This window comes from Diplodia seriata (genome assembly GCF_021436955.1).
Source record: "Diplodia seriata strain FDS-637 chromosome Unknown scaffold_5, whole genome shotgun sequence".
NCBI classification, from domain to species: Eukaryota; Fungi; Ascomycota; class Dothideomycetes; order Botryosphaeriales; family Botryosphaeriaceae; genus Diplodia; species Diplodia seriata.
Window position 1 is genome coordinate 3,075,538 of NW_027117312.1, and position 67,726 is coordinate 3,143,263.

Below are 67,726 nucleotides of genomic sequence, written 5' to 3' on the forward strand. Positions count from 1 at the left end.
TACTCATGGATGTCGGCTAAGCTTCCGAAAATCTTTCTCCCCACTCTCAAGAGTGATTTCCCAGCACTCGAGCCACTACGATCTTGAGCACATGGCTTGTCTGGCAGATCGGACAGCCGTGTGTCTCTCCGAGGAGAAATCCGGTCCGGGCGTCATAGTGGTGTTAATGGTGTCGCTGGTCGAGCAAAATTGCCCGATCCGGCAACTATGTATTCCTTTTTCCATATGGCCGCGGTGACGATGAGGCGGCGTGCAATACGACAAGATGCATTCTTTGGCAAACAAAAAGCCACTCCAAAGTCCGGAGTATGGTTCCAAGGAAGCTGGAGAAACATGACGACGAGGAACAAAAGCACAAGTTGATGCGGCGCGGATCCAGACCGGGCCCATTTCTCGCTTCGTGACACCTGTCCAATCAGACCGACCGCTTTCCTTTCCGATACATTCGATTCGGACTCCAGCCATTTGCTCGGTCGGAGAGCCGTAAGAAGTCGGATGGCCTCCGGTCTGTGCTGCTTGCCGCCCGCATTCCTTCCGACGACGTCAATGGCGCAGGAGCCAAAAACATCGCCAAAGACGGCGGAAAGGTTATGTCAACCACAAGACTCGGTTTCTGTCGTCCCTACATATCGTTAGGTAATGCTCACGAATCCCACGACCAATCGGCAGGATCGACTGACTTTTCGCGCTTTGAGGCTCGTCCGCATTCGGGCGGGCGTGGTCTGGACCCTGCGCCGCGTGCGCCAGCGGTCTCTGCTGAGTCGAGGAAATGCACATGATACACGCCAAACGCCGAGTATCGTGACAACAAAAGCGGCAATTCCCACATGGAACGCCAGGGTCCAGGGGGGATCAGAAAAGCAAAAAAACGAAGCAGCTTCTGCACGCGTTGATCTGCGCAGGGCGATCGCTTCGCCACTTGGGTGATCGTCCGCCGTCACGGTTTCGGGGCGTGTGTATCGCGTCGCTGCCAGAGCCATGGCGACGACGATGACGATGCGGCGTTGCTCAACACGGTCCAGACCAGTTCCGTCGAGCGCTCCATGACTCTCCGGTCGCCCTATACGAGTGCACGCATGCGTACAGAAGGTTGGCGCCAACACCGCCAGCGCCGCCGGCGTCGTTGTTTTTTGAGTCAGTGACGGGGGCGACGTGGCTCCAGCGAAACGAAGCGGAGCATGACGACCGAACCGGATCAATTTCCCGGCGCGGGGGGGGCCAAAAAAGGTGGCGGACGATGATCTCCGGGGTGTCACTGACATTTGGTCTCTAGAAGTGTTGATCTTCCTGGGGGAGCGAGCGGGCAATCTGGATCTTCGCGCCACCACACCCTGTCACCACCCTGTCCCAAGCTTTCATGCACTAGGAAGTGCGCAATCGCCGCGCCCCCACAACAAACCCAATGGAATCCTGGCCCGCGCGCCGGGCACACGGGGCGGGCCACAGGCGGGAGATGGCGCCATCCTTTTTTTGCGCGCGATGGCCGCCGGCGGGCAGAAGTGGGGAATGGGATCGCATGTTTGATGCGCCCGGCCGGTCGACCCGCAGGGCGCGTGTTCAAAGGACGCGCGTGCGTTCTCGACGACGACCCTGCCCCCGAGAGATCTGGCGTTAACCCGCTCCCTTGGGATCCGATCCGATCTCCCTGGGGCTCTCTCTCTGCACCCGCCGTCCCGGTCGTGCTTGCTGGATTGCTCGTTTTGACGCGCAAACCCCCCCCATCCCCATCCCGGCTTTTGCGGTTGAAATACACGCTCCTCCCCCGCTAACCATTCACCGGCTCTCCCGCCTTTGCATTAGCTCCCGCCGCGCCCTCGCCGGCTCCGCGTCCGTCGTCCCCTATTCCGTCCGCTTCCCACGTCGCGCGCGCGGGTGCGCTGTTGTTGGCGCTTGTCGGAGAAGTGTGTGTTCCCCTCCAGGCTGGGGCTCTCGCCACAATTATGGGGACAGCAGCGTGCCGCTCTTGCCGGCGGGGCATCGCTTTGGCTGCGCTCCGGACCTCGGTGCTCGTTTATCGAAGAAGGAATGGTGGATGGGGTCTCATCGAAAAGCAGAGGCTGCCAATCCGTCAATGCCACACTTAACGCGTTCTGCTATTAAGTGGGGAGCTTGACCCGCCGCCGCTAGGTTTCTTCCCGGCGCGGTCCGATCCGGTGCATTCGTCGGCACTTTGCGCCTTTGGGGAAAACCTCGTCGCTTCTTTTCGAGGGGGAGGAATGGGGCCCGCTTGGGTCCAAAACACTTGACCGGAAAACGATGCTCGATCGACCCGGCGCGCGAACGGTTTTTGCGCCGGGAACCCCCCGCTGCGCTGTTTTGCTTTCCGGCGACTTGGTTAAGGTTATCCGTCATAGTGGGTATGCGGCGTTGGAGGGCGATTGGGTGAGAGGTGAGACACTGCGATTGAAGAGGTTAGTGCGTTATTCCCGGATTCTTCTCCGACGCCTCGACAAAGTCCGTCCCCGAACCACAAAGCGTACCGATCAGGTGAGCCCGCGTTGGTCCCTCGAAATACGGCGGTGCAGTCGCAGCGGCCGGGCAGGGAGCAGGAAAAATCGCACTGACTATGTGTATACGCAGAAGTGGATCCCCTTACGCGTCTCCGTCGGCGCACGTTCTTCAAAGCTTGGAACCACGTCCGACTTCGCCATTGGCGACGGCCCTTGGGGATGGCGACTTTTTTTTTCAGCTGGCATTGTTCAATTGGCGTGCTGCGGCGTGGTAGTTAGTGCGCCTCCGCTCACGCCGGCGGCAGCCAGTCATTGTCCTGATGTAGCATCTTCCCTTTTCGGAGCGAGGTCCGGGGTACGCGCACCAAACGACGTTCGCCAACGCCGGTCAAGCAACAGCGGCTGCATGCAGGGCGTGTGAAGAAGGGGGGGAGGGCCGGCAACCTATTGTTGCACGAGATAATGCGGTGCGACTGCGCGGGTGACTGCCGATGCTCGTTGACAGCTGGGGTTGGGCACGTTGAGCATGGGCCGCATGATTTTTTTTTTTTTTTGCTGCTGCACGAAAACAATCAGAGCTGACGTTCGCCAGGTGATAGGCACGGGATCGACCTCGACCCGCATGCAATACGAAGCTGCCGACCGATCATGTTCCAGCGATCCATGTGGGTCGCTTCAACGTCCAAAGTCACCGTACCTCTGCAGCGGCGCACACGGGGCCCACGATGCAGTCGAGCTGAGCTGAAAATTTTTGATATGATACCAATGATTGACGAAAGTATACTATCGAGTCGGGGAAAAGGTAGTCTCGCTTAGGGATCTCGATGGATGGCTGCATTGCATTGCATGCATGACGTGCAGATTGTGGTCCCGGAATCGATCCGACTGGGCTGGGGAAAAGCAAACACCGCGAGGACCGAAATACCACCCTCCAACACGCCCGGTGCGCAGGCACTGGGCAAACGGACGGGCTTTGTGAACAAGCAACGCGAGAGCAAATCAAACGAGTGAACGTGGTCGAAGCCGTCCTCAACGCCAAAGGGGCCATTCTATTTCCGGAAGGAGGCCGAAAAAGGAAATTCGGGGGAGACCGCCAAAAAGCCTGCCCAACGGTGCAAAAAACGCCAATGATTGAGCATTCCCCGCCTCATCACATCTGCGTGCCCGGCGCCTCGTCCGCCCAGATCAGCTCCCTGGCGAATCCGGCTGGGTCCCTTGCTTGCTCCTGGCGGCAGCGGGCGCAGTAGCCCGCCTGCAGGATGCGGACATCCTCGATGTAGGCACACGCCCCGCGCATCTGCACCTCTCTGACCTGCGCCTGCGTGAGTCCGGCGTAGATGCTCGGGTTCTGCCGTTCGAGCTCGGCGACATTGAGCCTGCCAACCGTGCAAAGTTGAAGTTGCGGCGCTTCCTGGGGGGAGGGGCCGTGATCGCACTGCCAGACCCTGGTCCATTCGTAACACATGGTGATCGTAGGCTTCGTCGAAGTTGGGGGAGCCGTGTATGGAGCGTGTTCAAAGGCTCGGAGGTGGATTCCGAAGGAAAGAGAGAGCCGACTTTTGGAAATGGCAGAAGTAGAAATTCTCGGATTTTTTTGTTTGAAAGATTTAGATATATCTGCTGGGTGTGGAGGACTGCGTCGGATGGAGAGACGGAACTGACTTCACTTTCACATTATATACCTCCCAAAGGGCCTAACAACGGGGCATCGCGTGTGACATCGGGTTGAACGCCTATGAAAGCCTCGGACGCTGGATACAGGAAGTCCAACGCCAATGCCGCGAGGTGGATAGCTTTGGCTGAGCGAATGCAGGGCGGATCCGTGGAGGGCATGTCAACCACAGTGGATCACCGTATGCGCAGCTTGCTAGATTGGCGAGCGCCCGTCCCGCTGTGGATCGATGGGTTGCCATGAGCCGCACTCCAGAGATCTTGGTGTAACCACTCTGACCAGGTCGGCGGGCCATCAGGGTCTCATGGCGCCGTGGGAGACGAGAGGAGCGGCAGGTACGCGAGACAAGTCAGCTGGGGTGGGAGGCATATTCCTTTGTCTCTGGGCGGGCGAGTGGCCAGAACCCGCATGGCTTGCAATTCCAAATTGTCGCAGGCCGGCCGTTGAGCAGACGATTGGAGGGCATTCTCGTCGTCCACGCAGCGCATAGGGGTCGGCGAAAGTGGCCGGAGATTTTGCAGCTCCATGGTGATAATCACGCATTTCGCCGTGCTCCAATGATGACGTCTGTTCGCACATGGCGGTCAAATGCGAGGTTGCTCCGTGCAGGAAAACGCGCGTATTCTGGCACAGGGAGCAATGGCTGTCTCCGGATCGGCGGGGGAGTACGGACGTTGCGCAGGAGAGCATGCCGTGGGGAGAGGGCTAGACGAGCGAATCAGGAGAGGCAGCATTACTAGCCGTCGTGCTCGGCTGCGGACCGTACGGACGTGACGGCAGCGGGCGCATGGTGCAGGCCATTACTCGCCCAAAGTGAAACCGGCAAGCAGCAGCTGAAAAATGACGATGCTCGCGGCAGATCTTGGCTGGAAGCACGCGGGCTCGGTAACGGCTGCTGGAGAGGGCATGGCTTGGGGCGCGGCGAGAGCGGAATCTCCCCTCTGCGCGCTGAGTCGCGGGCGCGGGCAGCTTAGCGGGGTCGCGGTGAGCGGGTTAGGTGCTGGCGAGGGCGAGTGCAGTGGCGCGCAGCTGAGCAGCAGGCAGACAGCAGGCGCGTGGTACAAGCAGGGCTCGCAGGATCGCGTACCACCCACCTCGCCGTGGTGTTCGCGCGGCTGAAGAAGCGCCCTCCGCGGCTCCGCTGGCGACGTAGGCCAAGCACTCATTTCTTGCGAGCAGTGACACGAGCTTGCAGATGATCCCCGTGCGGCTGCCGCGCTGGGCTAGGGGCGCCGGCAGCTGCCAGCGGCCTCCATGGTCAGATCTGTCGCGCGCACATTATTTCGGCCGGGGAAATGCTCGGCGGCCGAGTCGCGCGCGGTGTTTGGCGCGCTCGCTGGTGGTGCTGGGCAGTGGAGGCGGTGGACCAGGGCGGACTGCACGGCCATGCACGGCGGAGAGCAGCACGGCGGAGCGCGGCGGCTATCGCAGCGCAGGTCGTATCGTCGCCAGCCGTTATGCGGCTCTGCGCGGAGCCCAAGGGTCCAAGGCGTGCTGCATGCGCCGCCCAGCAGATGAATGCGCTTAGTCAGTGCTGCCTGAGGCGCCCGCCAGCGCCCACGCGCTCCTCCAGGATGCCCGCCGCGGCTCACCTGCCTCGTTACATAGCACCTGGCCGGCCCTCTGTGTCGCCCCACCGGCCGGCCACACCGCCGCCTGGCCGCGGTTCCTGTCAGACGTTGCGCGCCCACCGCACACGTGCGCTGCGGATCATACCCCGAGCGCCCGCCGCCACGAGCGCGTCGCCCCAGCAGGCATCGCCCGGCTTCTCCACGACCGCGTCGGGCTTGCCTGCGAGAGAGCCGCCGACACCGCGCCAGGACGGCACCAGCGACCGCACCGGCTCCAGCTCCAGGACCAGCACGTTGGGCGGCAGCACGCGCCACCCACGCCCGCGGCCTGCGCCCGCGCTCGATCGAATCGCATGCATCGCATTGATGGGTGCGAGTGCTGCCCGGCGCCACCTGCCCGCCCGCCTCCGCGCGCCGACTCAGCGCGCCCGTCTGGGTCGCATCTTGCGCTTGCTCATGTTTCTATGAAACGCCATGTCCCGCCCAAGCTTACGCCATTGCCGTCCGTTGGCGTGGGCCCCCTGGGCAATCCCGCCGCGCCAGACTCATGGCCGCTGCGCATCCATGATTCCTGCCAGCTTACCGCAACCGGCAAGACGCCCTGGTCAGACCATCCGAGGGCGGTCACCGCTGAGCCCCAGAGATAGCCCGGGAGCTTGATTCAGACGCCTTGCAATTTGTGCTGTGCGTGACTTCTAAGCCGTTTCAGCTTCTATATTCGTAAATTCGGGGTTGGCCAATCACCTACCCTGGCCAGGAACAACGAGGCTCCGCCACGTCGAGCTGCGTACCTCTCCTCAGCCTTATATCCTGCAGCTCCCTGGTGCTCCGTTCTGGCCCCTCGACCTCGCAGACCACGTCTCTCCTCGCACCAGACCACCGCCCAAAAAGTCACTCGTTCCAACGGCCTCTTAAGGATCGTCCACGCCCACCCAACCATCTCCCCCACAGGCCCTTCTTCCTTCACCAACCTCCAGTCAACCTACCTCGTCGCCCGCTGGTACTGGATATCACCTCACCCTCATGCCCTCGAGAATGTCCACCTCCTACTACTACAACGAGGCAGACCTCGCCATGATGGACATGTTCCCCGGGAGCACCTGCCAGCCCGCCTCGTCCGCCATGTACGCTCCCTGCCACATGCAACAGCTGGCACCGCGCCAGATGCTCGACACCCGGCCTCACCCCATCGCCATGAACGGATACGTCCCCCACCAGCAGTCTCCCGGCCTCCCCGCCCACGCCTCGTACCCGCAGGAGTACTGGACACCGCAGCACTCGATGGCACCGCAACCCTCACTGGCCGTCCCCTCGTTACCTCCCTTCGCTACTCCCACCATGGCCTACGCCCAGCCCCAGGCAATGACGCCCGAGAGCACCCTCCCCTCGAGCTACACGCTGGTGCCCCGCGGCTCGAGATCACCGTCCGCATCCACCGGAGCCTTCTCGCCGCAGCCCTCGGTGGACGGCAGCGTGGCCGAGTACTCGCGGTCCATCTCGCCCAGCGCCAACTCGGCAGACCTGCGGGCATACGGCTACCTGAACAAGAACGGCACCTGGACATGCGCCTACCCCGGCTGCACCTCCAAGGCCGTCTTCACGCGGGGCTGCGACCTCCGGAAGCACCACAAGCGCCACACCAAGTCTTTCTTCTGCAGGCACGAGGGCTGCCCGCAAGCCACGGGCGGAGGCTTTTCCAGCAAAAAGGATCTGGCGCGGCACGAAGCGAAGCACAACCCAGGCGTCGTGTGCGAGTGGGACGGCTGCGAGAGGATCTTCAGCCGAGTGGACAATATGGTAAATTGGAGCGCCAATCCCATTTTCAAAATTGCTATTTCTCTAACATCGGCTGCAGAGAGACCATGTCAAGCGCATACACCTCAAGGGTGCCAGGCCAGCGGCCGGCAAGCGCACCACGACTGCGTAATTGCACCGCCCCCGTTCGATCGCTGGACCTCCACCATTTCTATTTTCTTCATGATTTCGAGCAGGCCCTCGAGACCGTCGGGTAATGGCAGATGAGATCATATGGCGATCGTCGTGGCGTCACGACTGTAATGAATAGGTATACCGACGCACCAAACTCAGGGATTGGCCGCTCGCCGGGGAAAGCACGTCACGGCAAAAGAGCATTAGCCGCAGCACGGGCAAGCGGGCAGGCTGGCAGGCAGGACGAAAATAGCGCGCAGGCGCAAGTTCCAAGTTCTTTTTCGCGTGCATGAGTCGTCTTTCGCGGACATTACGGGCATAGAGGGGATAGACAGGACGGAGCAGGGCACGGCATTGGCATTGTACAAGGTTGTTTTGGTGTGGAGGCGTCACAGGCGTTTTTTTCCTTTGGGCGCAGATGCATACCCCAGGCAGCATAGCATCGGGAGAAAAGCCGCGGACTTTTCGAGTCAACAGGCGCATGGATGCACGGGATAGGGTAGTCTAAAGTTGCAACAGCCGCAGTTACAGTGGGTCAGACGGCCGCTGCTACGCATTGAAAATATGATCAATACGACAAGTACACACTCCAAAATACTACAGATTAAATGCTTGAATCAGGGCGCCGTGCCCTTCCCGTCGGCGTCTGATCGGATCACCCGACGCGCGGGCTCGCCATCCCGTGCGCAGCAGCTTGTGTGTGTGCGACGGTTGCACCTTCTGCCTGGCGCGCTGGCCGCTCTCGTTGGCCGGCGCCGGCCATGGTGGTCAGAGTGAGGGGAGGGGGAAAAAGGAAGAGTACTCAGGGCCGCTGCTCCTGCCGCTGCACCGCCGTCCGGACTCGCCCAAGCGGCGGCCCCCATCACCTGGCGGTCTCCCGTCGAATCCAAGTCGCAGGATGCTGACCCTGGCGGCGGACTGTCGATCGGCGTTTCTGCGCTCGAGCTCGAGCAGGCGATTGGTGAAACGGGGGGGGTGGGTGGCTGGAACATGGGTTAGTGGGAGGCCTGATATTGCAGGGCTGCTGCGTGCAACCCCAGAGGCCGGCTGCGGGAGAGCTGGGCTGCCTCTCAGCAGCAGGGCCGACGGAGCGGGAGGCGTCGGGGCGGCGGGCGGCGGACGAGACAGGATGCTTGGTGCGAGGCCTCGGGGGGGATCGAGGGTGGTGCAGATGGGGGGAGGGATGCAATCACAATGCCAGGCGGACGGAACCGCATCTGGATGGCGGTCGGCAGGCCGGCGATATCTGGGTCCAGTCCGGACCGTGGCAGCGGCGGGATCGCACGCGGTGTGCTGGTGCTGGTGCTGGACGTGGAGCTGGTGCCGGTGTCGGTGCTGACGGGAGGTTTGGTTGTGCAGCGCGGTGCCTGCGTCTGCGCGATGCCTGGTTGCTCAGGCAGCACCGCGCCGCGCCCCGGCGAACCAGAGGCGGCCAATTTTAATTCTCTCGCCAGATCGGCCATCGTCCACCACAGCCATCTGCTCGCCCGCCTCCGACGGAGGTGACACAGCCAGCACCCACCGGCCTCGAGCTGTTGACGCGTCTGCCGCCAGCGCAGCGGCCGGCGTTCTGGACTCTGCGCGCTGCAACAGAGGCCCGTCCGCCCGAGCGCGCTGCCGACCGGCGCCGCCGCACACGGCTCGCTCCCGAACACTCGTCCAGCGCGCAACGTCGACGATTGAGCAGCAGCAGTTTCCCTGCCTCGGCAGGTCGACCCAGCCCGCTGCCGCTCACCTCACGCTGGCACCAGCCTGCAATCTCCGGCCCACTCGTTTCGTGTCCCCTCCAGCGTTACCTCACCCGCGCCCCATTGGGTCCATGGTGTTCTGTTTGCAGCGCTGCGCTCTCGTTGCTTTTCTCCTGCAGGCAGGTGCGCCGCAGATTGAGTGCGTTTCATCGACATGCGCCCGTCGCTCGGGGTGGCCCCTCGCGCCAATTTTGACAGAGGCGCCTTTCCCCTTCCGCTCGCATGCGCTCATCGGCTCCCGGGACGATGCAGCAGGACCGGGTCCCGCCTGTCACTGACGCCGCCGAGCTGTTGGACGTTGGCCCGGCTGCTCCCGCCGGGCTTGCATCTGCTCCAAAACGGCGCCGACAGCCCTGCTTCGGAGCCGCTCGTCCTCACCACGCCGTTTCAGCGTCCGCCAAATTTCCACCGCCCTCGCCCGCCCCGCCTGCGCCTGTCCCGTGCAGCACCGCCCGTGGCTGTCTTTTTCCGATGGCCTCTGTCCGACGCTACCCCAGAACCGCTGGTGTGATCGCCAATCTCAGGGGCAGGGGATCGGGGTGGTTCCCGTCATCGACATTGGCCGATTCCCCACATTCTCCACAAGCGAGGCAGGGTTGCGCTCATTTTCATGATGTGCAGGAGCCTATCGTCGAAAAGCGTCGTCAGCTAATACGAGAGCTGTCAAGCGCCAGGTCCGTGGGGCCCTGGCCGCTAAACGACGTCAAGCCAGATGCTTATTGCTCAGGGGCCGCCGCCCGCTTATACATCACCCCCCCATCCGTCCTAGACCTTCGGCGCTTTCTTCCTTGGCCTCGCTCTCCGCGCTCCAAAGTCACGCCATGCCTTCCTGAAACGGCCAACGGTGTCTTCACCTTCTTCCAATCTGAGGGTCGTTTATGGTCGCGCGCCCCATATTCCGCCCTGCTTTTTCCCGCCATCTAGGGCGAACAGTAGGCCTCTGGTAGAAGGTTGTTCCACGCGACGTGGTCTCTGCACAGGTACCGTCTTGAGGCCGCCGAATGCCTCCAAGTACGTCAGAGCAAGACCGATATCAACACTGACTTGCAGCTGGTTTCACCAGGCGACACCGTTGACACGGCGAATCTCACAGCTTCGGTGTTCGCCTTCTCCGAGACAGCTCACATCGTCGATATACCAGCCTGGGTGATAGCAAGCCACCATCAACCTCACTATTTTTACCGCGGATTCCGTACTTTTCACCGGTCTCTCGGAGAAACTTTTCCAAACGTGACGTCGCCGTCCTTATTCGTGACCTGCTTCTTCCCATCTACCTTCAGTCAGCCGCCTAGTGTGTCCAGTTGCCGCCCGAGGGAGCACAGTCAGCGATCCATTCCTTCCACTGTCTTGTTCCACCATGGCCCCATCTCAACTCGGTGGCCAGTGCACACGCATCCTGCAGCCAGCTCAGAGGAGCAACGCACGCCAACGCATATATGTCGGCCTCGTGTAGCACCCATCTGGAATACAACCTCGGCCACGGCCATGACGCCAGCTCACGCACATGGACGGTTGAAGCAAAATTAGAATCATGCGCATGGTTCGGACGACATCATACCTCACGATCCCCGGACACAGCTCCGAGTTTGTGCAGCATCGGCCCCTCTATTCTGGAAGCTCCCTCCAGGCCACGCGTACGCCGTCCCAGTGAAGGGCTTAAAGTTTCGCGTGGCTTCCGAGATGCGTCTGAGCGTTCATGCGTCGGATAATGCTGGCGCCGAGGAGAGGGAGATCGACTGTCGCAACAACTGTTTGAGGTGCGGCGGAGATGAAGTGGGATACCGATGCTTCGGGCGCTTACTCACCGCAAGGCAGATTCCGCACGCAAAGACAGGATCAGCACCGGAGACAGCTATTGCAAAGATCGGCTCGAGCTACCGTGGCTATTCTGGTCAGCTGCGGCGACGAAAGATGACGGTTGTGAAGATATGCATGGTCCCTGCGCTTATTAGTTGCGCGGGCAACACCCTGGTCTGTGACGTCCGACATCACGAAGACTTCCACTCGCCAACGCCGAGCTTGAACCTTAAGCGGCAACCTTATATTGACAGAAGATCGGCGAACGGGTCAGCCACGCACATGTCCCCGCCCGTTCGAAGGGTCGACTCACCGTCATGCCGAGTCGCGTACTCACAAAGTCGAACTACCATCCGTGTAATGCTAGGGGTTTGCCACCACGAGTCAGCAAAAGAAGGCACACCCCGAGAAAGTTTGTCTGGGGTGGTGTATTGCGCCATTGTGTCACGCAGCGAGACTACTCCAGGGTCATCTGGTTCGCCCACGTGGGAACAACTCAATATGGAGAGACGAGCGGCTGCGACGCCGGCGCAAGGATATCGACGGAAGGGCCGTCTGCAGAATTCCAGGCAAGAGCCGGACCGAGAATTTTGGACAGCTTTCCTTTCTGCTCCGCGCGCATGGCATGGATGGCTTCGACGTGGTGCAGATCGCAGCAGAACGGCAACGAGTACTGGATGATGTCTTGCATGTCAAAGGAACCAGGACATGGAAGGGAGCGACCGCGCTGGAGGCCGAAAAAGAAACAGCTGACGGTGAGCAGACTAACTGCGACATGCACACAGCGGGTTACACGGAACAGGACCTTCCCAAAGTTATCCTGCTGGAGATGTTGCACCCTTCTTGGCTGGGTACATCTGGATGTTTCTATACTGTTTTGGAACCCACAGCTACGACCGGGAGTTTGATTCAACTACTCACCGAGGAAAGCTGCTCAGATCTGCATCTGCATCGGGATGTTTGCTTAAACTGCCAACACATGTCTGCATCCAGACATCGACTTCAACTAATCCACATTCGGCAGTCGCTTCAATCATCTCGATCTTCGATCGCGCATGGCGGGAGGAACGATCCAGACCAGTTCTACCGGCTTCGCTTTCCGTTCGTCATGCAGGCGGCTGGGCTTGCTCTGCTGTTCGCCATGTGGGGATGGGCACATGTGCGCGGGACGGCGGCTGAGCTGCAGGTGCATGCAGAGCGAGACCTTTCTCTGCAGACAGATGCGCCACAATTTGGGCTCGGGCTGGGCAAGCTTGGGATGCAGGTGTGCCTGATGCACCGGGAAAGCTCCCATCATGATGATCGGCCCACAAACAACAGCGAACAGGTGGACGTTCATGCCCATCGACCTTCTCCCTTCGGGCCGGGGGATTCGCGCAGGCGTGAGATCCCATCCCGCGTGTTTCTAGACCTTGGAGAGGTCTCAGCCAGCCAATCGGTCCCCACATGTCGCTCCGCTCAACCGCGAGATGTGGGGTCTATTGGCACGCCTAGCTGCCTTGCTGCCCTACGTGCTATGGGGATCTCAAGAACACGGTGACAGCGGTTGCGACGGCGTGAGTGACGTTCTACGCGCATGCGCATATGCGCGCGTGTGGGCACGGGCTGGGCGCGGGTTTGGGAAGTGCACCGGCTGACGAGCCCAATGGTACTTTGGCAACTCGACGATAGCCGCAAGGATGCGCCGTCTTCCGGGCTAGCGCGGACCCTTTTTTATTTTCCAACCCTTTACCACTTCTCTCGCAGCGACGTACTCTACACCGCCACCTCTCTCGACCGAATCCCGTGCGTTTTGCATGGTGTGGTCTTGGAGTTCACGGTCGATTAGCGCCTGACACGTACCTCGTGGTTTCTGCCTCGTCGCAAACCGCTCTAGACTATTCTGCCTCTACTCCCCGCTCACCGCATACGTGGCTACCCTGGAGGCTTGAGCTCGTGCTCGGGCTCCGACAGCGGACTGACGACACTAGACCACCCGTGGCTAACCGCCGCAGTTTGGCGGCGCCGTGGAGCTAACCCGATGAGATGGTCGGTTGTCGACGCGCGCCGAGTCCTGCCGCCGCCAGCGCCATGAAGGAAGACAACTCACTCATCTGAAGGAACAGCTTCGTCGAAGGCGTTTTTTAACCTTTCCATCGTCCTTCTAGCTCCGGACGAATCGCTGCTGGCTTATTCCCGTCCCTTGGGGGCGTCCGTCGTTTGCGTCATTTTCCTCCGGTGACCTCTCTTGTTTTTCGACGGTACAAGCGCTCCTGCCGACGGCTTGTACCATTGTACCATTTCAGCAGCTCGCTCGTCCATTAGTCCAGTAGGAGGGGTGAACGAGCCACCGGTCTCTTCCAGAACGGCCCGCGCGGGGGAATGAGCTGTGGCGTTTTGCTGGATGGACCATTTTGACTAACAAGCGAAGGAGCTGACAGCAGGTGATGACAACGCCATTTCCTCCACCGTTTGGGCTTGCTAATGGTCATTCTCTCATTTGCCCTTTTTATTCGCGCGCCAGCGAACGAGCTACGCGCTTGCCTTGTGCCACAACACATGCCCCGGACATTGCTCGGGGAGGCGAGCGGCGGGCGGGCGGGCGTGGAAGGCGAGACAACATTGTGGCGATGACAACAAACAACAACGACGACGACGAGGGACGACAAGGGTAGATGGGTATCCCGACATATTCGACATTGTTCTGGAACCACCAATTCGTTTCCCTGCATATCGCCACAACACACCCGGTTTGTTTTTTTTTTTTTGCCTCCGCCTCCTCCTCCGCCAGCCCACTTTCCCCACTATCTTTCTCATTCACTCTCCCCCTTGTACCCTCGCTACTACCGTCTCCGCGTGAGGCCGTGAGGCGAACGTGATACATCGCATTCTGGAACCAACCACTCGGTTTCCCCATCGCCGCGGCGTTTTTTGATTCATTTGCCCATGTCATCGGCGAAACCTCTTGGTTGCAGAATCGGGGTGTCCTGTTTTGCATGGATGGACCCCTGCCGCTTTGGGGCTGGGGAAAGAGGGGGACGACGACACGGCAGAAAAAGAAAAGTTCTGGACCGCCGGCTCAACCAACCAGCATCGAGGATGGTTGGATCGTTGTGTGGCTGATGGAGGAGGGGCCGCCGGGGGTGTTAGGTACTTAGCGAAGGATCCACGTGTGTGGGTCCTTCCTTGCTGCTGTGTCGACTTGCAATCGAGATTGGACATGGGTTCGTTGGGGTTTATTTAGCGATGATGGGCACACGATGGGTTCATGGGCGTTGTATGGATGGAGAGTGGGAAAGGACTTGTGGGAACGAACGATTTGTGGCGTTTTTTCTTTCTTTTTTTTTTTTTGCCCTCGCGGTTTGCTTGCTGCAAGGGGCAGGTGGGGTGGAGGGGGGGAGTGGCTTGCATCTTGGGCAGCGATGGCGATGTGTGGGAGAGGGGGGAGAGGGGAGGCACGGAGGGGTTGTCCCCTGTTGGGTTCGTTCGGGGTCCGTCCGAACCAGGGTGGTGACGTGTGATGTGTTGTACACACATACACACACTCGCTCTTGCACTACTTTGTGGGGTTCAAGGGGGGAAAAAGAAACAGGGTGTCACTGCGGCGCGTATACCCAGGTGGCGGAAGAGGAGAGAGCTGCGAGGGCAGGTGTACCGAATCGGGCTTTCCCCCGTTTGGCGCGTATGCTGTTGTTGTACTGCATGCGGGCCGTGGGCGGCTGTATGTATGTACAAGGGCAGGGGCAAGGTTTGTGAAAGAGTGGCAGTGGCGGAGGCGGAGGCGCCGAGATGCATTGGGGGCGTGGGCGTTTCGTCTCGGCGTCCGCGGCGGGAGCTGGAGCTTTGTTGGAGTCGTCGTTTGAGGTGTTGGACATGGGAGTCTGGACCTACCGCCTTGTTCGACCTTGGGGCTGAGCACACTTGCCCTTTCCCGCTCGCTCGCAGCAGCCTCTTTCTCTCCATCGATCTTTTGTGGCTTGGAGGGCGGTGCTCGAGGCGGAGGTATCCACTCTTTTGGGACCTGGACTGCCGAGGGCGGCCTTGACGGAGGGAGGGAGGGAGGGCGGAAGTCGTCGACGTCGCCAAGTCCTCCGCCGCCGCCTCGGGCCATCACCGCTCTAAGTACCAGCATGCCCTCACATACGGTTTTCCCATGGGATGCAATGGCCTCGCGTCTGAAGATGTGGAGCACAGCGTCGACGCAGGCTGCGGAGATCCCACGCAACTCCCTGAGTTGTCTCTCGGTTGCGCGAGGATCATCCGCCCCGACCGGGACCACCCCAATCGTCCGTCCGCGGGGTGAGGCTGTTGGGAAGCACATGAAACACGCAGTCACTTTTTTTTCTTTCCCCCCTTCCCCTTCCGCCTCTTTTCGATCGGGCGTCTCACGATGTCGTTCCCGCTCCATCAAGCATCAGGGCTGGAGGTACATACACACGGACTCTTGTAGCAAAAACGTGCTCGTGCTGATGGTGCTGGTGCCGGTGCCGGTGCTGTTTGATGGTGGAGAGTAGACAGGAAAAAAGCACGGTCGTGGCAGAATGGTGACTCTCTCGGCGAAATGCACGTGCGGTGTTTGCGAGCTATTACCACACCGTTTTTTTTCCTTTGTGTTGCGGAATCCTTCAGCCTCACTTTTTTAGTTCGTTGCTGTCTCTATCTCTCTCTCCCCCCTTTCATTTACACATGGGTTTCACCATTTTTTCCTGTTTGCGGCATGACGTTTTTTTTTTTTTTTTTTTGCTTGACCGACTGATCGTCCGTCTCTTGGTTCGCTTGCCGCGGCGCGAGCGTCGTCGGGTGTTGGCGTAAGGTGCCGCGCTAAACTTTATTCGAAGGTCATGCGAGAGTGACTGTGCGTTGCGGGCGCTCGCGCTGTTGCTGTTGGGGGAGTGAGATGGCGCTTTGGGTGTTTCCTCCTTTTTTGGGTGGCGGCGTCGCGTCGTTGGTGTTGATGGTCGAGGCGCTGATGGTTGTCTGTTTGAACAGTGTGGGAGATGTTGTGTCGATGGCCGGTAGACGTACGTCTTCGCTGCTCGACAAGCGCATCTGATCAGTTCAATGGCGTTTGGTTCCGCTTGTGTTTCTGGTGTTTTTGGGCTTCTCTTGTTGCCTGTGTGCGAAATGGGCATGAGACCTTGTGATGTCCTCAAGTCATTTGGAGTGTCACACTATATATGTTTTTCCATGCTTGCATTTGGCAGCGTGGGATGGATTTAAGTCGGTATCATCGTAGTGGTGTTGCTCGCAAGTCGGGAACGACGTCAAGCTGTCTCTCCCTTTACCCAAGTTGCGTTGGACTGGTGTGTTAATTCTTATGTGCAGTATTCATTCCATCAAAAGACGTTCACTGTTTGCCACCCTCAAAGGCACGGAGCCTGCGCACGTAATATGAAAGGTTCGTCCCTTCACGTTTAGCTGACTGCTTGAACGGCCCGGGGAACATCATGGCTTGTTTCGAAGATAGAATGTAACCTTTCAGATATCTTGGAGCGCAGTCTGCTGCACCAGCATCTGTATTTGGACTCTGATTTCAATAGGACGAGGTCTATTTTAACACAAGTCACGAGACTCAGCGTTGCGGCTCAAGTTCGTGTTACCTCGGAGGACATCCCGGTCCCTGCAGTGATAATGTGACGAAGTGGAGCAAATATAGCTAGGATTAACAATAAGGACAACTGGATCATAGTCTGCGCACTTTCAGATATGCTCCAATCAAAGCTCGTTGCACATTCGAAAGTGTTGTGGCTAATTTCAGACACATGCCAGTGTTTAAGACCGTTCAACATTTTGGGCAAAACACGAACTTCCAAGAGAGTTGGATTTAATGCAACGGGGGTTATGTACCTACGGACTGCTCTAAGTAAGTCTTCATGGTGTGCGCGAAAGCACCTCATTGGCAGTTGATAGGGGGAAAGGTGGCGGAAGCAGAGCGGAGAGCGGATAAGAATCCGCCAGACGGTTTTCCGCTTCAAATCTCGCACGTCACTGGCTGCCATGAAGCGGGAAACCGGCAAAGGACGATTGCGGGGCAGCCACCAACCATCGGAAACATGCCTTCCGCACGCCCACCGGCTTACCGGGATCGCAGAACATCGATCAACGTTTGCTCACCTAACCCGTTATTTGAACCGCGGTGCGCCGTCCATTTCCTTCTCTACACTCTCCAGAGTTCCCACCATCGATACCCCGATCCCTGAAACATGCTCTCAGTCATTCCTCCCTCGGCAGCCGAGGCGCCGCATGTCGCCTCCAAGCACAGCTACGAAGCCCACGTCGATGCGGTGGACACAGACTCGGAGCCCGAGTCAGCACCGGCGGAGCCCAGAACCGTCGACGAATTGATGCGCAGCCGGTCTCGGACAGATCCGGATCTCCCGCTCATCTCGTACCCGTCGTCGGGCATCGAATACGTCGACTACACGCCGCGCCAGCTCGACATCTTCGCGTACAGGGTGGCGCAGGTGTACAAGCAACTGATACCGCAGCGCACGAGCTCGCATGAGAAGCCATGCGTCGTCGGCCTGCTGGGGCCGTCCAACCTCGAGTACCTCATCACGATGCTGGCCCTCACCAAGCTCGGCCATACCGTCATGTTCCAGTCGACCAGAATCTCGCAAGAGGCGCACGCATCTCTGCTCAACGCGACGGGCTCGCGGCACATGGTCATCGACGCCTCCTTCGCCGACGTGGCGGCAGCCCTCAAGCAGGACAACACGCCAGACCTCAGCGTCATCCCCATTGCCGGGCCGGAGGTGTACAGCCAGCCCATCACGGAGGCGGACCACAGGCTCGACACGCGGATGGACCGGCAGCTGGACGTCGCGACGGAGCAGGGCCATGTGGCGTGGATCATCCACTCGTCGGGGTCGACGGGGCTGCCGAAGCCCATCTACCAGACGCAGCGGGCGGCGCTGAAGAACTACGCGACCAACATGAACATGCGCGGCTTCATTACGCTGCCGCTGTTCCACGCCCACGGCATCGGCTCGCTGTTCCGCGCCGTCGACTCGCGCAAGCAGATCCACCTGTACAACGCCGCCCTGCCGCTGGCCAAGCAGTACCTGACCGACGTCATCAGGCAGCACGACTTCGACATCTTCTACGGCGTGCCCTACGTGCTGAACCTGCTGGCCGAGGACGACGAGGGCCTCGAGCTGCTGGCCCGCTTCAAGATCGTCATGTTCGGCGGCTCGTCGTGCCCGGACTCGCTGGGCGACAAGCTGACGGCCCGGGGTGTGTATCTCGTCAGCCACTACGGCTCCACCGAGACGGGCCAGCTGATGACGTCGTTCCGCCCGCGCGAAGACAAGGGCTGGGACTACTTGCGGCCGTCGGACGCCGTCAAGCCGTTCCTGCGCTTCGAGGAGCGCGCCGGCGGCCTGTTCGAGTGCGTGTGCCTGCCCGGCTGGCCGTCCAAGGTCGCCACCAACCGCCCCGACGGCGCCTACTCCACCAAAGACTGCTTCACGCCGCATCCTACCATCCCCGACGCGTGGAAGTACTACTGCCGCCTCGACGACACGCTGACGCTGAACAACGGCGAGAAGGCCAACCCGCTGCAGCTCGAGGGCGCCGCCCGCGAGTGCACCCTCGTCGAGGAGGCCGTCATGTTCGGCGCCGGCAAGGCCCGTCTGGGGCTCGCCCTCGTGCTGTCCGAGGAGGGCGCCGCGGTGGACAGGCAGCAGGTCATCGACGCCGTATTCGAGGCGGTCGAGCCCGCGCACGCCACCCTCCCGGCATACGCCAAGATCGACCGGGACATGGTGCTCGTCCTGCCGCACCGCACGCAGTACCGCGTCACCGACAAGGGCACCGTCATCCGCCAGGCCTTCTACAAGCAGTTCGCCGCCGACATCGACGCCATGTACGAGGAAAAGGCCGACGCCGACGCACTGGCGCTGGACGAGCCGCAGCTCAGGGACTTCATCCGCGCCGAGGTCGCCGCCGTGCTGGGACTGCCGGATGGTGCCCGGCTCTCCGACGAGCAGGATTTCTTCGGCTTGGGCATGGACTCGCTGCAGACGACCAGGCTGCGTAGTGCGTTTGTGAAGAGGCTGGATCTGGGCGGCAAGCAGCTCGGGCTGAACTGCGTCTTCGACCACCCGTCAGTGTCCGCCCTGGCGCGCCATCTGTACGCGCTGCGGACGGGCGAGGACGCGAGCCAGGTGTCGAAGGAGGAGGAGATGCAGGCGCTGATCGAGAAGTACTCCACCTTCCGGGAGCACATCCCGCAGACCCGCGAGGTCGAGGGCGAGTACGTGGTAAGTGACTTCTGCCTCCACCCCCTTTTCCCTCAACCCCCCACTAACCCATCCACCCACCCAGATCGTCACCGGCGTCACCGGCTCCCTCGGCGCCCACGTCGCCGCCCAACTATCCCTCCTCCCCCACGTCCAGCGCATCTACTGCCTCGTCCGCCCCTCCTCCAGCACCACCACCGACCCCCTCGCCCGCGTCACCCACTCCCTCCGCACCCGCCACCTCTGGACCTCCCTCCCGCCCGCCTCCCGCGCCAAACTGCACGCCCTCCCCGCCGACCTCTCCTCCCCCACCCTCGGCCTCGCCCCCTCCACCCTCTCCACCCTCCGCACCCAGCTCTCCGCCATCATCCACTGCGCGTGGTCCGTCAACTTCAACCTCTCGCTCCGCACCTTCGCCGCCGACGGCTGCATCGCCGGCGTCGCCCACCTCCTCGACCTCTGCCTCTCCGTCCGCGCGCCCGTCCCCGCCGCCTTCGCCTTCTGCAGCTCCGTCTCCACCGTCTTCAACACCCCACCGTCGTCGTCGTCGTCGGACGGCGGCGGCGTCCCGGTGGCAAGGGTTGCCGAATCCCTCCCCCCGTCCCTGTCGTGCGCACAGCCCATGGGCTACGCGCAGTCCAAACTCGTCGGCGAGCACGTCGTCGCGCGCGCGGCGCAGGCGAGGCCGCCGCTCCTTGCTCGCGTATTGCGCGTCGGCCAGATCGTCGGCGATGCAAGGCGCGGCGTGTGGAACGCGAACGAGGCGGTGCCGTTGATGCTGAGGACCGCGGTGGCGCTGGGCGCGCTGCCCAGGCTGCGTGAAAAAGTGCGCTGGTTGCCGGTCGATGTGGTGGCGCGGGCGTGTGTGGAGGTGGGGGTTCCGGGGGGCGCGGGCGGACAAGGGGGCGGGGGTGGAGAGGGGGGTGGGGGAGTGCCTCCGGCGGGCGTGTATAATGTGGTTAATCCCCGGGCGATGCATTGGACGAGGGAGCTGCTGCCGGTCCTAAGGGAGGTGGGGTTGGCGTTTGAGGAGGTGGAGGTGGGGGAGTGGTTGGGGAGGTTGAGGGCGTCGGACCGGGATCCGGCGAGGAATCCGCCGGTGAAGTTGTTGGCGTTTTGGGAGGGGAAGTATGGGGGTGGGGGGGAGGAAAAGGAGGAGAAGGGAGAGGTGGAGTGGGAGACGGAGAGGGTTAGGACGTGGTCGAGGGCGATTGCGACGGTGGAGAAGCCCGGGAGGGAGCTGTTGGAGAAGATTGTTGGGTATTTCTTGAATGAGGCGTGGAAGACGTCTGCGTAGGTTTTTTTTTTTTTTTTTTTTTTTTTGGTGGTTTGGTTTGGTTTGGGCTATTGTTTCTGGTTTTCTCTGTATATCCGGCGTGGTGGGCATTCGGTACATTTACTTTTTTCTTTCTGGAACTGGACGAGATATCATGCAGTGACTCGGGGTCCCGGAATCCGTATTTCTAGCGTCGAGCCATTGAATAATTTGGGCAGCGACGCGGACATTTAAAACCCTGCGGCACGACTTAAAACGTCTTCTCGTAGTGACGAAAGTAGGTCTCTCCAGAGGACATCATACACATCATCTTCTGCGACTTCAAAGAGATTCTGGAGTAAGAAAACAACTCTCACCCGAACCGCGCCTCGCGTGAATCCCGCTCCATATGCGGCCATCGACAACCCACGGAACGCAGCCATCGAGCCCGAGACCCTTCCGCGCCATCGGCATTCAAGGGGCTCACCTGACTTATCCCAAGCACGTCATGGCTCGGGACAGCGACCGCCGCTGGAAGTATGTCCGCGCAGTCGTTTTCCGAGGCCGTCACGCAAGTCTCAGACACGGAAGAGGCACAGAACGATAGTTTTCTCGAGCCGCGTCCGCGGGCTGTTTGAGTGATTGGCCGAATGTGGGAAACCATGAGGCGGGGTGATCCGGAGCCGGCGGATGTTTCTTTGATGTAGCATACACGTCCCTCGTCCTCCAACGATCTGGGTGAGTGGGCAAGACCTTCTTCGTGACCCAAATATCTGATTAGATCTGCTGCTCTGGAAAGGCCGTGTTGGCGGCGCCCAAAGACACCAGCACTAGGCTGCCTACGTTGTGCGCTGCGCCTCGTTGAGCCACCGTCGCGGACAATCGACGTCGGCCGCTCCCGGGACTTCAAAGATGCGAATTCCAAACAGGCATGACTGACAATCCGTGTCTCGGTCTCGAATACCGCGAAGGTGCGTCATGGCCCCCGCATCATCGCGTCGTCGTTCTTTTTCTTCTCACTCCGTCCCATCACGGCCAGGATGGCACACTTCTGCAGTACTGGACTGGAGCTTCGGTCGGCTTCACACTTCCCACTTCAGCGGCGTATCCGTAAACAACCCAAAAAGATAAATCGGATCAGTGGTATTAATTACGGGATTGGGTGTGCATGGCGGGGTTTAATGAGAGGAATCGGGAGGGTCCAGCAGTGTTGAAGGGGGGAGGAGTGAAGGAAGTTATGATTTGCCGGTGCAGCTGCCTGCCTCTGATCCAGAACCTTTGGGCTGGCAGAAAGGTGGATTGTGAAATATTTGATTCTCCCGTGCGCCATGTAGCACGTCCTAAGTGGGCAGTTGGAAACCTGGACGTACCAAAGCATCCTGACATTATTGGACCCGCTACCTACGTAAGTAAGGCTGCAACATCTCCGTAAGACAGACGAGCGGGCCCCGTTGCGGTGGCGTCGAGCGGGAGAAACGAAGTCTGAGTGGGGATTCTTGGGCTGCGTTGCTGATCAGGAGTGGCGCAGTCAGCCTCACAGTCAGCTGCAAGCGAGGCAGTCTGCGCCTGCCACCAACAAGCACTGCCTCTTGGACGAGGCAGCAGGTGGCTGGGTGGTGTAGCGGCCGGAGAAACCGGATTAACGAGGCTTTTGTGGACGTCGAGCACGGCGGGTCTGTTGGCGACAGACGAATGGGCGTCGGCGGCTGGACGCGTTTGGCCATGCACACGAGGACAATTTGAACATTCTCAGGGTCACCTGGCCGGGTTGGCATGGGTGGTGCTGCTCATGCCGGAAGCTAGCTGGGGGCACTAGCGGCGGCGGTGAAGCCTTAGTGGCTATTTCCGATAGTCATCCGTCAAGGAAACCGGTTGCGTCATTGCCAGGCACGCGGCGACTCCACGCGAACCATTAAGTTGATCTTTCCCGGGAGCGGAAACCATTATTATCGAACCCTCCATCTCTCTCTGCTCCGTCCCACCGATCAACGCTGCTCTCAAAAAAACAAACCTTATCTCACACCTTCTTCCCACCTCAACCGAAACCCGCCGATCATCTGCACCCCACGTTCCCAGTTTTTAAACTCGCGGCGATCAGCACCACACCGCGCGCGAACACCCGTTCGTTCCCAAAGAAGGCACTCCCAACACACAACGAACGATAAAAAAAAACATGTGTTTCTGCAACGGCACCACCGAGGTAAGCCGCCGCAACGCTCGTCGTCTCCCAAGCCCTCGCGACTGACACGCACAGTACCTCCCGCCCCCCCGCATCCCCACCCGCTCCGCCTACACCCGCCGCACAACCACGACCAAAGTGTCGCGCCAAAAATCCTACCGCAGCGTCGCGCTGCCCCTGCCGGCGGACCCGCCGTACCCGACGCGGCGGTCGTACGTCGACGCCCAGGGCCGCCGCTCGTACAATCGCTATTACCGGTCCAGCGCGGCCTCGTTGCCGCCGCAGTCGATGGTGCAGGAGGAGCGCGATGTGAGGAGGTATTGGCCGGCGGAGATCGCGCAGCCGAGGGGGAGTGTGCAGCTCATGGTGGAGAGGAGGCCGGTTAGTAGGGAGTCGGGCGGGTGGAGGAGGGAGGAGAGGAGGGTTGTTTATGTGTAGAGGGGAGGGGGATGTGTGATGTGGGATGTGGGATGATGGGACGAGTTACGAAGTTACGACGTTATGAGTTACGATGTTATGATGTTATGATCTGCTGCGTTTTTCGGCTTGGGATTCGTCGGCCTTTTAGATGAGATGCATAGATTCTTCTTCCTCTTTGCGGGTGTGTCGAGTTCTGACGTGCTGGGGTTTTTTTCTTTTGATTGAACAGTTCGTCTTTCCCCCCCAAAAAAAGAAAAAAAAAATCGTCGTGAATAGAAGGCATACAACTGGCACTTATATGAGCCTGGTAGACGAAGGTACTTGTGTAACTTCCGGCTATTCAGGGCGCAGTACTGCATGCGCTCAGCGGCAACATCAACCGACGAGCAGCAGCGCGATGGAGGTGCTGTGGAATTCGTGGATGCAGCGGGCGAAGCGAAGGGCGGGAAGGGAGGTGCTGATGATTGGGTGTTTGGCGCGGAAAGCCCTTGCAAAGGCGGGGTAGGCGGGGATAGGGGAGAGGGTTGAAAAATAAGGTTGCTGGATGCAGAAGCTGAGGGGTTTGATGTGACTGGGTGGCTGGATTTACTAAGGGTCTTTGATTGGAATTCTGAGGCCGCTGCGGGTTGCAGCGAAATTAAATTGAGCCCTCCTACGTTGGCAGTTGATGCAAATAACGGAATGTAGATATATGTTCTATAAGGAAGTTCGTCGAACCACCACCGACGACATGATGTATTTGTTTTTGAAAATGACCCCTGGCAAGCTGTAAAGTGTCGTCCCGCAGGCTTGAGAACCGGCATTGATAAGGCCGTGAGATGGAGGGTCGTCTGTGCGCCTGCTCCCCCTGTGCAGCTCTTGGATTTTGGTATGTAGTCCGCCTCAGATGTCCGGACAATCAATCGAGGATGGACATGAGCTGATTCGCTGATAAAATCATCCGAATGTCGTTCAGCTTAAAACTATTTTAAATCTTGATGTTTATCTATAGGACATGAATCGATAGTGTCTGCAGAGCATCCTTGAACACTAGTGCGTAACAAGTCCGAAGAGTAAATCGCCCCCACCCTACCTTTCAAATGGCCCCCACCATGCCGACAGCCAAGGAATGGTGCATTGCCTTGCCACCATGCTCAACATGAGTCGCACTGCGTTTCAACAACCGCTTGCACCAGGCTTATCGTCCTCACTCGTCCGTTGGACGTTCAGCTCTTCGAAAGGAAACATAAATAGCTGCTCGCATCGCACAGGAATTCACACGTTATGCAAGTCTCGGCCGGGCTGCTCGCTTGTGTGCAAGGATACAAGGCGACTTTTGGTATGCATGTCTGCTGAAGTTCCCATATCGGCATTAATTCCATGGTACAGCATTGTATTACTTTGCCAATGCAATCGGGTACACACCAGGGCTCTATGATCACCACCTTCTTCAAACGGAAATGATTGCCGCATCGACGGGCTGATTAAATGGTCGGTCCTCGCAACATTTCTCGTCCAGCGCCTCGCAACCCTCAATAGCCATGGACTCCTTTGCGCAAACCGAGTCTGAATCCCTCTACACGATATATCGTGGTGTGTGGACGAACTGGTCCCATGGACAAGTGCTGGGCCTCACACTCACCCTTTCTCGGCGCCAGGGCGACCTTCTCATTGCCTTCACTGCTCTTTTCATCACATTTGTTGGAACAAGTTTCTGGAGAATTGCATGCTTTACCATCCACAGTCTGTATTCTTCCGGAGAAGCTCAGGATGCCTTGTATCACCAGCGACAAGCCATGCTACGCAACTCGGCCAATGGCACGAGCGGTCTGATCAGAGCAGTACAGCTTCTACTCGCCTGGCGCAACAAGGCCATCAAACCCGTCCGGCGTATTTTCCCGGTAATCGCATTCGCATTGCTCACCATATACGGCTTCGGTGCAGCGAGCGGCTTCTCGTCGAGAGTGTCGACGGCAATCGGTAACGAAGTGCTGATATCCAGCTCGAACTGCGCGGCGGCCGTGGCCATCTCGACCAACATCACCGAGCAGCTGACTATCTACTGGCCGTACATCACCAAGCGCATGTCGTCCTACGCCAACTACGCCCAGCAGTGCTATGGCAGCAGCTCCGACTCAGAGCAGTGCAACACCTTCGTCACCAAGCAACTAAACGCCCAAATCACCCGCAATGCCTCCTGTCCCTTCAGCGCCGAAATTTGCCGCACGCCTGACCGCAACATCTTGTTCGACACGGGCCTGCTCGACACACACGCCGACCTGGGCTTCAACGCCCCGCCCTCCCGCCGTTTCCTGTACCGCCGCACGACGCACTGCGCCCCGCTCGTCGCCGACGGCTACCGACGCGTCTCCAACTTCACTGCACCGGATGACCCGAACTTCTCGACCCCGTACGCCAAGTACTACTACGGGCTGCGCAACTCGGGCGTCAATGAGACGGCGACGTACAAGTACCCACTGCTTAACCGCTTCCAGGCCGCGGACCGCAAAACGCTCAGTGCCGCCTCAGACTACAGTATTGGGTACGTTGTGACTCTCTCTTTTTACCCGACGATTCCCATCCACCCCCTTCTTCCCCGCAACAGGTAATGGAAGACTTGAGTCCTGGTCTGAGCCCCACCGAGGCCACTACGCTCCTCTTAAGTGGGCTGTTGGACCCAGTACCTGGACTTAGATGTGTGTCTTGATCGCAAACGATCGCTTCCAGACATCGAACTCGACTGCCCCCAACTCAAGCACAGCGCAACCCCTCCGTCCGCAAGACAGACAGCCGCCCTCGCACCTCGCCCCCATCCACCGCCCTCCCCCCATCCCCACCATCCAGCCCAACTAACCCGCCTTCTTTCCCTCCCAGCTCCGTCGAAGCCTGGTCCACCAACGCCACCTTCGCCTCCCACTCCTCCTTCACCCCCATCGCCGCGCTCCTCTCCCCCGACGCCTCCAACACCACCACCACCACCACCACCAACGGCGACATCGCCCTCCTCTTCCTCTCCGCCAACGACATCGCCTACACGACCCCCGTCGCCGACCCCCTCTACGCCACCTCCCCGCTGCCCGCCGGCCACTTCTACGTCCCCGCGACCGGCGCCGACGGCCTGGCGCTGCCGGCCGCCCAGCGCAGCGTGCCGTTCTACTACCGCGCCGAGCCCGCGGCGCCGCTGGGCTGCGTGCGGCGCGCGCAGTGGTGCAATCCGAGGCGCATGCGGGACGACGACGGCGACGACGGCAGCGACGCCGGGTGCACGGCGCTAGGCGGGTACCTCGACGTCAACGCGGGGATCGCCGGCATTGTCGGCGGCGGCGGCGGCGGCGGCGGCAGCGGTGGTGGTGATGAAGAAGCGGAGAAAGACGCCCTGGACTGGTACCGCTGGGCGACGCAGCAGGACGCCGAGACCGTGGCGGCGGTGCCGGCGGCGCTGGGGGCGGGCGGCGGCGGCGGGCTGGTCAGCCGGGAGGGGCTGAACTATGGGATGCAGGGACCGCTCGGGGAGGCGCAGTGGATGGCGGATGTGGAGCGGTGGCATGCGGTGGGGTTGGCGGCGGTGCAGGGGAGGGCGGTGGATACGGCGACGGGGCCGCCCCGCGGGGTCGGGGTCGGTGGTGGTGGAGGGATGGGGGCGTTTGTGGTTAGGCCGAATACGACGGAGGCGGTGGGGTTGTGTCGGAGTCAGGTACGTAAGTCTTTTGCTTTCTTCTCGCGGGGGGAGGGGGTTGGCGAGGGCCAGTGGGGGAGAAGTGTTGGTTTCCTCTTTTTCTCTCCCGCAAACCGACTGACCTTTCTTCTCCTCTCCCCTCCGCAGAAAATTCTTAGCACCGCATACAGCAACTTCTCCCTCCTCGGCCTCGCCCTCATCTACACCATCGGCGGCTCCGTCATCCTCGCCTCCTTGCTGCTGGAGCCATTCGTCGGCTGCTGGCAGAAAAGGCGCGGTGCCGATTACGCGCGGCTGGAGTGGTGCGCCAACGACACCCTGCACCTGCAGCGCCTCGCGCACGAGGAGCTCGGCTTCGGCACGTGGACGGATTGTGATAGAGAGATTCCCGTGACGGAGAAGGGCGAGTTGTTGGGGGTGTTGGATTTGGGGGAGCGGGGGCATCCGCGGTTGAAGAAGGCGCCGGCGCTGCTGATGGGGGAGGAGGAGATGGAGGAGGGTACAGAGAGAGGGGTGGTGGTTGTGAGGAGTGGTAGTGATAGTGGTGGTAGTGAGGGAAAGGGAAAGGGAAAGGGGAAGGAGGTGCCGGAAGCGCGGGCGATGGAGGTGGAGTCGGGGGACTCGCGGTCTGTGTCGAGCTGGGCGGAGGCTTTTACCGAGTGAGAGAGCGTGGAGTAGTTTACTATTCTTGGCCTTTTGGCTTTACCACTGATGACGGCTGTGATTGTTGGCTTGCGGAGATGGTGTTTGAAGCTTCCGCCATTCCCTTTGTTTTTTTTTACTCTCTTACTGTTGCAGGCTCCAATTGGGGACGTGTGGAATGACATGTTGGCTGCTTCTACCGTAGTAGAAGTGTGGTGCTGCATGAGCTGATAAACAGCGTTCAACTGTGTGGAAAGTGAAGCACTCACGCGTTGACTTGCGGTGGGGCTGTAATAGCTGGCATCTGCTTAGATACCAGGGAAGAATCCAACCTCTTGCTCGTAATGAATCGTTGTTCGTGGTACCATTGGACTCTTGGTATTGTGAGACTACCACGTTACCTACGGACGAGAAAGGAAACTTCCCCGTGACGAAATTGCGCGCACGAGACCAAATCGGGGCATGCGCTGCGTCTTCGCCCCCAGGTCACCTGGCGTCCTTGATCACACGCATGACCGTTCTGAACGTATTCACCCAGATACTTAAGTCGACGGCGGTGGTAGCAACGACGTCCTGCAATCACCAGAACGGAGCCGTTGTCTGGGCAGTTCTGAGTGAATATTCAGACATGCTACTGGCGTGTCTATCCGTACTTGACCAAACAATCGACTCCTGCGTCCCCGCCTCTCGCCGCTCTCGCCTCCGCACGCAAACCCCCAAGTCAAAATTGCGCATGCGCGATGATGCTGCGCACACGCAAGCCGGACCGATGGCGCGCGCCAGCATTCCGTCGCGATGATGAGCACTTCCTTCAACCGTCCACGTTGCTGTCCGCACAGCAGCTAGCGCGAGGGAGGGAGATGCGAGATGGCGCGGAGCGAGGCCGGGAGGACAGCAGTACAGGTCTTTGTGTCTTTGAGAGGTGCAGTACCGTGCCGGAGCTCGTAACACAGACAGTGATCGCTCTGCAGTCGATGGAGGGGAGAGGTGCTGCAGTAGTCCACTGGTGGTGGGAGTTGTGGGCTGGGGAGGGGGAGACGGGCTTTTTATGGTGGGTATTTCGCGGCAATGGCGGGGGTGCGCGGATGACGCTGGGTTGGGCAGGTGATGCTGGTGTGGAGGTACGATGCTATATTTGAGGGCTTTGGGAGAGGCTTCTGGGTGCGGCAATGCTGGATACAACAACTTCAGCGGTGGAAGTATGCAACCGTACCCCGTTCACTCCTGGAGATGGGGAAATGGCCTCGAACTCTTGGAATATCCCGAAAGACAGTGTGGTGGTTTGCCCTAAGTATTATGGTAGACTAATGTACTGCGGTATCAAATGATCGTGATGCTGCTCATCATCAGGGGCAAACGTGAAGCACTACTTGGCTTCTGGTGTGTCCGGCTGTTGAGGGGCAAAGAAAAAGAGGAAAGTGTAGATAGTATCTCTCTTCTTAAAGGGGAGCCTTTCCAGTCGAAGTCTCATTATCTCGCCATTGGGGTCACAAGTGGCCTTGGTTGTATCTCTCGATGGAACCTTGCAGAGACTTCCAGCCGATGATGGCAGAGAAGTCTCTGTGGGGCTGTGTTGGAGACAAGAATGTCGAACAGTAATGCGGCGCCGAGTTTTATCTCTGCTCTGGAACAGCCGCACGGACTATGGTCACGCTGTTTCCCACTCAGTACATTTTCACAATGGCGTCAAATAATCACAAGGTGATCGAATGCCTCTGACACCTGTCCTACGCCTCACCACTGGACTATCAGCTGCCTACTTAAGCAGCCCGCTCTAGCCTGCCATCTTTTTGAATCAATTAAGCAGCGTAAGAAGCAGCTCTTTCAGCTCGAGGCTTGTCACTGTCTGATTGCAGTGGAGCAACGCCTTAATTCCTCACTGCCATTTGCCGGGCACGCCCGATGCTTTGATCACCTTCTCACTTCCGGCCCCCAACAGCTCATGAAGATCATTTGGCTGGCCGAATTGCTTTTTTACCGTGACAAAGCGCGTCGGCCGGCACGGCGCAGCGTTGATGTCGGCGAAGCCTTCACGCAGCGTCAACGCATGAACAGATGCTGACGATTTTCACCATCAAAAACGGGTAATGATGAAGCCGAATAACGGCTGAAAGCAATGAAAGCCTTCAGCGCTCTCGATCGGTGATGTCGACTCGTCAGGCCAAGGTAAATCCAACCAAAACGGAGAAATAGGAAAGTGTCAGTCATCTGGGCCCCGCGCAACGCCAGTACGCATCGAGGACCGGGTCGTTGAGAGTAATCGCCCAGCAGTCGCAGTACGCGATGCACGTAGATCTCACGACGCTGCTTTCTGCAGTGGTGGAATTGGTTCCAACCGGTGAATTTAACAGCTTCACCGAAGGTTCATGGACAGCAGAGCACGAGCAGCCGCGCCCATCGGCTGATACGAACAGCGCATGACCTCGCACCGACGAGGCCGACACTGGCGCAGCTGAGCAATCCCCCGACGTAGCAACTCCAACACCTCACGGGACAGTCGCAGCGGCTCGTCATGCGCTGCGGAGTTTCTAGCGGTCTTCGCCCTTTTTAAGCAGCCCTGATCCCGCCCTTTCATTATTCTGTTAAGCAGCAGAAGAGAGGCTTGCAAAAGGCCAGCCTCTCGATTGAGTTAGTGTGAATGAGCTCCGCGAACGCACTTTTTCTGACAATGGTTTACTACTGTCATACTAGTCTGTATCCCGCCCTACCGAGAGGTGTTGAACAGACAAAATGGCAAACTAAGTTTCCCCCATCGTCGTGACGAAATGTTGATGATCGCGAGCAAGATTCGTTGAAGAGAAACTGCGACGTCTTTAGCTGGTGGTTCCTCATCGGGTTCGTCAGAAAAGAACGTCTGGCACATGAAGATCGCCTCGGACGCCGAAGTAGAACTGGGCAAAGCGATGTCGGATGCTGCGAGCGAATTTGGCACAGCTGTCAAAGAAGCTGATCCATTTTGTGGAATGCTCATGAAGACGATTGGAGCCCGTCGAGGGAGTTGATGGGCGGTATAAATAGCGGCCCAGAAGATGCTTTGACCCAGCTGCGTATCGGCATCAGCTGATTGAGCGTCGTCGGTAGCCCAGCCTAGCCATCTCTATCCTTATTAAGCCGCCCAAATTCTGCTTCCTTTTCATCCTCACCAAGCAGGAGAACGGGAATCGATCAATCTTTTCGTCCAAAGGGAAGACCCAAATCTACTCTTTGTCGGAGTCCGGGGGGGACGGAAAAAGTACTTTGCCTTTTTGTTCTCCTCGTCTGCGCGACTGCGCTAAAGCGAGGCCGATGATTGTTTGAGGATCTCATCCATACTTATTACGAAATGATGCAGCGCACCATCATGTAACAGTGAAAGGGAGCTGTGATATCAATGGTTGAAGGGCTTCTGTTGAAGAAACGCGATACGCAAGACAATGGCTCGAACGCCGAAGTTCGTCTGTCCACTCACTTATGAAAGCTCGGAAACCACGCCAGAGTGGCGTATCGTTCATCAACCATCGTGATGCATGTAGAATATTGGTGGCTGTGATTGGGACCAACTCAGTGAGCTAGTGAGTTGTATTTATAAGCCTTCGGAAGTCCTCAAGAAACGACAACTTGCCGATGTCAGCTGAAGACGTTCGATATCCGGAGAGCACGTGTTCGTTCGTCACTTGACACGCACGCTGGATACAATGATCTACCAACCCAACCACCCTCCCTCTCAACATCCGACACCCCCTATCCTCTCACTAACCAGTTACCAAACCACCTCTTCTCACCCAACCCCCTCTTCCCCCTTCCAACACCCATTCCGCTACACCTCCCACCACCTCTCATGCAACTCCCTCAAATCCACCTCCTCCGGCACCCTCAACCACGGCAACAAATCACTCCCCTCCTCCTGTTCCTTCTTCGTCTTCCCATTCCCCCAATACGCAAACCTATTCCCACCAGAATACCCCCACACCCAATCCTCCCACCTCGGCTCCTGCCTCACGAAATTAACATGCGCGCCGGAGCCGGGCCAGACGCCGTGGACGCGGGCGCCGGGGCGGCCGCCGTTGTACCACGACTTGCAGCGCTCGGCGAAGACGGTGCGGGGGAAGAAGGCGTCGCAGTAGGCGACGAAGTCGTCGGCGGCGGCGCGCGAGGGCTGCGCGGTGGCGATGTGTTGGCGGGACACCTTGCGGAGCAGGCGCGCGATGTAGGTTGTTTGCGCCTCGGCGGCCATCGGGATCGTGCCGGCGACGGTGCCGGAGTTGGGGCCTGGTTTCTGTTGTTAGCGCGCGCGTTCTCCGGGCTGGCGGGTTCGGTTTCTGATCTTCTGGGCGGTGTGGGCTCTTTTGTTCCTTGCGTCCCGCTGTGTGCCTTTCTGGAGGCGGCCGGCGGGAAAAAGGGGGAGGGGGAGGGGGTATACGTACCGTAGAGGAACAGCAGATTGGGGAAGCCCGGCACGCCGAGGCCGAAATAGCTGTACGGAAACCCAAACTTGCCGTCGTGCTTCCAATCGCGGCTGAGGTCGTACTCGCCCGCGACGATGGGGAACGGCGGCGCAAACGAGACGTTCGCGCCGGTACAACAAATGACGGCGTCGACATCGCGCCGCGTGCCGTCCTCCGTCTCGATGCCGGTCTCGGTGAAGCGCGCGATCGGGGTGCGAACGAAGGCCACGTTGTCCTTGGTCAGCGCCTCCAGGTAGCCCGGGCCGGGCGTCAGCCGGCGGCACGACGGGCTGAAGGCGGGCACGATCTGGTCGAGCAGCTCGGGCTTGTCGGCGAGGCGCGCGCGCATCAGCTCGACGAACTTGTCGCGCGCGTTGCGCGACGCCGGGCTGTCCTTGAGCACGGCGTCGAAGCGCCGCCAGTACGTCTCCTCGAGCGCCTTGCGGTACGCGACGAACTTGTGCGGGTCGCGGAAGTCGGCGAGCTGGGCGGCGGAGAAGGGCATCGGCTCGGCCTGGCGGTCGCGGCCGCCGAGCGAGCCCGCGATCCACGTCGGCGACCGCGCGTAGTGGTCGAGGTGCGCGGCAGTCTTCTGGAGCTCCGGGACGACTTGGATCCCGGACGCGCCGTTGCCGATGACGGCGACGCGTTTGCCGGTGAGGTCGACGGTCGGGTCCCAGTTGGACGAGTGGCGGAGGACGCCTTTGTAGTCTTTGATGCCGGGATAGTCGGGGATCTGCGTGGGGGTTTAGTGGAGGGGCCGGACGGGGAAGTGAGGATGATGTCTAAGCTTACCTTCCAGGCGTTGAAGTGTCCAATGGCGGGGATGAGGAAGTCGAAGAATTCTTCCCGGACTTGATGCGTGTCGAGGTTTTCCAGCGTCACTTTCCATTGGCTTCGTGAGGGGTCCCAGTCGGCACGTTGGACATTCGTCTTGAACTGAGTCTTTTCGTAGACGCCGTACTTCCTCGCGATCCCTTGCCAGTAGTCCCGGATCTCGTCTCCTCTTGCAAACTCCTCGGACCAGTCGCTCTTTGGCTCGAATGTGCTCTGGTATACTGTCGATGGTACGTCGCAGCGAACTCCAGGATATGTGTTTTCGTACCTTGGGGTATATTAGTCGACATTGCTACGAGGAAAATGGGACTCCTGTTTGTACCATGTACCGCCCTGGAATTGTTAGAATCTGAAATGAACATGTACGGAGAAGAGAGCTTGGGCATACCACATCGGCATTCTTTTCAAACAATGTAAGATCAATGCCGGGGACTTTGACGGGTAGCAGCGAGGCAGCAGTTACACCAGATAGACCAGTGCCGATGATGGCGACCTTGAGCTTTTTTATCTCATCGATTGGACGCTCCTCGATCTGGAAATCCGAGACGGTGCCGTCGGCCCGCTTTAGCTTGGGATAGGGCAAGGAGGTGCCGTTTTCATGCGGCGTTGCTCCAGGCACCTCTTCAACAGTGGCAGCGTAGGCAGATTTGGGCTCGACAGGCAAATGGCCATCACGGGCGTCTGGCACGTAGACTTCGGTGGCCATGGTGGCAAGTAAATCGATCTCGAATTTTCCCGCGGGCAGGTTAGGCGGGGGACGCGGAGAACAGAGAGGCTATATACAGCAACGGACAGGACCGGGTGGCCATAGCTCCAAGAGTGGCACGCAGACGACAGGCACACAATCGACCAGGCTGTGGCAGTCATGGCGGGAGTGGACGAATTACATCGAGCGCAGGCTGGGGTGGTCGTGGGGAAGCCGTCGCAACAGGCGGATGATGTGATCGCGGGCCTCGATGGTGCTCACCTTAGCGTGGGCGATAAGCACGTGGAAGGCCAAGGCGAGTAAGCCGTGGCCTGAGTCGCCAGGTCGACAGATGGCGAGCTGCTCAGGCGGCATGGAATTCTTCATCGCGGGGTTGAATGGCGACAGCGACTGGTGGGCCGGGCTGTGTCGTGCGGTCGGCATAAATTAAAGCTCAGGCGCCGGTCGCATGGCAGTCCCGTGGCCTCGTGGCAGAGTCGCGCATCGTGGCTGACCTCTAGGATACGCGACTGCCGCGCGTTGCTATGTGGCGTCAAGGCTGAGAGAAGAGAAACGAGCGGGGCATGGTGTTGAGGGCGTCTGCTGGTGAGGAGGAAAGCTTTGGGCACACGGCTGACAGCGGCAGTGACACAACAACCTGACTGTGACGCGACTGGCTTGATCTGCTGGCGGATGGGCGACGACAGAATAAGAGCAGGCCGGTGACTCAACAGACAACACAGCAATTGATATGCGACTCCGAGGCCGGCGGTGCGTCTTCGATGGGTGGTGACGCAGTAGGGCCCACGGCTGAGCTAGCTGCCTCAACAATCAGGTACCCCGCCTTTCCGCCAGCCAGGCCCGTGTAAACTGCCTCGCGCCCATTGGCGCGTCCGCCAGTCACAGCTCGAGGGCTGATAACTCCCTCACCTCGCTCTCACCTGTCCACCTCACACCACACACCACCATGAAATCTTCAGCAGCCCGCCTGGCTCTCGCCTCCGCTCGCCGCACCGGCCTTGCATCCGCCCGCCGGCCCGTCGCGCCCGTCGTGGCTTCCGCCCGGTCATGGCGCGCTCTCAGCGGCCGCGCCCACATGTCGACCGTTGTCGAGGACCTCGGAAACACGCCCTCGCCGCCGCCGCCGCCGCCAGCCCAAGGCCCCGCGTCCGTCGAGGCTGAGAGAGAAGCCAATGCCCGCGAGATCCTCAAGAAAGCCGTCAATGCCACGGCCCCGCGGAACAACTGGACGAAAGAGGAAATCGCCGCCATCTACTATTCCCCGCTGATGGACCTGGCTTTCCAGGCTGTGAGTCCTGCCCCAGCGCGCCCCATCAACCGACTCCACATGTGCTAGCCACATGCAAGCCATTGGCAGCACAGCTTCCCCGCGAAGCGACTGAGCGACGTCTGACGCATTGCATGCTGACACCCCCAGGGCCTCGTCCACCGCCGCTTCCACAACCCCGCCGAAGTCCAGCTCTGCACGCTCATGAACATCAAGACCGGCGGCTGCACCGAGGACTGCAGCTACTGCGCGCAGTCGACGCGCTACCAGACGGGCGTGCAGGCGCAGCGCGTCGAGCCGGTCGAGGCGGTGCTGGCGGCGGCGCGCACGGCCAAGGCCAACGGCAGCACGCGCTTCTGCATGGGGGCGGCGTGGCGCGACATGCGCGGGCGCAAGAACTCGCTCAAGAACATCAAGACGATGGTCGAAGGCGTGCGCGGGCTGGGCATGGAGTGCTGCGTGACGCTGGGCATGATCGACGAGGCGCAGGCCAAGGAGCTCAAGGCGGCCGGGCTGACGGCCTACAACCACAACGTCGACACCAGCCGCGACTTCTACCCGTCCGTCATCAGCACCCGCACCTACGACGAGCGCCTGCAGACGCTGTCGCACGTGCGCGACGCCGGCATCAACGTCTGCTCGGGCGGCATCCTCGGCCTCGGCGAGAAGAGTAAGGACCACGTCGGCCTGCTGCACACCGTGTCGACTCTGCCGTCGCACCCCGAGAGCTTCCCCGTCAACGCCCTCGTGCCCATCAAGGGCACCCCGCTGGGCGACAAGAAGCCCCTCGAGTTCACCGCCATGCTGCGCACCATCGCCACCGCCCGCGTCATCATGCCCTCGACCATCATCCGCATCGCCGCCGGCCGCAAGACCATGAGCGAGGAGAAGCAGGCCCTGTGCTTCATGGCCGGCGCCAACGCCATCTTCACCGGCGAGAAGATGCTGACCACCGAGTGCAACGGCTGGGATGAGGATAGCCAGATGTTTGGCCGTTGGGGCTTGGTCCCCATGAAGAGCTTTGAGAAGAGCCCGCAGCCGGCGCCCGAGATTCAGTAGTTTGTGGTCGGGGAATGAGTGATTTCTAATCTACCATGAGAGTGATGTGCAAAAGACAACGACACCAAGAAGCCCGTAGAGGGAATGAAAAGAAATGTATAGATTGACTTTTTGTCTATTTTCGCAACATTGAAAAACGCCGTGTCGTGATTCTAAGAAGCTAACTTGTGAGGATTGGAAAAAGAAAAAAAAGAGAACTTTTCTTATATCCCGATAGCTTTCTACGTCTTCCAAGCAAGCCGAAAAGAACCCTCCATCTTCCTTTCACACCTCCCCTCTTGTCTCTCTCTCTTTCCTCCCATCTCACAACCTCGCCTTCTCCAGCACCGCCCTCTCCCCAACCGACCCTTCCCCCCCTCCTCCTCCCTCTCCTCCCCCCCGCTCATCCCCCTCCCCCACCACCACCAACCTCCCCCTCACCCACCCCTCCACCGCCCCCACCAGCCCCCTCACCTCCCCCACCGTATTCCCCGCATGCAAACACACCCTCACCCTCTCCGCGCCCCGCGGCACCGTCGGCGCCACGATGGCGCGCACCATGTACCCCTTGGCCTGGCAGTGCGCGGCGAGCTGGCGCGGGTGGGGCGTAAATACAGGGATGATGGGGGAGGGGTTGCGAGTCGTGGGGAGGGGGAGCAGGGACAGGGTCGACGCGGGGAAGCGGGCGATGAGGGCGGCGAGGAGGGCGTGGGCGAGGGTGGTGAGGGTGTGGAGGTGGGTTAGGAGCTGGATGGGGACACCGTGTTAGTGAGGCGCCCGGCGTCTGGGGGAGATGGGGGGCTTACGGGGGTCGTTTTGTTGGCGGTGAGGAAGGCGTAGGTTGCGGCGATGCTGGCGAGGGAGGGGTGGGAGAGGGCGGTGGTGTAGATGAGGGGGCGGGCGTAGTTGATGAGGTAGGAGCGCGTGAGCGGGGTGCAGAGGACGATTGCTGCGGGGGGAGGTGGGGGGTTAGCTGTGTGTGTTTTGTGGCGAGGCGGGTGGAATTGCCCGTCGTCGCTCGCAGTCGAGATGTTGTTGTTGTATGGAGGGGGAAGGGAAGGGAAAAGGATACTACTACTCACCACCCTGACTCCCCAACGCCTTCCCAAACGTCACCACCCGCGCAAACACCCTCTCCTCCACCCCGACCTCGCACGTCAGCCCCCTCCCGCCCTCGCCGCCAAACACCCCCGTCGCATGCGCCTCGTCCACGACGAAATACCCGTTTCCCCGCGGCAGCACCTCGTCCACGACGTCCAGCATCGCCCGCAACGGCGCCACGTCGCCGTCCATGCTGTACACCGCCTCCACCGCCACAAACACGTTCGCGCCGCCGCCGTCCTCCCTCACCTCCTCCCCCAAGCCCTCCAACACCCCCCGCAACCCCCGCACGTCGTTGTGCGCAAACGCCAGCCGCCGCGACGCCGGCACGCGCGACAGCCGCATCCCGTCGTGCACGCTGGCGTGGATCAGCTCGTCGTAGACGACGTAGTCGCCCGGCTGCGGCACCGCCGAGAACAGCCCGACGTTGGCGTCGAAACCAGAGTTGAACAGCAGCCCGCTGCCGGCGCGGTGGTGCGCGGCGATGCGCGTTTCCAGCGAGAGCGCGAGCGCGTTGTTGCCGTCGAGGAGGCGCGAGCCGCGGGAGCCGATTGGCGGGGGTGGTGGTGGTGGTGTGGAGAGGACGTTGGAGGCGGTGGTGGTGGTGGTGGGTTCGGGCGCTTGCAGGAGGGAGAGGAATGTGGACCGGATTTCCGGGTGGGTGGAGAGGGAGAGGTAGTCGTTGGAAGAAAAGTCGACGGTGCCGGGGGGAGCGGTGGTGAGGCGGCGGAGGAGGGAGCGGGAGCGGCGGCGGGCGAGGAGGTGGGAGAAGGTGGTTTCGAGACCGGTGAGGGGCTTTTGGTCGGCCATGTTGGATTGGGTCGGATTCGTCCAGTTGCGGCCAAGGATGGGTGGATGATGGTGGATGGGCGTGATGGTCGCAGTGTCCCGAAAGGGCAAGTAGCTTGGTGGAGGGGTTTCGGCGAATTTTTGCGGGGCACGGCGGATGGTGCAGCGGTCAGGTACACGTGCGACCCCGTCGATTTCCAGCTCTCGCAGGAGTGCAGATGGATCGGAGGCGGTGGCGGAGGCAGCTGTCAGATCTGCAGAGCCATTGAGGCCGAGATGGGGGGATTGGAGCTGTTGGCTTAGGGCGCGAGATGTTGAGAGGGCTGATCGCGTCGGGGCCGGCTCGGTTGGCGCAGGAAGCCGCGGCACACCTGGAGGCGCAAATCACGGCCCGGACGCAGCAACAACGTCGCGACACGAAACGCGACGCTGCTGCTCAACAACCAGCGCCCCGCTGCGCCAAAGCCCGCCTTCTCAACCCATTTCTCCGGCCCCCCAATTCGGAGTCGCGTCTTTCCGGCCTCCCGCCGATCCTGCGTCATCGGCGCCAAGCTCCGCCCCGCCCTCATCCGCCCGTTTTTCCATTCCACTGTCATGCCCAGCGCTCAGTAACGCGCGCAGAGGTTTGCTTTCGCCGCCGCCCTCCTCGTAGCTCCGCCTCATGGCGCCCGTCGGTGGGCTGCTCTGGCGCTCGCTGCGCCCCTATCAGATCTGGGGCGCCAACACCGATGTCGGCAAGACCGTCTTCGCCACCATCTTGGGTGCCGCCGTCAAAAACGACCGTAGATGGCGCGACGACACTCTCACCTACCTGAAGCCTGTGTCTACCGGTCCTGCTGACGAGGCCGATTTACGGCAAGTCTGCCTTTACTCATCCTGATGTTTGATCGCGTCCTGCTGACTTGGCTTTTCCTAGCAAATTCTTACAGTTTTTTCGGGTAAAGTCGCCCGACGGATATCACAAGAGGTTCAACACCAAATCCTTCGTCGAGTACGATGAGCCCGTCAGTCCTGATATTGCTGCCGCCAAGTCCGGAAAGGTTGGTTTGCCACCCAACTCGCCTGAGCATTCGTCTAATCTTCTCAAGGCTCCCATGCAAGACTCATTCTTGGTGACTCTGTGCCACAATTACATTTCCAGAGCCTCGCGTAATCCAGGATGGCTGTTCTGCGAGACCGCTGGCGGCGTCCATTCTCCCGGCCCCTCCGGAACCTCCCAGGCTGACCTCTATCGTCCGCTGAGGCTTCCGGCTATCCTTATTGGCGACTCCAAACTTGGTGGAATCTCTGCTACTATCAGCGCATTCGAGTCTCTCCGCATCCGCGGCTACGATGTCGAGGCCGTCATGCTCTTCGAGAACGAAAAGTACCGGAATCACGAATACCTCACCACTCACTTCCAGAAGTTCGGCATTCGTTGCGTCACTATCAGTGCACCCCCTGAACGCAATCCTGATCCGAAGGCGGAGAAGGGTTCGCTGCATCACTACCACGACGCAATGAGTCGATCTAATAACATTAAAAATTTCGTCAGGGATCTGGCTGCCCGTCACGAGGAACGATTCAAGGCCCTGGCGAATATGTCTACCAAAGCCCATGAAACCATCTGGTACCCTTTTACGCAGCAGAAACTCTTGACCCCGGAGAACATCACGGCAATTGATTCGGCATCGGGCGACTATTTCCAGACGTTCTCCGCCAACCCACCACCCAGGTGTGCTGCTAATAATCCCACTGGAGAGACTGCCGCCGAAGAGGATCCTACCGAAGAGGATCCTACCGAAGAAGATGACGGCGTTTCTGAAGCTGATGCGAACAAGTATGCTCGCAGGAAGAAGTACAGGGAAGCGAGGAAAGAGAGAAGAGCCGCCGTTTCCCCCAAGCCATCCCACCTTCGTCCCTCCTTCGACGGCTCTGCTTCTTGGTGGACGCAAGGGCTTGGTCACGCGAACCCTCAGCTCACCCTCGCGGCTGCGTACGCCGCTGGCCGCTACGGGCACGTCATGTTCGCCGAAGCCGTGCACCAACCCGCTCTTCAGCTTGCCCAGATGCTCCTCAAAGGCTCCAACAACCCCCGTCTCTCGCGCGTTTTCTACTCGGACAACGGATCCACAGGCACCGAAGTTGCCGTCAAGATGGCTCTGCGGGCTGCACGGTTGCGGTATGGCTGGGGCCCCAGGGAGGACTTGAGCATTCTCGGTTTGAAGGGCAGCTATCACGGCGACACGATGGGTGCAATGGACTGCTCCGAGCCGGGCACGTACAATGAGAGAGTCGAATGGTACCGCGGCAAGGGATTCTGGTTCGATTTCCCCACCGTCAAGATGGCCAACGGCAAGTGGACGGTCGAGATTCCAGCACAGCTCCGCACCCAACTCGGCGAGTCGACCACCTTCGACAGCCTCGACGAGATCTTCGATGTCCATGGGCGAGACAAGACCGGCCTCTGCCGGCGGTACGAAAACTTCTTCTACGATACGCTCAAGGGGCTGCAGGAGGATGGCCGCAAGTTCGGCGCGCTGATGCTCGAGCCCGTCGTGCTCGGCGCTGGCGGCATGCTCCTCGTCGACCCGCTCTTCCAGCGCACGCTCATCAACGTCGTCCGCCGCTCGCCCAGGCTCTTCGCCTCCGACTCGATCCATAAGAAAGAGGCCAAACGCCCGGTTGACGAAAACAATTGGTCCGGCCTCCCCGTCGTCTTCGACGAGGTCTTCACCGGCCTGTACCGCCTCGGCCGCTTCTCGGCCGCCTCGCTGCTCGACGTGCACCCGGACATCACCGTCAACGCCAAGCTGCTGACGGGCGGCCTGCTGCCGCTCGCGACGACGATGGCGAGCGACAAGATCTTCCAGGCCTTCGCCAGCGACGACAAGAGCGACGCGCTGCTGCACGGCCACAGCTACACCGCCCACCCCGTCGGCTGCCAGGTCGCCGTCGAGAGCGTGGGCACGCTGCAGGCCATGGAGCAGCAGGACAAGTGGAACGACTTCCGCGAGATGTGGCGGGTGCCGCCGATCCCGTCCGACGACGGCAAGGACAGACAGTCGAACGTGTGGAGCGTGTGGAGCTACCCGTTCGTCGACGAGCTCTCGTCGATGGATAACGTCGAGGGCGTGTGGGCCCTCGGCAGCGTCTTGGCCATCCACATGAAGGACGACGCCGGCTCTGGTGAGTTTTTCTCTTCCCTCCTTCTCTCCTTCCCTCTTCCCTTTTTTTTTTTTTTTTTTTTTTGCGCGAGTCACTGACATGACACAAAATCACTCAGGCTACAAATCCACCGCCGCCCGCGCCCTGCAGGCCGAGCTCCTCGCCGGCGCCTCCCTCCGCACCTTCGGCCGCGACCCCACCAGAAACATGGACGACTCCTCCCGCGTGAACATGCCCGTCGACGGGTCAAACGTCCACTCGCGCGTCCTCGGCAACGTCTTGTACCTCATGGCCTCGCAGACGTCGACACCCGAGACGATCGAGGGGATCGAGGAGTGGTTGTTGGAGGCGGACGCGTTTATTTGAATGTGAGTGGGGTGGGGTGGGGTGGGATGGAGTGGGATGGGATGGGGAGAGGGGGGGATGTGTATGAATGGGTGGATGGATGGGTGGATGGGTGTATGAAAAAAAAAAAATTGGGTTGGAGGTTAGATAGATGGATGATGGGATTTATGGAGTGTTGGTTGACGTGTTTGCTCCTGTTGTTGCTGTGATGATGATGATGATGATGATGGTGTGCAGCATTGTGGCTTTGGTGAAGCGGTGCGGCGTTGTTGAATGATGATGCGGTTCAGCACTGGAGTGACGATGGTGGGTGATTATCAGTGTGCGTGTGTGTATCTGGTGGCGGAACAGGAGAGTTTGAACGAGAGTGCTGAAGAGCGCTAGCATTTCGTTTCCCAGCGCAGAAACACCAGTAGCGGCATGGTGGACTTCTGGCGGTCACGAATGAGACATGCTCTTGCAGACAAACAGCGAAAGAAACGGAGGAGGGACACGTCTTTTAAGGATAGCAAGGCCTACCTGTCATCACCCCGTCCACCTGCGGCATTTGGCCGTCGGCACCTGCACGAAGAGACGCATCGCCACGCCTCGTGACTTGATGACGTCTTGTCCCGAGTAACGCTGCTGCCGCCTGACGTAGCGTGCGTGCGTGCGTGCGTGTCTCGTGCAGCTGCCCCGGTGTTCGAGCGCTCCGGTTGTATGCTGGCTGGCAGCTGCAGATGCGAATCCAGCGTATCTGAGGGTATTTAAGAGCGCCGGAAATGCTGTGTTGAGGAAGTGCGAGCATGCCGACTGCGGCTGAGTGGACTTGCTCAATGCAGCTCTACCAAACCACAGAAAAGGTGAGCTTACTCTTGTTTTCGTGAGCCCTGCGTGGTCGAGACTTTCTTCGCCACCAGACTCTTCTTGATCTCGATGAGCTGGCTGGTGTCTCCAGGTGCGGAGCAGCAGACTTTGTGTTTGTGGGTGATGTTCCGCGTTTTGCGATGTTGATGATGGGGCGTGGATGCGGATGATGCTGAGGACTTTTGGGATTGCTAGACGGAAGTGGTGGATGGCAAGCAGGTGGCACCAGAGGGGGAGGAGAAAAGCAGTAGGTTCAGTGTGAGATGACGATAGCAAAAGAAAGTGAAGCTTGAGTCGGACGGGTGTTGTCCCGTGTCCAGAAGCTGGAGATGTTCGGAGGCAAGAGGGACTGCGGGAGGGGAGTTATTTATATCGGAACCAAGGCACACACATGACACTTACCTACGGAAGAATTTGGCCAGCGCCGTGCAGCTGACATGGAGTCTGCTGATGGCGCACGGTGAGCGAACCAGATGTATGAGTCGAATCTCGATGCTTTGGGGGCATGGATGCTCAGCCGTAGCGGACAGCTCGACAAAGACTGTGGATTGTTCTTCGTGGCGGCCTGACCGGCGGAAAAGATTCCCCCCTACTTTTGGTACGTCCGCCCCTTGCAAAAGCAATATTGAAGTCTTCGAGCTTACAATAAGGGTAGCGTCTTTTCTTGATAGTGCTAAGTTTGCTTGAATTGATAATGCTGAGGTTCATCATATAGAGCTGATGATAGTTTGCAGTTTGTGCAATTGATCTTCACACACTTAATAAACCTCGCGACGTAAGAAAAGGCAAGAGGCACAGTTCATAACCCTTCGACGTTCTCACAGGAAACAAAAGTGCCTGATTTGTAAGATCCCATGCTTGAGCCAGTTCATTCAAGACCTCTCTTAAGAAGAATGAATACGTTTTCCCGACCGATTGCTCTACTTATATAGAGCATCGCCGGGTCGATTCCGAGCGTCAGACGATGGCACCGGGTGGTATGATCTGGTGACCACCTCTGCGCAATACGTCAGGTTCTCATCAAAACCACTCACGAGCTCATCCAGTGATGGTCACGGGCAAAGCTTGCATGCGCAAGTGAGCGTGATCAGCCCTTTCCAAGATTCATATCTTTAAGGAGCCATATAGCCTCTATGGCTCTTTACGGTGTCTCTTTGTGCATCGCATCCTTGCTAGTGCGGGAGTGTCGAGAAGAGACGAATCCTCATACTCTGGAGTCGGCGAGAAAGTAACTACTTTCGACATGACTGTTGGCAACTATTGTAGTGATATTTCTGTTCAGTAATGGGTTTCTGCGTTGCTCAATGATGCTGGTGGGCGGCAAAGACGACCGCTGCTGATGAGAATAACCTTGAGTTGTTGAGCTTGAGTTGACTTTGCCATGCACGGAGCTCCGGGGAAGTGTTCAGAAAACCCTGAATCAGCCGAAGCGAACAAAGCAGGACAGTTGGACACTTTTTTGGTTGGAGGGAATAAACTATCTCAGGGGAAATGGCCGTTGGAGAGTCCAAACCAGATGTAGCCGCCGACAGGGCCTCTATTTAAACAGTCCCAGGCATCCTTCTCACACATGGCCAAGAAACACTCCGCTAACACCCGCTCCGAGCACGTGCCCAAGTGCTACTGCATTCCTCATTCATACCTGCCGTTCCCTCTCGATGCCCGAATGCCACAGCATCCCAAAGTGAGACGTATCCAGCCTTATCTCCCACCGCCCCGAAACCGCGTCACGTACGCAAAGGAGTCGAAAGGAGAGTAGCACACACACACACACACACACACACACTCGGCAATCCGCGGAACGCAGAAGCGCCAGACCGCGGGTCCAGTCCAGACCATACCCACGCACACAACAAGCCCGCCCGCCCGCCTGCTCCAAACACCAACGCCCCCCCAAAGCCAACTAGAGCCCAACCCAACCCATCCCCCACACAAACCGCCCCGACCCCGACCCGGCGTCAAGCAAGCAGCGCTCGCTCCGCCCCCCCCTCCGCCCCTCCGTGGCCGTCATCATCATCATCATCATCATCCTCACCGCTCCATCCTCATCTCCGCCCGGCCGGCCGGCCCGCACGTACGTGGCGTCCCCCATTCCCCTCCACCTCCCGGAACTAAGCGGAAGTTGGCGGCGGCGGCGGTGACAGCGGCGGCGGCGGGGAGGAGGGAGATGGGAAAAAGGAAAAATCTCCGAGGCCGAATACGGGACGGGCGGGGTCGGTCGAACGCGCGGACGCGTGAGCGCGGAGAGAGAGAGGGCGGGTCCGTCCGTCCGTGGCGGCGCGGCGCGGCGCGGCGAGGGATTTTGGTCGGGTGTGTCGGTGTGTCTGATGGGATGGAAAAGGGGAGGGCGCGGCGCGGCGCGGCGCGGGAGGGATGGATGGCTGAGATGGTTGGCGGGCGGGTCGTGGATTGACTCGTTTCGTGGATTATAGCGCTTGCTTTTTTTTTTTTTTTTTTTCTTCCGGGAGGGGATGGATGGAGGGAGCGGGAGAGGGAGTCCGCCGCCGGACAAGGGGTTGGTTTGTTTCTCCTCCTTCCGTGGTGTGGGTAGTTGAGACCGAAAAGACCTCCTTCCCCCTTCGTACAACAACGACGAGGGGCGTGAAGTGAAGTGGGCGGTTTGGCAAGCCAGGACACATCGCATCAACCCCGCCTTATGAAGAACGAAGTCAAGTCAAGCAACAGAAACCCATGTGTACGCTGGCTGGCGCCGCGGCCACAACCAGCCAGCTGCACGGCTTTTTGACTTGGAAAGATGCCGCCGCCGCCAAATGCTGTCGCAGATATCGCCATGTACATACATGCCATCCTCATCTGCCCAGGTTCACGGTACGAAAGCAACAGATACTCGCATACATAAGCTCAATTCAACGTTCGTACTCTAATATGATTCGTCTTTCTCGGTGTTGTCTACCCGAGAACGCCCGTTGCCGGCGATTTATATCTTCTTCTTCTTCATCTGTGCATCAGAAAAAAAAAAACTCTTGAGTCCGGCCATCCGACCCATCCATATATCATGCGTGAAAAAAAAAGAAAAGGAAAGAAAGACCACCACAAGCCACACTCGCTGACTTTTTCGTCAGAATTTGGTAAGCAGGAGAAGGGGGAATAAAAAAAAATAGAAAAAAAAAAGTCCACCACCACCACCGCCACCACGAAGGAGACCCCCCCATTTTTACGTACGTAGCAGCCACTCGTAAAAAAAGACAAACAAATTACACCCGGTCCCTTCCTCTATAATTACCAAAATCGCCAAAAACAACGAAAAACGAAAACGAGAATCTACTCCGCCTTCTTCGTCGCCTTAGTCCTCAACTTCATCAACACATACACCAAGCCATAACTGCTAATGGCAAACGCGCACACGATGCCGGCGTCGCGCCAGCCGTAGTAGTACTCGTTGATGTTGATCGTGTTCAGGTAGTCGGCGCCGGAGCGGTACTGGCAGACCTGGCAGCCGTCCGTGGCGGCGGGGTTGACGAGGTGCGAGCGCGCGCCCATGCCTTGCTGGTACGCGGCGAGGTAGTCGCCGCAGGTTTGGTTGGCGGGCGGGTCGAAGACGGCGAACTCGTGCGGCGAGCACTGCACGTCGGCCTCCCACGTCGTGAAGGTGAGGAGCGAGCCCATGAGGTAGTTGAAGGGGTTGAGCCAGTAGATCCTGGGGATTGCGTGTGTTAGCGAGACTGTTTTGGGGAGGGATGGGGGGATGGAAGGGACTCACCAGTATCTCCAGAACTCCTGGATCTGCGCGTACGGCACCAGGACGCCGCAGAAGGAGACGAGGGTGCCGATGACGACGGGGTTGGCGAGCGAGGCGAAGACGGCGTTGGGGGCGTAGGCGGCGATCATCTGGCCGATGCCCGTGTAGACGAACTCGTACATGACCATGACGAAGAAGGTGCCGCCGGCGTACTGCGATGCGTTGGGGAAGCCGCACGTGTAGTACCAGCAGACAAAGTACAAGACGCCGCAGACGATGAGATACGGGATCTCGGACACGATGAGGCCGGTGACGAAGGGCGCCCAGTGGTACATTTTGCTCTTCTTCTCGCGCGTCTCGTAGATGTCGCGGCGGTCGATGAAGAGCGGCTGCAGCTGGGCGATGACGCCGGGCGCGACGAAGATGAAGTTGAAGACGGTGAAGAGCTTGAGCTGCAGGTCGCTGACCCGGTCGCCGATCATCCAGAACGAAAAGCCGTTGAACAGCGCCGACCCGATGTGCAGCGCCATCTTGTTGTTGACGTAGTCGACGTTGCGGTACAGCGACACGTTCATCCGGTGCGTCACCAGCTTGACCTGCTCCCACATGGGCGCCGCGAATTCGTGCCCGTCATCGACCGTGCCCGGCGGCTTGGACGCCGCGTCGGCGATCATGGCATCCAGCTCCCGAGTCGTCTTGTCGTGCTCGGGCGACTCCAGCCACACCTTGTTCCAGTCGCGACCTTGTGAGAGCTGGCCAGACACCACGTCGATCATGTGCTCGGCAGGGTTGGCTTCAACTGGGCAAGGCGCACCGTAGCGGCCGAAATACTCCTTGACGGTAGTTGCGTTGTCTCCGATTTCGCCAAAGTAAACCGTCTTGCCGCCCTTGGCCAACAGGAGCAGTGTGTCGAATTGGGCGAAGAGCTGGGCCGAGGGCTGATGGATCGTCACCAGAACGGCTTGGCCGACCTCGGCAAGCTTGCGCAGGAAGCGGACCGTGTTGTACGCGGCTTGGCCGTCGAGACCAGAGGTGGGTTCGTCGAGGAAGATCAGAATGCTGGGCTTGGAGACGAGTTCGACGCCAATGGTCAGGCGCTTGCGTTGCTCGACTGACAGCCCAGCGCCAGGACGGCCGATGAGCGTGTGCTCGATGTCGTGGAGTTCGAGGAGATCGATGATGGTATCGACGTAGCGGAGCTTCTCCTCACGCGGTGTCTCGCGAGACTGGCGGAGTAGAGCAGAAAACTCAAGAGCTTCGCGGACCGTGGCAAGCGATTCGTGCACGTCAAGCTGCTCGACGTATCCGGCGGACCGCTGGAAAGAGACAGGGAGAGGGCGGCCGTCGACCATGATGGAACCGTGGATGGTGCCGTCGGTCTTGCGTTGTGCGAGAACGTCCAGGAGAGTGGTTTTACCGGCACCAGACGAGCCCATAAGGGCGCCAAGCATGCCCGGCTTCACGTATCCCTGGACGTTGTCGAGGAGCACGCGATCGCCATGGGGGGTTTTGACCGTGTAGGTCAGGTTCTTCCATGTGAAGACACTCGTGTTGCGGATGAGCTGGTTGTTGAGCGTGTCGTCGGAGTTGTCCGAGGCAGACTGGCCAGGCTTCTTCTCGGTAGCCTGCGACTCCTCATCTTGGGGAATCAGGTGCTTGACCATGTGCTGCTGCTCGCGAGGGATGAGCAGACTGCGGCCACCCTCACCCATCTGCTTCCACTTGGTGGTGAAGAAGATGGTAAGGGCGGCGAACAGGACCCACCAGGCCCAGAGGATGCCAAAGTTGCGCCAAACATGGCTGTGCGAGTAAGAAAGGGACGAGAGGTATTCGTCGCCAGTGACGCTGGTCGCGCCAACCTGAGCACCGCCAACACCGGCGCAGGCCTGGCCACCTTGACCGGTGCCGTAGCCGGGACCCCCGGGTATGATGTTGACGCCGACACAGGGAATGATCTGGTCGTGGAATTCGTTTGCCAGGAGAGCCTCGAATCCGTAGGCGAGCGGATCAATCCAGAAGATCCAGACGAACCACGGGTGCATGTTGGGCTTGATAATCATGTAACCAGTGTACATGATAAGCGCAGAAATGAGGAAGCCAGACACCTTCGATGCCGCATCGAACGTGGGGAAAGCAGCGCCAATTAGTCGGAAGAGTGCCGTCATGGCCATCGTCACCACAAAGAGTGTGACCCAGTAGGTAAAGAAAGCCGCAGCTGTCGCCTTCAGACCGACCATAAAGTAGATGACAAGGCTGAAGTGGGTGATTTGGAAGAGTAAGACGGGGATATCAGCTGCAATCTGTGCGATACAGAAGGCCGCGGGGTGGTACAGAGCGAATGAGCGGTGTTTGGCCAGAACAGGTCTGCCAGAGAACGAGTCGGTGACTTCGGACATGGCGAGCAACGAGTTGTACAGGAGCGAGAAGAACAGAGCACCACCCTTGACGAAAAGGCCGGCCGAGTTTCCGGGGGCATTGTAAAAGAGAGAGCCAGAGATAAGGGCTTGTACGAGGGTCGAGACTTGCTTCAGGATGAAGGTTGCCTTGTCACCCCACAGAATCTGGTACTGGCGGATGACGCAAGCTTTCACTTGGGTCATGAAACCGGTCGTCAACGGCGAGCTCTTGCTCAGGCTCTTGTGCTTGTCTCGTTGCGTCATCTCCACGAAGTCGGCCGTGTTCTGCTTGGCCTCCTCAGTGTCCGGGTAGTTGTATTCGGCAATCATCTTCGGCTTGATGGGACAACGGTCGTAGGCAGCAAGGACTTCGTCTGCGTTACGCGGGAACCTGTTCTCATAGCCAGGTGCAATGCGGCGCTCGGTAGGAACGGTGACACCGGTCAGGAAGTCGGCCTGGTTGGCAGAGGGGTCGCAGACAAAGCCAAGCTCTTCCATAAAGGGGACGGCCTCCTTCTGCGGGCCGTAGTAGATCTGCTTTCCCTCGTCGAGGATGAGAACCTTGTCGAACTGGTTGTAGATGCCGTTGCCTGCTTGGTAGAGGGTCACAATGGTCGTAAGTCCGAGGATGTCGGTCATGGCGCGCATGGCCTTGGCCCACTCCAAGGCTGTGCTTGCATCAAGACCACGTGTCGAGTTGTCCCAGCAGAAGACGCTGCCACGAGTTGCCAGGCACTCGATGATGGAGACACGCTTCCTTTCTCCGCCGGACACGCCACGGATGAATTCGTTTCCGACCTTGGTATCCTCGGTGTGCGTGATGCCCATGGACTTGAGCAGGAAGTCCCTGTTGATGCGGGCGTATTCCTCGGCGCTGCCGACCTCGGGGGGCATGTGGAAAGGAACCTTCATACGCGTGGCGAAGTCCATGGTCTGAGCGACGGACAAGGCGGGGAAGAAGATCTCTTCCTCGGTATTCATGACGATCTGGCCGCGGTAGTCCTTTGCCGCCTTGTGATCCATGGATCCGAATTTGACATCGCCGGTGATCTCGGCGTATCCAAGTCTGCGGTTCGAGAGAAGGCTCAACAGCGACGTGCATCCTGCACCGGGACGGCCGAGGACAAGCAACATCTCTCCAGGCTTGACGCAGCCGTGCGAGTTGTCGATGATGGTCTTCATGGGGACATTCTTGTTACCCTTGCCGATGGGGTTGAACTGCGAGAGCACGTTCTCGTTGAAGGTGGCATCGCTGCTGACGCCCTTGACGGTAAGGTTCTGCCATGTGACGCCGAGTTTTCTTTGCTTCCCGCCGTCTGCTTCGTCGCGTTGTTGAAGCTCTCGCACCTCCTGCTCCATATGCCATCTGGAATGGTCTTCTTGGCCCTTCTCCATGGACTTTTCATCGGCGTCGTCGGAGCCGAAGCGCTCACTCCTGGAATCGGCGTCGATGTCCTGCATTTGTTGTTCTCGTCTCGACTCGCCGGAGAGGGTGCGGACAATCTCCTCGCCAATGCCGGCAGGGTAGGGGCCTACCGAGTGGTCCTGGTGGTGAACCATGTTGGGTGGTTGCCTTCGGAGAGGCGGGGATTAATAATTAGAGTGAGGCAGCCGTGAGAAACGAGGCAGGGAAAGGGCAGGGGAGATGCGGCTAGGCAATAGCCTTTGAGTTTCAGGTCCCAATGCTGAGGGCGAGGCAGTTGTCACAGAGATGGGAAAGGCTAAGGATAATGTAAAGAAATACTTAGCGTGGGTAGGGCAGCACCCTGACCCGATACGGAGGTTCCCAGGGAGCCGGAGGGACCCCAGGCCCTGGTCCGAAGACAGCGAAGCTCAAGTCGGAGCAAAATGAGGCCGGCCGCCAGTCCGGAGCGCCGGGACTCTCGCAATTGTTGCCAATTGAGCAAAGAGCGGGCATGGGGCGGCCAGATTGGCGGGACCGTTGATAGGCGACGCGGAAATCGGACATTTCGCGCCACGCGCACCTCCGCCCGAGCAACGACTCGTCCATGGGCCAGACCTGAGCGCAGGGATTATGGCTTCGGCCGATGGAATGATAATAGGGTTGCTTTGCACCATATCTGCGGATCAAGGAAGATATGGGTGCCGGCGCGTCCGTCGCAGCGACTGCGTGTTGTTTCCTCTCGTTTCCGAGCAATCTCGAGACTTCCTGCATCTTTGGCCCTCCCCCAATGGGACACACGAAAAGGCAGCGGTGTATAACTGTAGCTCCAGCTACTCAGCACTGAACATATTCAAGGTACACAGTCGTCCTGACCAGATTGCGGCTCTGACGTTGTAGCACAGTATCTGTTGGCGAGACTGGTGGGACTCTGGGAGAGGGCGCATTGGCCAGATGGCGAGGGTTGTCAGCAAGCTGCTTCGGCCTCGGGTCAAGAGGAGCGGCGATATGATCAAATCCGGGGCCAAAAGCTCAATATTGGGGGACATGAGGGAAGCGAATGTTTGTTGGCGATGCCGGGTCTCGGACTTTTGGAAATGGCCGACCAAAGCCGGTAGGGTCCGCTTGAGGCCGGCGGACATCAGCTGGTTTCCGCCCCCGGATCCGGCTACGGCAGGAAACCCCAGGGAACTGCCGGTTACCGCAGAAGAACCCCCGGCAACTGCAGGTATGACTGCGTTACGGCGGCGCGATTGACGTGCGCCCAGCGCCGTAGCCTTCCACCGTCCGTCGGCCTCCACGGGGCTGAAACAACGTGCAGGCGGTGAAGGATGAGGTGCTTTGACTACCTTGATGGCCGGCTCCCTTTTAACTAAGCGGTGGAGACGGCGCCCTCGAGGAAGAGACGGTCAAGCTCCCGGGCAGCCGTCTCGTTGTCAACCCTCAACTGCAGCCAATGCTGCTTCGTCGCCGTCTCATCGTAAACCCAGTCGTTGCTTCCGTTGGGATGCACGTAGTTGTAGCCAAACTCATTCGCATACTCAAAAAGGTCGCCCAGCCCGTTGCAGGCATAAAGCACGGTAAGAGGATCCCAGCTGAATCGCGAAACGTTGTAGCCCGTGTACCAGCGGTAGGCGGCGGCAACAGGGTCGTCGGCAGGAGCCTTTACCGTCATGGACGCGCCGGACGTCACGTTGCCGCCCAGTTCGCTGCCTGTGGTGACATGAGCAATGCGCAAATGAGGCGACCGTGGCGACAGGCCCGTACCTGAGAACGTCATCTTGCCCGGCCAGTTGTTCACCACATGTGCAGTCAACGAGCTGTTTGAACCCTGTTCCGTCATTGCTCAGCCGTGAGGACAGTCCGGAACGAAAGCGAGCGGCACATACCCAGAAGTTATATTCATAGCCGGATGGATACCCGCCGCCCATCATGACGAGCTCCGAGACCTTGGACTGGATCAGCTCGACACCGGAGCTGGTGGAATAGCCGTCTGCGGTGGAGTTCAGCAGACCCGACAGCTACAACACACAATCAGCCAAACCCTCACGCAACGGCACGCATCCTACATTATCGAAGAAGCCAATCGAGGCAATCGTCACGCTCCCGTCCTCCTGCTCGGCCAGGACTTTTCTGTACAGCGACACTGGATCCCAAGCATGGTCGGCGTCACCCCACGGCAACAACCCGCCCGACCAATGATAAGCGACTTTGCTTGCATACTCGCCCAGCTCGTAGGCGAAGTCGTCGAAGAAAGAGTCGTTAGTCAGGGGGCGCACAAGGCCAATGGGGAGGTCGGAGTGACCGTAGTGGGAGAGGATGGCCGAGGCGGCAAGGGCAGAGTAAGAGCTGGGATAGTTGACATTCACGGCGAGCAGGTCGACGTTGGTCGAGGTGGCAGCCAGGAGAAGCGCACCGGCATCGTCGACGTCGGAGAAGAGGTCGGTGTCGATGACCAGCTTCTTCTTGGCAGGCGTGCCCGAGGCCAGCGGCAGCGAGGCCAGGGCGAGACGCAGCAGGCGACAGGGCGAGGCAAAGCTGTGCATTTCGAAGAACGGCGTCCAGAGTAGAGAGTGACGGCTTGGGGCGCGTGCGGCGACTTGTGGTACCTTGGTAGCCTTATCGTCGCCTAGGCCCAGTAAGTGTGGACGGGAGTGGGGTGGACGAGTCGCGCTTTCCTCCGCATCCAATCCGAGCATGATGACATCATCACCATTTCCGAATCCCGCTCCGCCCTACGAAATACAGCCCCTCTCGCTCCCCGCTGTATACGGCTCCCCGCGTACCTCGCGCCCGCATCCCTGCTCCGCGCCCACCGACCCCCCGCTGTTTGTTTCGGTCCGCTTCGCTGCCGTTCAACGCCATGCTCAAGACGCCGAGCTCAAGACGCCGAGCTCAAGTCGCCGAGCACTCGCCAGCCTGAGCTCTCGTATTCACCTCTGCGTCTTGGTCGATCCGCCTGATTCTACCTGCAGCGGACCCTCTTTCCCCCTTCAGCCTCTTCCGGGAAATCGGCACCGCTCCAGACGCTTACTCTGACTCAACACCTCTATCACTTCTGGTCGGACCCCGCCGTGCCATTGGTCTTGTCGCCGCTCCTGGCTCCGAAGGCTTCTGTTGCTGCTATCTCCGGGTGTACAATGGCCATGTGGTGGCTGACATCAAGCTCTCAGCTGTTGACTAAACAGCTGCCCCGCAACTTAGAGCACCTATGGCGTCGAGCAAACAACCTTAACCGGCGCTAAGACATGCTTATCGCCTTTCCGCCCCCGTTCGAGACCCGAGCTTGCATGCTGCTCCGGGATTAGTATTCAACAACGCCGTGTCGACGTCAGCCTCAGCTGCGCTACCGTGCCTGTCTTAAATAGCCCCTCGCCTGGTCCAGCGACAGACCAGCACCATCTCCCCAATCCATGGAAACCATCCTCAGCCATCTCCCCAAAATGTCGCCCACTCTCCCCAAGTCGTACAAGGCCGCCGTCATCGAAGAGGCCAATGGCAAGCTGAACATCAAGGACCTCCCGCTCAAGGAGCCCGAGCACGGCCAAATCTTGGTCAAGGTCAAGGCTTGCGGTGTATGCCACTCCGACGAAGCTGTGCGCACCGGCGCTTTCGGCCAGCCGTACGTTGCCAAGCTCGCGCCTGACCATTGTTGATACTGACGTTTCGAAGCCCGATTGTGCCCGGACACGAGGTTATTGGCAGTGTCGTTGCCCTCGGTGATGGCGAGAAGAAGTGGAAGGTCGGTGACCTTGTTGGTGAGTTGAATGCTACTTCCAAAGCCAGCTCGTTGCTAATCAGGTGGCAGGTGGGCCTTGGCATGGCGGTCACGATGGCCTCTGCAGGCAGTGCAACCGTGGCCTCTTCCAGATGTGCGACAACGAGGCTATCAATGGAGTCACTCGGGACGGCGGATGTAAATCTACCTTTTCCAAGCCCTCCCCTAGACCTCTTCTGACTGAATTTTGCAGATGCCGAGTATGTCCTTCTGCGCACTGAAGCTGCTGTCAGAATCCCTGAGGGCATGGACGTTGTCAAGGCTGCACCCCTCCTGTGCGCTGGCGTCACCGTCTTCAACGCCATGAGGAACATGAAGGTAACTGCTGGAGGTGTTGTCGCCATTCAAGGCCTCGGAGGCCTGGGACATTTGGCCGTTCAGTACTCCAGGAAAATGGGCTACCGCACCGTCGCTCTGTCCCGCGACGAAAGTAAGAAGGATTTCGCCATGAAGCTTGGTGCTACCGACTACGTTGACGGCAGCAAGGAGAACACTGCCGAGGCTCTGCAAAAGATGGGCGGCGCTGACCTGGTTGTTGTGACGGCACCCAACCCCAGCATCATGGGTGACCTGGTCAACGGCTGTGCTGCAGGCGGTACGGTCGTGATCCTCGCCCCCGTGGGCGAAATCACCGTCAACACCATCCCCATGATCTTGAAGGGAATCAGCGTCCGGGGCTGGCCTTCTGGACACGCTCTCGACTCTGAGGAAGCTATTGCATTTGCTCAGACACATGGCGTGGAGTGCATGGTCGAGGAGTTCCCTCTCAGCAAGGCCAATGAAGCAATGGAGCACATGTTGAGCGGAAAGGTCAGATTCAGGGCTGTCCTCAAGATGGAGTAGGAAGCAGATTGTGATGGCCGATCATGTGTAAGCAAATGATATAACTACGGCACTTTGGCCGCTGAGCTTTCGGTAGTATGCAGCTAAAATTTGGAGTATGCAAGAAAACAGTCGTCTAATTCTATGCCTCATCTACAATGCATCCCTGACGCTTCACCCAACCAAGCCCATCCGCCTTACACCTCAAGCAGCACTCGCGTTCTTCGCCTGCATCTCCACCTCCCCCTCCCCCTTCTCAATCTTCTTCAACGTCAACCCCACGCCCAAAAACACATACACAATCACCAGCTCCATAATCAAGGCCATGCCAAGCAGATACCACACATCGCCCTGCACGGGATTAAACCGCATCCCGCCGCCAAACACGCTCAGCGCGGTATACACGACGCGCACCAGCAAAAACGGCGCCGTCGCCGCGACCGCGCCCAGCAGCCTCTTCTCCCCATCCTCGGCGCACCGCACATCCCTCCACGTCAGCGCCGCGCCCACCACAATCGCCGCAAACGACGCAATAAACAAGCCCACCGCCGCCTCCGTCAGCGTCGACACTCGGATCCGCCCGCCATTCGCACCAACGTCGTTCCCCGCCCTCACGCCCCCCGCGATCGCCAGCGCCAGTCCAACGGTATTCGCTAATTGCACCAGCTGCACGTGCCGCGGCGTCAGCAGCGTTTGTTTCGACTTGTTGATGCTGGCGAGCACGCGCGAGATGAAGCCGAGGGAGACGAGTTCCAATGGCGAGAGGGCGATGCCGAGGAGCACCCATTCGCCGATGTAGAGCGAGATGTTGGAGGGGTGCGCGATGGTGGCCAGGTCGAAGCTGGCGGCGAGCAGGCGGGCCAAAGAGAAGGTGAGGAGGAAGCGCCAGCCGGATGAGCGCGATAGCCCGTGGCGGATGGTGAGGTGGATGGAGAGGAGGAGGGTGGGGGTGTAGAGGACGATGAGGGCGATGGAGATGTTGTGGCGGGGGATGAGGTGCGTCATCCTGTTGGGGGTGGTGGTGGTGGTTATCGTCGGGTTGGTTTACTGTGGTGGTGGTGGTGCCGTCGTGGGGGCCGCTGGGCGGGGTGGATGGTGATTGGTGTGCTCAGAGCTGGGGAGTCCTTGGAGGGCCTGCTGGTGGAAGGAGAAGAGATAGATTGGAGTGACAGTGGTGATGATGCCCAGAAGGGTTGGCAAAGCTTAGCAGGTGTTGGTGATGGTGATGGTAACACCTTGGCAGGGCGCCGCGTGGGGACTTTATAGGTGCGATGGACGAGCGGCATCTGGGCGCCGTCAGTCGCTTTGCAGGCCTTCATTGGGGAGGGGAAAGAGCGGTCGCGGTGTATGCTGCGCCTCTCGCGAGTGCATGTTGGTGGTTAACGGAATGCAGGAGAGCACTGCGACGAGAGCTCGCACTGCTAGGCGGCATGCGGTTAGCTGTGCGAAGCTGATTCCCCGTCTGGGCGCTAGCGCGGGCTGTCCAGGCTGTGCTGACATGCATCCTTCCATATCCTTGGCTACCATCTTTATATCAACTCGAAGGGCGTACCACCGCCGTACCGTCAGCACTCTTTTTCAGCTTCCAGTAGACTTGGGATCATCTCGCTTCCGTTCCAAACTACCCAATTCTACTCTGCTCCACCACTACTCCCGGGCGGTGCCATCGCCAGCACCACCACCACCACCACCACCACCAGCCAACCCGGCCCCCACCTCCACCAACAACGCAACCAACCGCCCCACCCCGCAAACCCCCACTTAAAAAAAAAACGACAACATACAACAACAACAATGCACCCCCGCGCCATCCTCGCCATCTCAGTCCTCCTCTTCTACACCCCCCTCCTCCCCCTCTCCGCCCTCCTCACCCACCGCCACGGCCTCCGCGCATCCTGGAACGGGCCCTGGCTCCCCCTCGCCACCTTCGCCCTCACGCGCCTCCTCTGGGCCGCCCTCACCCTCGCCGGCCTGCTGTCCTCCTCCCCCGCCCCCCTCGCCGCCGCCGCCACCTTCGCCATCGACGGCCTCTCCCCCCTGCTCTTCGCCGCCCTCGGCCTCGTGCGGCGACTGCGCTCCCTGGTCGCGGCCAAACGCATCAGCGAGGGGAGGGTAGACGAGGCGCGGGCGATGCGCGTGACGCGGCGGAGGTTGAACGTCGTGGATGCGTCGCTGACGGCGGCGTTTGTGTGCGCGAGCGTCGCGTATCGCGGGCTCAGCAAGGGAGAGGTTGTCGTAGGGCCGCAGAGGCATGGCGGAGTGGCGAAGGCCGCGGCCGGCCTGTTTGTCGGCGCCTTCGGAGCGATTGCGGCGGCGGCGGCGGAGGTCGTGGCCGGGTGGTGGTGGAGAGGCGATGTGGGGAGGGGAGAGGGGATGGTCGTCCTCGCGCTGGTGGCGGCGCTGCCGGCGCTGGTGGTTAGGTTGGTGTATTTGTGTCTGGATGTGCTGGGCGGGTTGGGGCGGTTTAGCGCGGTTACCGGGGATGTGGGCGTGTTTGCGGGGATGGCGGTGGTGGTGGAGGCGGTGGTTGCGGCGGGGTTTGTGGGCGTGGGGTTTAGGGTTCGGGTCGTGTCGAGGGAGGAGACGTTGGCGATGAGGGAGGCGGAGAGGAGGGCGGAGGAGGAGGGGGAGGATGGGGGGGATGCGGCGTTGGAGAGAGGGAAGCTGGTCGATGAGGAAGATGGGAGGGTCGAGTTGGATGCGCGGGAAAGGGGACCGGAGCTGGATGGGAGGACGAGGGCGGAGATGCCGTGATTGGGGATGGAGTTGTCACTGGAATTTGGCGGCATGAACAAAAGTTTTGTATGATTTATGAGATATGATTTATGTTACAGAATCCACGAAAAGTAGTACGTTTCCACATCTTGTGATGCAGTAGAGGAACGTCAACTTGAAGCGTTTTCGGTCAACGTTAGACCTCGTTCACAGTGCTTTGTGAACGAGCATAGTTTGATAATTTGTCTGAGCAGGCTATGCGTAGGCTCTGCTTGCCCTTGTCGCATTTCTAGAGGGCTTGGCTGTCGTCAACAGGCACACAGTGAGTCAATGAAGCCATTGTGATTGGCTCGCACTCCTTACCTAATCGGAACATCCTGTGCGAAATGCTTGGTCACTCACTCACCGCACTATCTCTCGGTTCCGCTCCAGCTGGTATTTGGTCTCCACGTAGGTTTAATTTCAGTTGGTTGAGCCTGTTTCGAGTACAAAGGTATCTATGCTTTCGCCACCAGTTCCGCTCGGAGTAGGATCTGGACACATCTATGGTGAACAAGTGGACTTTGATTACCTACCGCCTATGTATGACTGTAATCGAATCAAGCGATATAAAAAGTTTTCTCTTCTTTGAATACGTCGAGAAAGATTCGTTGATCGCAAAGAGCAGACATGATACCAATCCTCTCGTATACCTCTCCATTGTGCAAATTGGAGTTCTGAATGGGCCTTAGAAGTATGATGTCGATCATAGGTATCGACCGCTGTAAAGAAAAGCAATAGACCTTCTCGGTCTCTATCTGGTTCTGCTCGCAATCAAGCCAGATCTTTCCTGGACAGCTTTTGCCCGGTTCCAAAGTCAGGTGGTCTAGGTAAGAAGAACCTTTTACTCGACGACGTCGTATCTTCCCTTGCATCAGCGACGTTTTGAACTTCAAATGACCCCCTTTCACTTTCCCAGTAGGGTTCTCCTCATCGAGGAGGTCGACATGAATGTCCAACAACCCGATGTCTTGGTTGATGGATTCCGCACCCGACTTGGCTCGAAGACTGTAGCTGACTTCCTCATCAACAGCTGCCCAGGACCATGACGGGGCGCGGTATTCAGACGGCCGTGGTAGTGGCGACAGTGTTTTGACATGCCAGCTGAGGTCGATCAGGGCATACGATTTCCAGATGCCGGCAAAATAATCATCTTGCAGCTGTTTCGTCGCCTGCGAAGCAAACCCCGACAGAGCAACGAGTCGGTCGCTGCCATAGGTGAGTTTCATGCTGCTGTACATTTCGACGATTTTGTTCCAGTCGCAGCCACGCATCGTGTTCCGCGCCGACACGGTGTGTTTGTCTTTGAGGTTTGCCAGGTCATCAGCAATGCCGGTAACGTTGATGTCGTCTGGCGTCGCTTCCGAGGAGAGCCTGGAGCCACATTGCCAATAGACTTGGGCCTGCGCGAAATGGATCACTCTGGGGCTCAGCAGAAGTTCCTGCATGAACCAAGCTCTTTGGCTCAACGGGGCTTGTGTGAAATCGCGTCGGGTAAAATCTGGTTCCAAGACGTGACATTGCAGGGGAAAGTTGCAAGGATTCCGCGAGGATGGGGCGAGTCGAGGTTCCAGGTCGATTCGACGAGCTCTCTCGTCTGCAGGAGCTGGGCGCGGGCAGATGAAGCCTCGGCGGCCATCCTTGGCGCCGGTTGCTGCAATGTTGCACAGAGAATTCGCATACACGGTACCCATTGATGCAGCCTCTTTCAACCAATCCTCGTCACTGTCCTGAAGAATGCAAACACTGTCGATCCAGAGATAGCGAACGCCCAGCAGTTTGGTCAAGGTGATGGCGTCCTTGAAGGTTTTTGGGAGATGGCCCCACGGAAGGCCGGCTTTGAAATCCTCGTAGTTTGTTGTTAGAAGCCTCAATGGCTGGTAGCTGCCCCAACAATGACTAAGGGTCATATAAGGGAGTTCACCATCAGGGTCGGTTGAGTCGGCGAGACGAATGCTTCCGCAAAGGTCTAGCAAACGTGTGGGCTTGAATGCGGCATTGGTGCCAAATGTTGCATCGCAGCGGTGGTTTCGAAGGCAATCAGCCATGCAGCTTTTCAGGAATGCAAAAGCCGCATAAGATGCATGGGTTCCTGGTAATGGTTGGGTGCCTAGTACAGACCGTTACAAAAGTCCACAGACGAGGCTAGCATCAAAATGAACCTACTTATTCGAAATTCAGGATTAATCCGTTCATAGATAAGGATGTGAGCAGTCGAACTGTTATCGTCGCGTCGAAAATTTACGATACCAAAGTCTCCATCGGGAGTGGGTAGTAGTGGCTTTTCTATCCAGAAGGACGTAGTGCAGTTGACGGGCAGGTCTTGTCCCACGACAAGCCTGGCCATGACGAAGGCACAGATGACACAACCGGAGTCAACCGCACCACGGATGCCGTACGGCGTGGCATGGTGTGTCACCCATGTCTTGAGCGCAGTCGGTGAGAGCCAGAGCTGTAGACAGGCGTCGCATATGTGTTGCTGCGGCAGAATCTCTCTATCGCCGGGTAAGTGGCGAGCATGATGTTGATGGCGATGGCGGAAGAACTCACAAGGACATGCGCGTGGCGCTTGGTTGCTCAGCTACAACTCTTGGGATGGATTCAACTTTGAAGCTGCTGCCCCGCATGTTGATTCCAAAAGGGCGAGAAAAGTCCGGGCCATATTGCAAGTCAGTGAGCGATCTGGATGGCTTGAGTCGGATGGGCGTAGGAGAGTCCATGGGTTGATAGCCTTCATCGACAGTGAAGCAGCGGTTCTGACATTAAGTGAGTCTGCCCCGCACCAGCCGAGGGCCCACCAGGGTGAATTGATCGGCCAATGAAGGGTGGTACAGTGCAACGCTCGCCTAAGCATTTATCGATTGTATGTTGTGATAGCAGCCATGAGTAGAAAAACACAAGACCCGACAAACCATACCAAGAAACCACTCTCGCCGCGCACGGAGGGGAGTGTCAAGATTGAGCGATGTGCATCTGATTGGCTCGCACAGGGCACCCGATTGGGACATGGTGCACGCTCGGACACGGCGGAGGCGCGGGCGGGAACGCGCAACAGTTCAGCCTTACCTTGGATCCTCCAAGCCATGCAGCATCGTCATGTCCAAAACAAAGGCTGACGCAGGCGCGGCGCGAGGCGTGGGGGGCGCACAGCCGCAGCCACGTGACGGGCGGTTAAGGCTCAGCCCTCCCGCCGCCCGCCGTGACCCGTCAAGCCTCCTCCGCACTGCATTCCCTTTGCGGCCACCAACGCGACTCCCTGTCCTTGCCCCGCTGCACACCATCGCACAGCTGCCCGCTCCATCACGCGCCGGCCCTATAGCTGCAGTAGCGGCCTGCCCTCAGCCTCGCTCGCGCCGCCAAAGCCTCTCTGCTGCGCTGCACCGCCACGGCTCGCTCAGGCAGCAGCCCGCGCCGGCTCCCTGATAAACGGCAGTCCAACCGCCTGCTCCACCACCCAACTCGGGGCGCGCGGCGAACATCCCGATGGTCTACTGTGGCCCGCCAAGCCGTGGGTGCGAAACCTGCCGAAAAAGGAAGATCCGCGTGCGTCCACCTGCCAATGCTAGTCGCGCATACTGACGCCCGCCTAGTGCGACCAGCTCCCGCTCCCCGACGGCTGCTCGCAATGCTCCAAGGCCAAGCGCAAGTGCCCGGGATACCGTGACCTGCAGCAGGTGCTCTTCCGCAACGAGAGCGCCAAGGTCGAGCGCCGCGTCCAGCGCAGCGCCCAGCCCAAGAAGAAGCAATCAGTCCCATCACAATCGTCGAACTCCCTCGGAGCCCCCGTAGCATCCCGAGATGCGCCCGACGAAGAGAGCAGCAACACCAGCACCCTGGTCATCCGCCGGCCAGCCTGGGCCGGGAACCCAGGACCAGCCAGATTAACCGACCCGAGGAACATCTTCGACCAAGGTAGCAGCACGAATCTGTATGCCTTGGTGCCGTCAACGGATGATCGAGCAGCGAGCTTCTTCTTCTCCAATTTCTGCAACTACGTCGTCTTCTCCGGCGAGGGCGGCGGTGGCCCGGTGGCCCAGCCCGGCATGCGCGCCGACCTGTGGCAGACGTCCATCGACCCGCACCTGTACACCAGCATGAAGGCCGTCGGCCTGTATGGCTTGTATCGCCACAGCCGCAACCCCGAGTTCGAGAAGCTGGCCTGGCGCCGCTACCTCGACGCCATCCGCGTGACGAACGAGGCCCTGCGCAACCCCGCCGTGGCCACCAAGGACAGCTCGCTGCTGGCCGTCATCATCCTGGGCTTGTTCGAGAGCATCAGCGGCCGTACGCGCCAGTCGCTCGCCGCGTGGGAGAACCACGTCCACGGCGCCGCCGCCTTGATCAGCATGCGCGGCCGTGGCCAGCTCAAGACGGCCGTGGGCCGCCGCATGCTGATGCAGATTACCTCGAGCCTGCTCATCAGCTGTTTGCAGCGCGACGTACCCTTCCCGGAGCCCATCAAGGAGCTCATGCTGGACGCCACCGCCGACGGCTACGTCGACCCGGCCAACCCAATGTACCGTCTGCGCGAGATCATGGTGGCCGTCGCCGACTTCCGCTCCGCCTGGCGCCAGGGCAGCGTGTGGGACTACCGCGCCGTCGTCAAGCGCTCGCAGGAACTCGACGGCGAGATGGCGGCCCTCGAATCCTTGCTCCCGGCATCGTGGCGCTACCGCGTCGTGCACACCACCGACGACCCAGAGATCGTCGTCAACGGGCGCTACCACGTCTACTCGAACTACTGGCAGGCGCAGGTGTGGAACAGCATCCGCACCTGCCGCCTGCTGCTGCTGAGCATGATGCGCCAGGCGCTGCTCGCCGGCTTCGCCCGCACCCCGCCCGTCTTCGACCAGCCGCAGGACATGCAGGACTTTGCCGAGTGCACCAACACGCTGTACAAGCTGCAGGCCGAGGTGCAAGCCAGCGTGCCCCAGCACGTCGGCTACCTGTCGGCCATCCGCCAGCGCGAGCGGTACGCCAACAACAACAAGCCGTCCTCGCCCGTCACGGACAACACAAGCTCCCGCTCATCCTCGTCCCCATCCTCGTCCTCATCGTCATCCCCTCCCTCATCCTCCTCCAGCCCATCCTCGTCCTCGTCCTCGTCCTCATCCTCATCCGCCCCCTACACCCCCAAAACCCTCATCACCCGCCTCGGCCTCCTCGCCTTCCCCTGGTCCGACTTCGCCCCCGAACCATCCCACTCCTCCTCGCCCTCGTCCTCCAAAAAAACAACCACGCCCTCCTCCACCGTCGCCGACGCCGAAGCAACGCCCCCCTTCTACGACGCTTACCCCCCGTTCTCGGACGACTGGCAGCTGGCGTCGACCCACCTCCCCGTCGTGCGCAGCTACGGCTCGGCGGTGCTGCTGTGGACGCTGTTCCTCGTCGGCAACATGGACGTCACGACGCGCGCGACGCAGGCGTGGGCGGCCGCGACGTGCGCGCATATCGGCGAGGCGATGGGGCTGCGGCAGGCGAATGTGCTCGCGGATATTTTGAAAGAGAGGATCGAGGCGGAGAGGAGGGGGGGCGTGCTTAGGGGGGAGGGGTAGGGGTGGTTTGAGCGGGGTGGCGGTGCGGCCGTGTGAGAGCTCTGAGCAGATGTGTAGAGAAAATGGGAATAGGTAGCGGGTTTCATTGGAACGGCACAGCACAGCGGGATCTGTCGCTTCTTGGGGTCTGGCTGTTTGGGGGGTTTTGGCGTTCTTAGAATGGGTTGGTACATACGTGTCGTTTTAAGAGTTTTCTTATAGGGAAGTTTTGAGATAGGTACACAGTAGTGGCGTTTCTTATTTGTCGTTGTTGCCGAGGCCCACCTGTCTACGCCTCAAGGCATGTTTGTTGTTAGAAGGAACATCAAGTTCTTGTGCTCGATAGACAATATTTCATAACTGTGGTACTCGCGCTTGAGTTTGTGGTCTTGCTAATGATTATTGCAGGCTTTCAGCAAGTGTCCAGGGCTTGACGTTAGCGTGAAGTCCAGGGATACGGCAGCTCACAACCCTCCCTGAGGAAAACACATGCGAAACCAGTCATAAACCATACCAATCCCATGCTTCCTCTGAGAATGTAACATGCCAACGCGGCTGGGCAATGGCGTGTCGTACGAAGGAAGCATGTCGAGCCCTTAGCGGCCATGAGCCCACAACCAACCACAACACCTCTCAACGGCCATGAGCCCAACAGCTGCCCAATCCACCGGCCTCGCTCATGCTCATTTCACATACCGCGCTCCAACACGAAAGGCACGAGCTCCATCTCCAGCCTTCCCGCTATAATAGACGAAAAGCCCTCCTTCCTGGATCCAGCCTTGCGCGCGTCTCACAAGAGTCGCCTTGCCTGTCACTCCCACCGCCACCTCCACCATCGCCGCCGCATCCCACGCCCTGCCTCACGCGCGACTGGTGGGACGTGTGCCGCGCCGCGCCCACGGGCCCTCCCTGCCAGAGCGCGGCAACGGACGCCGCCTGGCGCGAGTCGTCGTGCGCGGCGGACGGCGGGCGCGTGGAAGGCGGCGCCGCGGCGGTGGGGTGTGTCGTCTGAAGCTGTGCGTGGACTGGGGTCGTTGGTGTTTGCGATGACGAGGGAGGGGCTGGGGGGGCAAGGGAGGGAGTGCTGTGAGAGGGCCGGGGGCTAGGGGAGGTGGATTGGGGGAAGTGGTGGGGACGAGGCTGGAGACGGGGCCGGGGAGTTTGGTGGCGACGATGAGGGCGACGGCGACGACGACGACGGGGGTGGGGGCGGGGGTGGGGAAGTGTACGTGCTTGGGCGTTGTGCTTGGCTGTGGGGGTGGATGGATGGCTGATGATGTGGCGGCTTCGACGGCGGCAGCGTCTGCTTCGCTGACCGGGCAGCGGTATCGTCTAATACGGGGAGAGGGAGGGAGGATCACGGCGGGAAAGACGCAGCTGCCATGCATCAATGTCCGGAGCCGGAGCCGGAGCCGGAGCCGATATATGAAGCTGCATCATTGCAACAACCTGCTTGTCACGAGCTGGATACTGGCTACCATCGGGAGAGAGTGGATGATAACGTTGGATACGGCGATTCCGTTGTGGAGATAGAAACTGTCAGTTTCTGATACCCGTGTTCGCCGGGTTGCTTCAGTACGTAAAGAGCCGAGGCTGATACACCAATAATTGCAGCTCTGTTCAGCCGCTTATTCTCGTGGCTGAGAAACCTCTGACACGATTTCTCTAAGATCAAGGAATCAGCGTCAGATTGATGACAGCGTGCAGCCCGGCTTCAGTGAGAGGGGTGGGGATACCGTTCATTGGCTACACCCCGACCAGGCAGCATCTCTCATGCAGCCACTTCGCTTTGCGGTGCTTACTCACTCGCAAGGCTGTCGAGCCTTTAAAGTGAGACTGCGCCCGATGCAACGGGCTGGCACGCCCGTCCTGCATCCCTCACCCTTCTTCCAGTCGCAGAGCAATGTCCCGCCCACGGCCCTGACGGCTCATCAGGAACACTCCTTCTCCGCAAAATGCAGCGCTGCTCTCACTGCGGCCACTATGGCGACCGCAAAGCCCATTGTCGACCGTTGTACGGTGCCCGCGCCGGCAAAGGTCGACGTCCTGCTCTCAACAACAAGCGTCAAAGGAAACAACAAGAACACAATCAGCAGCCGCGAGTTTCTCAGAACAGCCTCCTCTCCAACCGCTTCGAGGAGTACGTGTACGACAAATTCGACGACCAAGGGAACATTCGCCTTCTCGTGCTCCTTCCTGGGGAACCAGAAGACGCTATCGAATGCAAGCTTGAAATCGAACCCATCCGCCACCACCGGCCTTATCAAGCAATCTCGTATACCTGGGGAGACCGTGACGACCGGGCCGATATCTTGTGTGAAGGAAAGCTTCTGAACGTTCCGCAAAACTTGGTGTACGCGCTACGAGAGTTTCGTAGGAGAAAGAGAGCCAGAGTACTCTGGGCGGATGCCGTGTGCATTGATCAGAGTGACGACCGAGAAAAGGGTCACCAAGTCCAAATGATGGGGCGGATTTTCAAACAAGCTCAAACCGTTCTTGTTTGGCTTGGACGAGGCGAAGGAATTGACACCCGGACTCTCTTCCACCATATCAGGGAACTCTCTGTAATGTGGCAAAACCCCGACCACCCCGACCACCCTGACATTCTACGCCATACGCTTCAGGAGCTGCCGCTCGTCTTTTGGACCAATTTTCGTCGACTACTAAGTCTTTCATGGTTCGAAAGACTCTGGATACTCCAGGAAATTGGCCTTGCAGCTCATGCAGTGGTGCATTGCGGGGCGGCAGATTTGCACTGGATCCATCTGGTCAATGCTTGCTACTATATGCATCCCTTCCATGACTTGCTCAATAGATATGGGTTATGGGTGGTCAATAGCATATGGAAAATCCACGAAATGGATTTTCGGAACGAAACCAATCATTCTCACTCCGTACCCGACATTTTCGAGATGGGTAGAACCCAGCAGTGCTCAGACCCAAGAGACCGGATATACGCACTCTTGGGGCATCACTGTCTCAAACATACGCTCGCAAACCGCAGTTCCTCCAGCTTCCTGTCCGTAGATTACACGTGCTCTCATGAAGAGCTTTATTTCAAGGCCGCCAAAGCAGTAATCATCTCTTCAGACCGGAATACGCTTGACCTTCTCCAATATATTTCGCATAGCTCTTACTCAACCTCCAACAGCATCGCTCCCTCGTGGGTTCCGCGATGGGACATATTCCCGGCTGCGCCACATCTCGGCGGCCGTAGGCACCCTTATTTCCAAGCGCATGCCCGAACTACAGCAGACTACCAACTTGGAAATCAGGTGCTCAGCCTAACAGGCTTTGCATTCGATAAGATATTGTGGAGGTCCGACACCTTCTTCGTGAACTGCATACCGTCTGATCCAGCACTTGCCATCACTAAGCAGAATCCACACCCATTGAGCCAAATCTGGGAATATTTTGAAAACAGTGTCTTCTCGAAAGGTACACTCGAAGCCATTAGTGTCTCATTATGTCCTACAGATATTGAATATCGCATTTGGACCAAACAAACCCATACAAGTGTAGCTGAACTGGAAACAGAGCTGGCTTTATCATTTCTAGCGTATTCGTTTATGATGGGGATAGACATTCCAGGAAATTGTTCTATGACCTTGCACGGAGATCCGGTTATATTTAAAATGGGTTTTAAGAGTGAAAACCGGTGTTTCTTTGTCACAGAGCGGGGGTGGATAGGCACAGGCCCTGGCGCGTCTTCTGTTGGGGACGAAGTGTGCATCTTTTTCGGAGCGGAGACCCCTTTCGTTGTTCACGAACTGCCATCAGCAAGCGAATCCCTTTACCGATTCGATGGACCTTGCTACGTACACGGAATCATGCAAGGAGAAGCGGTGGCTATGTTAGAAGAAGGGCACTTCGAGACCAAAAAGTTCAACCTGGTCTAATACCATCGCATTGCTAGCTCCATCAATCTCATCTCTGCATCAACGCGAACCACACCCGCCCGCCCTCCAACCACGCATCCGCGCACCCAAACCCCCCACTCTACTCCACCCACAACCCCACCACCTTCCCGCCCTCCACAACCGTCCCATTAACCGGCGCCGCACTCGCGCCCCCCGTCGTAACATACAACCAACCCCTCCCGGCACCCAACCCCCCCGCAAACGCCGCACTCGTCGCCCCCGCGACATCCAAACTCCCCAGCGCGCCCGCCACAACCTGCATCCCGCCCTCCTCATCCACCCTCGTAACAACATTATCCTCCAACCCCGCCAACCACCCCACCGCCACCTCCCCGCCTCCAAGCGCAAAATCATCCGCCATAACCCCCCTCGCAACGACCTCGTACTCCCCCCTCGCCTCGCCCGTGCGTGCGTCGATCGGTACGCGGCAATACAGCCGCCGCGGGGTGTTGACGTAGTACGCCGTGCTGGACGCCGCGTGGTAGCGCAGCCCGTTGACGCCGAGCACCAGCCCGAGATCGGTGGTGGGCGACATGGTCGCGTTGTGCTGCAGGGCGACGCCGTGCGCGCCGGTGGACGTGTCGAGCGCCCAGATCAGGCCGAGCGTGGAGTCGGAGATCAGCAGCGTCCGGGCGTCGGGCAGGGCGGCGGCGCCGTTGAGGGTGCCGGCGGTGCGGATGGTGGCGAGGTGCGTGATGGTGTGGGAGGTGTTGCGGTGGAAGGCGACGGCGTAGATGGAATTGTCGGCGATGACGGCGAAGACGTCGCGGGTGAGCTCGGCGATGCCGGTGAGTTGGGTGTGGTTGGCGAAGGTGTGGACGAGGGTGGTGGAGAGGTTGGAGTGAGGGGTGGGCGAGAGGGGGGAGAGTTGGTGGAGGGAGGCGGTGGGCTTGGCGAAGGTGACGAGGAGGTTGCCGTTGCCGCGCATGGCGATGTTTTCGGCCCATATGCCGAGGGGGAATTGGTGGATGAGGCGGAGGCTAGTGTCGGCCTGGAGGGTTGGGGCGGCGTTGGCGGCGCATGCTGCCAGGAAGACGGCGGAGAGGATGCGTGTGAGGAGAGCCATGTTGCAGTGTAGACTTGAGTGATAGAATCTGCTTGACATGTCACTTCGCTCGGGGTCTGGAAAGGTTTTATATGCTTCACAAGCTCTTGGCACCGCCTCTTCGGGTACCTATGAAGTCATAATCGGGTTCTACTTGCCGGTACTGAGTCGTACAGCACATTTTTCTGCGGGCAAACTAACGGGGGTTCTCGAGGTACATGTCGTAGCGGTCAAAATCTGCCAGTGCATGCGGACTTAGAACGGATATATGCACCATTAACTCCTCCTTGCCGTAGCTCTTACGTATTGTTTCTGGTGCATCCTTACCTTCGGCA

At 59.3% G+C, this 67,726-nt stretch overlaps 13 protein-coding genes across 13 annotated transcripts; 7 read left to right on the forward strand and 6 right to left on the reverse strand.

The window, feature by feature from the left end:
• Positions 1 to 6,716: 6,716 nt before the first annotated feature.
• Positions 6,717 to 7,620, forward strand: SLS55_005883 (uncharacterized protein; the record flags this gene model as incomplete). Its single annotated transcript, XM_066777324.1, has 2 exons — positions 6,717 to 7,490; positions 7,549 to 7,620. 2 exons carry the CDS (start codon positions 6,717 to 6,719, stop codon positions 7,618 to 7,620), a joined length of 846 nt encoding a protein of 281 aa, XP_066633166.1.
• Positions 7,621 to 17,349: 9,729 nt separating this feature from the next.
• SLS55_005884 (putative NRPS-like protein biosynthetic cluster) lies at positions 17,350 to 20,211 on the forward strand (the record flags this gene model as incomplete). Its single annotated transcript, XM_066777325.1, has 2 exons — positions 17,350 to 17,358; positions 17,404 to 20,211. The coding sequence occupies 2 exons, from the start codon at positions 17,350 to 17,352 to the stop codon at positions 20,209 to 20,211; spliced, it is 2,817 nt and encodes a 938-aa protein (XP_066633167.1).
• Positions 20,212 to 24,710: 4,499 nt separating this feature from the next.
• SLS55_005885 (uncharacterized protein) lies at positions 24,711 to 25,831 on the forward strand (the record flags this gene model as incomplete). The annotated part of the gene is made up of 2 exons (XM_066777326.1): positions 24,711 to 24,717; positions 24,762 to 25,831. 2 exons carry the CDS (start codon positions 24,711 to 24,713, stop codon positions 25,829 to 25,831), a joined length of 1,077 nt encoding a protein of 358 aa, XP_066633168.1.
• Positions 25,832 to 31,515: 5,684 nt separating this feature from the next.
• Positions 31,516 to 32,893, reverse strand: SLS55_005886 (uncharacterized protein; the record flags this gene model as incomplete). Its single annotated transcript, XM_066777327.1, has 2 exons — positions 31,516 to 32,700; positions 32,885 to 32,893. 2 exons carry the CDS (start codon positions 32,891 to 32,893, stop codon positions 31,516 to 31,518), a joined length of 1,194 nt encoding a protein of 397 aa, XP_066633169.1.
• A 1,689-nt stretch (positions 32,894 to 34,582) lies between these two features.
• BIO2 (biotin synthase) lies at positions 34,583 to 35,833 on the forward strand (the record flags this gene model as incomplete). The annotated part of the gene is made up of 2 exons (XM_066777328.1): positions 34,583 to 34,795; positions 34,925 to 35,833. 2 exons carry the CDS (start codon positions 34,583 to 34,585, stop codon positions 35,831 to 35,833), a joined length of 1,122 nt encoding a protein of 373 aa, XP_066633170.1.
• A 1,053-nt stretch (positions 35,834 to 36,886) lies between these two features.
• Positions 36,887 to 37,723, reverse strand: SLS55_005888 (putative secondary metabolism biosynthetic enzyme; the record flags this gene model as incomplete). Its single annotated transcript, XM_066777329.1, has 1 exon — positions 36,887 to 37,723. The coding sequence occupies one exon, from the start codon at positions 37,721 to 37,723 to the stop codon at positions 36,887 to 36,889; it is 837 nt and encodes a 278-aa protein (XP_066633171.1).
• Positions 37,724 to 38,363: 640 nt separating this feature from the next.
• Positions 38,364 to 40,947, forward strand: SLS55_005889 (uncharacterized protein; the record flags this gene model as incomplete). Its single annotated transcript, XM_066777330.1, has 2 exons — positions 38,364 to 38,372; positions 38,632 to 40,947. 2 exons carry the CDS (start codon positions 38,364 to 38,366, stop codon positions 40,945 to 40,947), a joined length of 2,325 nt encoding a protein of 774 aa, XP_066633172.1.
• Positions 40,948 to 45,322: 4,375 nt separating this feature from the next.
• On the reverse strand, positions 45,323 to 49,696 carry SLS55_005890 (uncharacterized protein; the record flags this gene model as incomplete). The annotated part of the gene is made up of 2 exons (XM_066777331.1): positions 45,323 to 45,698; positions 45,762 to 49,696. 2 exons carry the CDS (start codon positions 49,694 to 49,696, stop codon positions 45,323 to 45,325), a joined length of 4,311 nt encoding a protein of 1,436 aa, XP_066633173.1.
• A 1,214-nt stretch (positions 49,697 to 50,910) lies between these two features.
• SLS55_005891 (uncharacterized protein) lies at positions 50,911 to 51,318 on the reverse strand (the record flags this gene model as incomplete). The annotated part of the gene is made up of 2 exons (XM_066777332.1): positions 50,911 to 51,247; positions 51,314 to 51,318. 2 exons carry the CDS (start codon positions 51,316 to 51,318, stop codon positions 50,911 to 50,913), a joined length of 342 nt encoding a protein of 113 aa, XP_066633174.1.
• Positions 51,319 to 51,559: 241 nt separating this feature from the next.
• Positions 51,560 to 52,248, reverse strand: SLS55_005892 (uncharacterized protein; the record flags this gene model as incomplete). The annotated part of the gene is made up of 2 exons (XM_066777333.1): positions 51,560 to 52,076; positions 52,244 to 52,248. The coding sequence occupies 2 exons, from the start codon at positions 52,246 to 52,248 to the stop codon at positions 51,560 to 51,562; spliced, it is 522 nt and encodes a 173-aa protein (XP_066633175.1).
• A 1,261-nt stretch (positions 52,249 to 53,509) lies between these two features.
• SLS55_005893 (uncharacterized protein) lies at positions 53,510 to 54,159 on the forward strand (the record flags this gene model as incomplete). The annotated part of the gene is made up of 2 exons (XM_066777334.1): positions 53,510 to 53,516; positions 53,540 to 54,159. The coding sequence occupies 2 exons, from the start codon at positions 53,510 to 53,512 to the stop codon at positions 54,157 to 54,159; spliced, it is 627 nt and encodes a 208-aa protein (XP_066633176.1).
• Positions 54,160 to 60,451: 6,292 nt separating this feature from the next.
• Positions 60,452 to 62,447, forward strand: SLS55_005894 (uncharacterized protein; the record flags this gene model as incomplete). The annotated part of the gene is made up of 2 exons (XM_066777335.1): positions 60,452 to 60,457; positions 60,483 to 62,447. 2 exons carry the CDS (start codon positions 60,452 to 60,454, stop codon positions 62,445 to 62,447), a joined length of 1,971 nt encoding a protein of 656 aa, XP_066633177.1.
• Positions 62,448 to 66,425: 3,978 nt separating this feature from the next.
• SLS55_005895 (uncharacterized protein) lies at positions 66,426 to 67,412 on the reverse strand (the record flags this gene model as incomplete). The annotated part of the gene is made up of 1 exon (XM_066777336.1): positions 66,426 to 67,412. One exon carries the CDS (start codon positions 67,410 to 67,412, stop codon positions 66,426 to 66,428), a length of 987 nt encoding a protein of 328 aa, XP_066633178.1.
• Positions 67,413 to 67,726: the final 314 nt, after the last annotated feature.